Here is a 72,089-nt window from a genome sequence, read left to right on the forward strand (position 1 = left end):
ATGTTATCAAGCAATTTAAGATTACAGACCTAGCAAAATGGTAAAGGAGTCACTAAATGTAACACAGTAAGGAAAAAGGCCAAATTAGATGTATGGACACGTTTCCACTCAGGAGCACAGGTTAAATCATGGCTATCCTGGCATTTAGAATGGTCATTCTCAAATCCTTGTCAATCAGTGGCAGCAAAAACAAGGCAGATTTACTGAAAATGAGAATTTGTCCAGATGCATTTTAACATCCACAAGGTCTCCCAAAACTAAAGGAAAATGAAGGGACCTCTGGCACTAATGGCAGAGAAATCCTTTTGGAATAGAATCACCATCCTTCTGTTGCAGCTGTAAGTGAAAGCAAGCCTCACATAACATCATGCCTAGGCTTTGGAGTGTTCCTCAGTGAATTCGTCAGTAGTGTGTTTAGAACGCAGCCCAGAAAAATCAAACTTCAGTTTTACCATGTAATATAGAGAGGCTCTTGCTTCAAAACTGTACATGGAAGATTTTTCCTCCATAACCCTAGCCCCAAACCTAACTCTGGCAAGTATTTGCAATAAAGAAAACTAGGAAGAAAGAAGACTATGAAAACCAAGCTTGTTGGTTACTGGCCCTTCAGTATTACAAATAGAACTTTGTGAGGTCATTACCATGTATTCATCCACAAAACAGGATGCATTAGCATTATCTCAGCTCCTTCCCCAGCAGACTAACACAAAAGAAAACGAAACATGCTTATGCTACGGCACTACAAGTATTTCTCTACTGGCTCCCCTTTTCTACAGGGATAAATTGACTTCAGTTAGTCATTATGGTCAGTATGCTATATAGTATGGCCTCTTTGAAGATTCTTTTATCCTGTGAAAAGCAGAAAGAAACCCTATACACAGTGATTTTATACATTACCGCATCAACACAGCGTTTTAACCATGAGGAATAATGCACTTTAAGATTCATCAGCCTTGTATTATTAAACTTTCAGGCTGGCTAAGAACTTTACATGGATTCTCTCCTGAACCCAAGAGCTGTCCCTCAACTACAGATGAATCCTGGTCCATGGTGCATTCCCTCAGTGGTAGGTTTTATTGTGAGTCCAGCTCTTCTCTTTGATAGGTCCTGTGTCTCCTGGAAAGCCCCTGCTCCAATACCCCACATCCCACCCACCCAGCCCTGTCCTATATTTCCATACCCATTTGCGCATTCTGGGTCTCCATTTTTAGAAGAGTCATACAAATGGCGTCATCACAGCAGAGGAATGGCGTAGTCCTTGAATGGCAGCATAGGGCCCCTGCTGAAAATAGTGATGGTATCGCGGCATGTGGAATGAAGGGAATGTGGGGCCACTCCCTTGCATGGAGCTGGCAATGGCCGATGGGGTCAGAGGCATTCCCAGTCGGCTATATGGTGGCAGAGAACCCTGGATGGGGTGAGGAATGGGTGTTGCTATGGATGCTGTGCTGGTGCCAAGAGCAGTCAGGGACTGTGGGTGCTGAAACCCAGGAAAACTGGAAGAAGATGATACCCAGGAGCTGAGAGACAAATTATCAGATGTTGTAAAGGCTGACCCTGTAAGGAAAAATACTCATTAGACTGGAAACACTGTGTCAATGTACAGATCAAGAATTAAATTATCTGTAAAGATCCATTTGTGTTTAAGAATATTTAATACATCTGTAATTTAGAAAGACAAACACACATGAGATCTGTCATGAGGCAAATCCACCTTTCTAGATAAGAAGATGATATTTACACCTCCATGGAATAGAGAATTTACTAAATGGAAAAAGACAACTCATTGGATAGCCTGCAGCCTCCCACAGAGTGGCCAAAACATTAATACCCTGCCTGCAGTTAATGACCTGATTCTCTTAAAAGAAACTGCAAATACCTGATATCTGTTCTGACCTCTGTAATGTCATAAGGAAGACTGAATGTATTAAATCTCTTCCAAGCTGTCTGGTTTCCAAAACTGTTGTGAGAACCTAAGAAAGTAAGTTTTCCTACCACAGCATCCAGAAATGTAGAATAGAGTTGACACTGAATTTTCTGACTGTACACAGTTGACCCTTGAACAACAGTGGTTAGAACCGCATGGGTCCACTTACATGCAGATATTTTTAAATACAATTTACACTGAGTGTGCCTGACCCCTCTTGCCTCACTTTCACCTCCTCCACCTCTTCAGCCTCTACAACCTCCGAGACAGCAAGACCAACCCCTCCTCTTCCTCCTCTGCCAACTCAGTGTGAAGATGAGGATGAAGATCTTTATGATAATCCACTTCCACTTAAGGAATAGTAAATATATTTCCTTTCTATGATTTTCTTAATAACTTTTTCTCTAGCTTGATTTATTATTAGAATACAGAATGTAATACATGTAACACACAGGATATGTGTGAATTGACTGTTTAAGTTACAGGTAAGGCTTCTGATCAACAGTAGGCTATTAGTAGTTCAGTTTTAGGAAGTCAAAAGTTATACGCACATTTTGGACCACACAGGAGTTGGTTCCCTAACCACTGTGTTGTTCAAGAGTCAACTGTAATACTAGTGGTTCACTTGGACTGAGTAATAAGAAATGTCCTATGTTTTCACGGATTATATAATTTCATATTAAGGACATAAAACAATGACAGAGGACTCTCTCCCTACACGAACTTCCCTGTTCCCAGAATGGAGCACCTCTGAGCTCTTTTCTCTGGACTCTCTTCCCAGATGCAGAGGGCTGCTCTCTAAGCCTTGGGAACAGAGAAACTTTGTTCAGTTTCTGCTGTCAACATTGGGGCCACTGCCTCTATGTAATATCCTTCATTAGGAAAATCCTCTTTTAAAAGTGTTTTCTATTTTGGTCTTTGATTCTAACAAATTATTCCTGACACAGATGGAACAGATATATTCCCTGATTTTCAGATTATGAAACTGAGGTTCAGAAGGACTTGGGGACTGACCCCAAAGTTCAACAGCTCTTATGTACTAAATCATGGACAAGTAACTCCTGATCCCTGACTCAAAGGCTCAGTTTCTTTCACTAAAAAAAACAAACCACAGGAAACCTGCAGGCAGCATCATCGCCTATGATTCAAAGGCAAAATAATGAAATGTGTGAGAATCAGCGTAGGGGCTCTTCCTTCCCAGGGAGGCTCCTGAAATCCTTTCCGGGCATCGTGTACTCTGAGGACTGGGCGTCTCATCAACGACCTGCCCCCATTCTCCTTTAGGTGCTCTGGCTCCCAGCAATTCCATGGCCTTGGAAGCTACCTTACCTCGATTTGGGGTTGTCTGACTCTCATCCCCCAAGACATCTTCTTCTCCTCCATAGGTACGGATGGGTGAGCGCGCATAGGAATGCTTTTGAATCAGGCTCTCCACACTTTCCCTAGGTTAGAGTGACACATCACAGGTTAACTAAAATGTAAAGGACTCAGAGATAGAGAGAGGTCTTAGAGGTAACTCACTAATCAGTAAAGCCATTTTCTCAGCCAAAAAGCAACCACTGCACAGAAAGATGAAATTCAAAACATGTACATTTATTCTACTGTACAGTGACTCCTCAGAGACATGACCTCAGGTGTATGACTGCAAGCAAACATGACTGACTAGGACATGGACAATCCCCTGAAATACTTTAAAATGAAGGACAAAGGGGTGAACAGGAGCTATGAAACCTGACCACAGGAATATGGAATTCCATGATGTGAAAAATAATGAGTGAATGAATTTACTACAAGGAGCTGCAATGACTCTTCTTACTGACTTCATCAGCTAACAAATACAAAACAAATACTCAGTTGATACAAATTGCACTGATCCAACAACCGATGAAATGTTGGCAAAAAGTTCAAATTTTCATTAGTCATCAAAAGACTCTAATATGCACCAAGAAATCAAACAAATTCATAGATTATAGTACAATATGGATAATGAACACTAAGATCCTTGTTGCTCTAAGACTGAAAATTACAAAAAACCCATGAAGAAAACACAAATGGCCAATAAGGAGTTTTAGCCTCTAGGTAAATTGGTACATTGTTTTGTAGATGGTCTTCCTCCTGTAACATAGTCTATCAACCAAAGAGTAAGGTTAACTTTAAAAAATAAAAAATTATTTTGGCATTGGACAATTTGACCTTCTGCTTTAAAAAACAAAAACAAAAAAAGACAGTACAATTTTAGCCAATTTGTTTGCCAAAACTGCATACTGATAACAGATTAGTCTGCATGGCACACATTTCTGGAACAGCTGTGGCCCAAAGACCAATGCCAAACTGACCACCGAAGGACAAAAGAGGACTTATAAAATACGTGTTACATAAGGAAGGACAAACAAAACACCACATTTCATACTGAGGGAATAAGCACAGCAAATAAAATGTCATAATAACTTTTTAAAATGTTAACACTTCTCAACATTTCACATAAATATGCAAACTTTACCTGCGAAAAATTACTACCTAATTCATAGTAAATTTGGTGTTGTAGAAAGCTTGTATACCCACATAGATGAAGGCATTTTATAATATATAGTATGACTATGAGGACTTAAGGATATGCCTAAAAGGAAAATTAATTCTGCAACTATTTAAGTTATATTTCTATTCTCAAACGGTTTTAGAGTAAGAAGAAAGCACCACCTCATATTGTCAAAATAACACAGCATTAACACATAGGTGTCAAAAAGAATGAGGTCATTCCATATGTACAGATATGGAATAATTTTCAAGATGCAGTAAGTGAAAAAAGTAAAATACAGAATGATATGTAAAGTATGCTACCATTTGTGAAGTTAGAACACAGGATATGTATGTTCACATATGCCTGCACGTGCATAGGATTTCTAGAATGTTCCAGTTTCCAGAACAAGAAACTGCCTAGAAGAGGTTGCCTCTGCGGGGTGAAACCAGGAACCTGAAGAATTGGAGTAGTGATTCTCAAACTTGTGTGTATGTTTGAATCAACTAGGGATCTTGAAACAAACAAAAAAAACTATATTAAGATATGATTAAAATACAGAAAGTGGCACATATTTAAAGTGTACGGGGCCGGGGCCAGTGGCTCACGCCTGTAATCCCAGCACTTAGGCAGGCCCAGGCAGGCAGATCACCCAAGGTCAGGAGTTCAAGACCAGCCTGGCCAACATGGCAAAACCCTGTCTCTATTAAAAATACAAAAATCAGCTGGGCATGGTGGTGGGCACCTATAAACCCAGCTACTCAGGAAGCTGAGGCAGGAGAATTGCTTGAACCTGAAGGCAGAGGTTGCAGTGAGCCGAGATCACGCCACTTCACTCCAGCCTGGACAAAAGAGCGAAACTCCGTCTTAAAAAAATAAAATAAAAATAAAGTGTATAGTTTGATCAGTTTGGACATATGTACGCACCAGTGACAGCATTGCCACAAGTAAAATAATGAAAATATCTAACACTTACGAAAGCTTCCTCAAGCTCCTATGCTCCATGGTCCCCATTGCAACAAATCTTTCCAAGGAAACCACTAATATAATTTCTGTTTTTGCAGATTAGTCTGCATTTTCTAAACTTTTATAAAGATGAAATCTTATCTAATATATTCTTTTTTATCTGGCTTTTACTCAGCAGATTTTAAGATTTATCATATTGGGGCATACATTAATATTTCTTGCTATGAGTAGCATTATATTACATGGATATATTATGGTTTATTCACTTATTGATGGATATTTGACTTGTTTCAGTTTTTGAATGTTACAAATGAGGCTGCTACACATATTTATGCATACTTTTTAATAAATGGACATATACTTTTATTTATCTTGGAAAGACACCTAAGGATGAAATGACTAAATTGCATGGTTAGATATAAGTGCAATTTATAAGTGCCAAACTATTTGTCAAAGTAGTCATACAATTTAGCATTCCCACCACCAGTGTATGAGAATTCCAGGTCCTCTATACTCTCACTAACACCTGATATGGTCAACATTTAATTTTAGCTATTGTAATACGCATATGCTGGTATTCTATCATACTTTTAATTGTGTTCCCCCAATGACTATAATGTTGATCATCTTTTTCTGTGCTTACTTGCTTCCATATTTCTAGCTGTTAATATTCTGTTCATTTAAAAAATCAGGTTGTTTTCTGAGTTTTTAGATTTCTTTTTCTATTCTGGGCACTGGTGTTTATAGAATATATGATTTGCAAATATTTTCTTCTAGGCTGTGGCTTGTCTTTTCTCCTTCCTAAACAGTTTCTTTCTAAAAGCAGAGTTTTTAATTTTGATGAAGTGCAATTTATCCATTTATAATTCTATGGATCATGCTTTTGGTGCCATATTTTAAGATCTTTGCCTAACCCAAGACCACAAAAGTTTTCTCCTAATTTTTTTCTGAAAGTGTTATAGTGTGAGGTTTTATGTTTGTGTCTATGATTCATCTTGAGTTAATTTTATATATGAATGAGTTATCAATTGTTCATTTTTGTGCTTATGAATATCCCATTATTTCAACATTACTTGTTAAGAAGACTGTCCCTTCTCCATCACATACATGTGGGTCTGCTCTTGGACTCTCTATTCTATTGATGTGTTTGTGGAACTTGACACCAAAACTATACTGTCTTGATTATCCTAGCTGAATAAAAGTGTTAGTACTTTTGACATTAGAATTAGTACTCTACCTTTTTTTTCAAAGTTGTTTTGGCTATTCTAGTTCTTTGCATTTCCATGTGAAATTTAATATTACTTTGTCAATCTCTACAAAGAAGACTCCTGTAATTTTGATCAGGATTATTTTAGATCTACATATCAATTTGTGCATAACTGACATCTTAATATTGCATCCTTCAAATTATGAACCAGTATATCCTTCCATTTTATTAGGTCTTCTTTAATTTCTCTCAGCAATGTTTTTGTAGTTTTAAGTACATACATCTTGCATATCCTTTGCCAGATTTATCCCTACTTTGTATTATAGTAAATACTGCTTTTTAACTTCAATTTCTGATATTCATTTATAATAGATAGAAATACAATTTATTTTTTATATTGATCTTATATTCTGTGAACTTGCCAAACACTTATTTGTTCTAGTGGGTTTTGGAAATTTGGGGTTTTTGTATAGATAATCATGATGCCTGTACACAAAGATAGTTTTACTTCTGTCTTTCCAATCACAATGACTTTGATTTTTCCTGACTTACTGCAATGGCTAAAACTACCTGTACAATGTTGAATTGGCAGTGGTAAGAAGGGCTGGGCACAGTGGCTCATGCCTGTAATCCCAACACTTTGGGAGACCAAGGTGGGCAGATCACCTGAGGTCAGGAGTTCAAGACCAGCCTGACCAACATGGGGAAACCCTGTCTCTACTAAAAATACAAAATTAGCTGGGCGTGATGGTGTGTGCCTATAATCCCAGCTACTCGGGAGGCTGAGGCAGGAGAATTGCTTGAACTCGGGAGTCGGAGGTTGCGGTGGGCCAAGATTGAGCCATTGCACTTCAGCCTGGGCAACAAGAGAGAAATTCCGTCTCAAAAAAAGAAAAAGGAAAAAAGAATGGACTTGTTCTTTATCTTACAGAAAGCATTCAATTTTAAAGGTTGAAAATAACCTTTACCAGACTAAAGGTTCTCTTCTATTCCTAGTTTGCTGAGAGTTTTCAAGAATTGAGGTTGAATTTTGTTAAATGCTTTTTCTGTGTCTCCTGAGATAATCATATAGTTTTTAGTTTGTCAGTATGATCATTACATCCATTGAATTTCAACTGTTAAATCAACCTTCCATTCCTGAACTAGGCCCTAGTTATTTATGTCACATATTATCGTTTTTTAAATTCAATTTCCTAAAATTCTCTTCAGAATTTTTCCATGTATATTCATGAAGAATATTGATCTTTCTCTAGTTTTAGTATCAAGATAAGGCTAGTCTCATAGAATTAGTTAAAACTCTTCCCTCCTCTTCAATTTTCTAGAAGATTTCAGGTAGAATCGTCATTATTTCTTCCTTAAATGTTTGGTATCATTCACCAGTGAATGTGGACGTAGAGTTTTCTTTGTAAAAGGTTTTTAACTACAAATTCAAAATTATCAGAGTATCTGTTTTCTCTTGAATGAGCTTTGGTAGATTCTGCCTACAAGGAATTTGTCCATTTTGTTTAAATTGTTAAAATTTTAAGCGTACATGTTCACAATATTCCTTTATTATCTTTCCTTTTAATACCCGTAGAATCTGTAGTGATATTACTCCTTTCATTCTTGATTATGGTAATTTATATTTTCTTCCCTTATTTTCTTGGTCAGTTTGACCAGCAAACGGTCAATTTTATTAATCTCTGCTTTTTGTTTCATGGATTTTTCTCTACTGCTTCCCTGTTTTCTAGTCCATCAATTTCTACTCTGATATTTATTATTTTCTTTCTTCTACTTGCTTTGGGTTTCATTCACTCTTGTCCTAGTTTCTTGAGATGGAAGATGAGGTTATTGATTTAGGACCTTTCATTTCTAAAGTAGAGATGTAGCACTATAAATTTCCTGGAAGTAATGTTTCAGCAGAATCCTGCAAGTTTTTATATGTTGTATTTTCATTTTTATTCAGTTCAAAATATTTTCTAATTTCCCTCTTGATATCTTCCTTCCCGCAAGGGTTGTTTAGACATGTGTTATTTGACTTTCAAATATTTGGGGACTTTCGAGATATCTTCCTGTTATTTTTTCTAATATAATTCTATTATGGTCAGAAAGCACACTTTGTATGACTTGAATGCCTTTAAATTTATTGAGACTTTTTTTGCGTAGAGTGTATGATCTTTATAAACATTCTGTGTATACTTGCAAAGAAGGCATATTCTGTTAACTTTAGATAATATTTTCTTTTTTTTTTTTTTTTTTTTTTTTTTGAGATAGAGTCTCGCTCTGTCACCCAGGCTGGAGAGCAGTGGCATGATCTCGGCTCTGCAAGCTCTGCCTCCCGGGTTCATGCCATTCTCCTGCCTCAGCCTCCCAAGTAGCTGGGACTACAGTGGCCTGCCATCACACCTGGCTAATTTTTTTGTATTTTTAGTAGAGACAGGGTTTCACCATGTTAGCCAAGATGGTCTTGATCTCCTGACCTCGTGATCTGCCCGCCTCAGCCTCCCCAAGTGCTGGGATTACAGCCGCGAGCCACTGCACCTGGCCTAATTTTAGATAATATTTTCTAAACATCAATTGGGTCAAGTTAGTTGATACTGTTGTTCAAATCTTCTGTGTCTCTACTCATTTTCTCTCTACTTGCTCTATCAATTATTAAGAAAGGGATATTAAAATTTCCAACTAGGATTGCATATTTGTCTGTTTTTTCTTATACTTCTGTCAGACATAAAGATGTAGGACTGTATATTACCTTGAAGAATCGAGCCCTTTATTAGTATTAAATTATCTACTTTATACCTAGTAACATTCTTTGCTCTGAAATCTACTTTGATATTAACACAATAACTCTAAGTTTTTCAAAATTATTGTTAATATGCTACTTTTTTTCATTGCTTTACTTTCAACTTACGTCTTTACACAGAAAGCATATTTGATACAGGCAGCATATAATCAGGTCTTACTTTTTAATTCAAAGCAATCTCTGCTTTTTGAGATATTTAGTGCATTTATATTTAATGTGATTATTGATATAGTTAAGTTGAAGTCTGGCTATTTGTTTTCTATTTGTCCCATCTGTTCTTTGTTATATCTTTCCTCTTTCTTGCTTTCTTTTGGGTTTTCTTTAAATGATTTCATTTCATATCCTTTGTTGGTTTATTAGATATAACTTTGTTTTGTTATTTTCATAAATGACTTAGGATTTATAGTAAATATCTTTAAGTTGTCACAATCTGCCTTCAAGTGATATTAAATCTTTCAAGTTAGTATAAGACCCTCAAAATAATATATTTTCATTTCTCCCTTACAGCCATTGTGCCATTCTTGTCAAACATTTTATTTTTTACATAAACTCTATTCTAATTGTTATCATATTTGTTTAAAAGGTTAACTATCTTTTTAAAATATTTAATTAATAATAAAAAATTAATCTACTTATCCATGTAGTTCTTATTCCTGTGCTCTTCATGCCTTTGTTTACATCCACATTGACATCTGGTATAATTTTCTTTCTGGTTGAGGGACTTCCTTTAACATATCTGTACCGCAGTTTGCTGGTGGTGAATTCTTCGCCTTTTGTATGTCTGAAAAAATCTTTATTTTGCTTTTGTTTTTTTGAAAGATATTCTTGCTGGGTAAAGAATTCTAGTTAACAGAGTTGATTTCTCTTTCAGTACAGATGATCCCCAACTTGCAATGGTTCAGCTTACAAATTTTCAGCTTCACAATGGTGCAAAAGCAGTAGGCATTCAATACGGTCCTTGGCTTATGATGGTGTTATATCTGGACTTAGAAACTTTTGACTTATATTTTCAATTTATGATGGGTTTATCCAACCATGACCCCATTGTTAGTCAAATAGCACCTGTTCTTTAAAAACGTTGCTTCACTATCTCCTCATTTACTTTGTTTCTGATGAGAAATCTGTTCTCATCCTTATCTTTGTTCCTCTTATGTAATATGTCTATCATTCTCTGGCTGTTTTAATATTTTCTTTATATCACTAGTTTTGTGTAATTTGACTATAACATAATTTGGTATTATTTCTTCTTGCTTTTTGAGCTTGGGTTTGTTGGGCTATTTTGGATTGTGTTTACAATTGTCATTAAATTTGAAAAATTTTTAGATTTTTTTGGGGGGTATATTTTTTGTCCCACCTCCCAACTACCTTTAAGGTCTCCAATTACACAGATATTAGGCCACTTAAAATTTTCCCACAATTGACGTGCTTTCAATTTTTAAAAATTTATCTTTGCTCCTTGTGTTTCATTTTGGATAGTTTCTATCACTATGTCTTTCAAGTTCACTAATCTTTTCATCTGCCATGTCTAATCTGCCAATAATCCCATCCAGTATATTTTTCATTTTACACACTGCCATTTTCATCTTTAGAATTGTGACTTTGATTTTTGGTAAATCTTCTACATCTCCTTAATTTCTGGAATGTATGGAATGTAATCATAAAAAGTGTCTGAATGTCCTTGTTATTAATTAGAATAGCTATGTGAGTTCTGACTTAATTTCAACTGATTATCTCTTCATTATAGGTCATATTTTTCTGCATCTTTGCATTCCTGGTAATCTTTAATTAGATACGAGGCATTGCCAATTTTGTCAGGTACTGAATTTTTAAAATTCTATTTATAAAGACATAAATATAAGACATGTGTTGAGGTTTCTTTTGGGATATAGTTAAGTTACCTGGAAATAATTTGATCCTTTGGGAGTTTGCTTTCAAGATATTTTAAGTAGGACTGGAACACTATTTAGTTGAGGGCTAATTTTTCTTCACTACTGAAGCAAAACCCTTCTGAATACTCTACCAAATGCCTTCTAAGTCACAAGATTTTCCAGTCCAACTGCTTACAACAGGCATTATCTCTTGGCGAGCACAAGGTACTGTTTGTTTCCCCCTAATCTTTTCAGGTGCTCTTCCCTGCAGCCTCTGATAGCTTCATCATATGGATTCCCTTAGCAAATTGCAGCTGAACACTCAAAAGGGATCCTCTATAAATCTTCGGAGTTCTTTAGGATCCTCTGTAGATCTTTGAGTGCTTTTTCCATGCAGCTTTCACCTCTCCTATTGTCCTTCCTATGAATTCTCACTGTCTTGGTCTCTGCAAACTCAGCTCCAACCTCTCAACTCAGGGAGTCTGGTGGACTCTGCCTGTATTCTTCACCACTGCCCTCATTTGTTTCCCATCCCTCAGAGATTATTGTCTTTTGTTGCCTGATACCCAGTATCATAAAAAGCATTGTTTTGCATCTTTTGTATGTTTCTTAGTTGTTTCAGGCAACAGGGTATATTCGGCCTTTGCAGCTTTACCTTTACTAAAAGCAATGTCTCTCCAGGGGAACTTCCAAAAATTCCAAAGCCGACACCACACTCCATACCAATTAAATCACAATCTTTGGGAGTGGGACACAGGCTTCAGTAATTGTTAACATTCCCCCCTGGTGATTCCAATGAGCAGGCAAGTTTAGAAATGGAAGATAGATGTGTGGATGGATACTTTTCACCATATACTCCTGTATAACTTTTCAATTTTTGATATATGTATTATTTATTTAAAATTAATTTCACATTACAAAATGAGACTGTGATAACCCACCAATGAACAAAAACAAAATAACTGCTGGTCTAACACTGATACTTTGGGAACCTATTATGAGTTGGTTAAAAAATATAATTATGCTGATTTTTAAATCAATGTAATTTATGTATGGTAAGCTGTGCAATATTTTGGAAATATCATGGGCTTTAATTTCACTTATCAAATGCATGAATGAATAGATGAGTAGGTGGATCATCTACAACCATTTTCACATTCTGGCTTTGTTACTTTCTTAACCTCTCTTCATCTGCAAATTGGGGAGCGTAACATCTGCTTCATAGGGCCACTCATTCATTGAAAAAAGGGTATTGAGTCACTACTATGAACAAGGAATTGAAGAGATAGCAAAAAAAAAAAAAAAAAAAAAAAAAAAAAATCCCTGTCTAATGAGTGATGAGGGTAAAGAGAAAACTGGGAGTCGGGGTGAAAAGTGGGGGAGAGAATAAGAAAAACATGCAGTATATTAGATGTTGATAATAGTGCTATGGAAAATAAAAATAAAACAGAATAACAATAAGAAGCATTACTATAAGGATTAAATCAGAAAATGCATTTGAATTATCTAAAATAGTGTCTGGCACATAGAACTGACAGTAAATTTAAGTGCCTTTAAACATATATCTAAAACAGGCAAAAATATTTTATCCTCTTAGATTATATTTTTTCCGATTTATTCTACCTGTCTGTATAATTCTAATTCAGAATAATGTGGTCCAAAAAAGAGGATTTTTCTCAGTGACTGAATGCTAAAGTCGGTGGAGAAATTGACTAGAATATTACTCGCAGTTCTATTACAAAACTATATCTGACATCAAAGAGAAATGTTAAGCTTTAGTGAGTCCATTATCACTTGTTTAAAAGTGTAACCTATTTTTAAATATCCCTTGAACAGACTTACTGAATCCCATGAGTTACGCTTGTTGAAGTGAAAACATTTTATCATTCACTGAGAGGTACTGGTGAATATATTCAAAGCAAAAGTTAATGGGGAGGATAATTTGGCATAACATGGACCCTAATTAATTTACCAGCTGCCATATATTTTAATCTTTATATACAAACACCTGATAATGTTGAATCCCAGCAGCCTAAACAGCTGATGTTATTTACTCACAGGCTTAATTTACTACAATACTAGAGAGTGACTATCTTTTGAGGTCATTAAGAAGAAAGTCAAGTGAGCTGAGCAACCCCTAGTAACACGACAACTATAACATACATTCAAGCTGATGTCCTTTAAGTCTGAACCATAAGTCATATTAACAAAATTTTACATGAACATAGGAAAGAATTAGGTGCTGGTTGTTTTCACATGCAAAGGAACTTGTTTCAACATCTTGGAAGGTATTTTTTTGTACATTTATAAAGGATTTGCTGTCCATGGGCCCAAATTCTGGATGGTATTTTTCTAAGGGGTATTCCTCTTCCCACAAATTGCATATAACTACTAAATTCATGCGCTTAATATTTTTTTTAGAAAAGAGTGTAATAGTTACATCTCTAAAAAGCACACTTAATAAGATCATTTAAATATCTTTCACATAACACACACAAGACAAATAATTTCACAAGTAATACAGTGAAACATTGTGAAACATTTTGCTTTTCTATAAGAACATTATATTCATTTTTCCCTGGCTAGATCACTGGTATCATTACTTATGCTAGTCTCTAGGAGGGGAAAAAGAGGGATTTTATTGAAATGATTTACTTGTGTCAGGCCTGGAAGTGAACTGAAAGCAATGGCAGTTCTTATATAAAGGACGGCATAATTGAATTATTGCCTTTTAAGTGATTGAAAACAGTGGTGCATATCAGGGCCATCTCTTCGAAGATGTTACAAAGAGAAGTCAGGCCATGTTGTTTACTTTATGTCTAATCCCTGTTTCCAGCAGAACGAAAAGTGCAAAGAATTTGTTTAGCCTAGAAGCCCACTGTGAGAATTTCTAAAATGCTGTACCCTGAAAAGTGAGGATGACTCACCAAACAAGTCAAGTGATTTTGGTATCACAAGCTATGACAGTATCTTGTAATGCTAGTTCTGTCACATCCCAATGGAACAGACTTACCTTTGGATTTAGTAGACTTTTAGTAGTTTTAGTAGACTTACCTTTGGATTTAATAGGTAGATAAAATGGGTACTGTTATTGAAAGTCAGTCTTTCTAACATCTAATGCTAAATATTTTTTCTAGGCAAAAAAAAGTGCATCATTACCTTATTTGATCTTTAAAACATCTCCTCTGACTACTTTGTAACCATCAATTTCAGAAACAGTACACATGTCAGAGACACAATCATGGCCAGAAAATTGGCAAAACAGGATCACTACAATGATTATCGTGCTCTGCCAAAACATTCAGAACCATTTGAAGTCATTTGGACTATTTATTCAAACTCTAGACAAGCAAAACCAGCACTCTTATCAGTACTGAAACCGGTTGCCCTTCCTCTATCTTTGAAACTAAAGTGCAAATTTCTGAATGCTCAAAAAGCAAAACTTTCCCTTCCCCTCACATTCTGCTTTGCAAAACCACTGTTCCTAACACAGTCCTCTTTTACTGCAATTACTAGATTGATGGCAATTATATGTTTTCAGGTCTGTCTCCACTACTACGCTGCTGGTCCTTGATTGAAAATAATAATAATACTTTCTTGATCTAGGCAGATCTCAGACTAAAGTCTGAGAACTAGAAGCACCTGGAGGGTTCATCAAAGGACAGATTGTCAAGCACTATCCTAGAGTTTCTGTCTCAGTAGGTCTGGGGTGTGGCCTGAGAAGGTGCTTCTCAATATGTTCCAGGTGCTGCTGATGCTGCTGAGAACCACTGCCCTAGTGAAGTGGTTAGGGGCATGTTTGCTGGAGCAAGTCTGCATATCTTGAACCCTGCCCAGCTACTTGCCAGCTGTGTGCTCGTGGGCAAATTACTTCACTTTTTCATGCCTCCCTTTTCTCATCTGTAAAATAAGGATATCAGTATGATCAAGTTCTTAGAGTTACTAAGATTAAGTGAATTAATACACAGAGAGCTTAATTGGTACCTGACACATAAGTGCCAATAAATGTTTATAGATAACAAAATTAAACTATCTTTATTGTTATTATTGAGCATCAAGATCACGTGTTCCAGAAGCTGCTTACATGATCATAATCATTTTAGATGAACTTGAGACTACCAGTCTCTATAACTTGCCATGCTTTGTTTAAACCTTCCTTCCTTATACACGCCAGAGATGAAATTAATATTAAGTGTTATTTCAATTTACATTTCTCTCCTAAATATAGACCTGGCAAAACTGTGTTCAAGGAGAAAATGTCAAATCCATTAAAATCAAATATAATTTGTAAAAAACAAAATATATAAAGTTGTTTTTGGTCATTAATTTGTTCATTTTTATATCACATCTTACTGAGACTGTAAATAACTCCTTGTCACAACATTTTTCTAAAGATTGATGCAGATATATTATAAATTACTGGAAGACAATGTATCAATATTCATAACTTCCACAAAATACTTAATAAATGAAAACTTTAGATAATACAATTTAGGAGGTATTATAAATCATTAATTTAAATTTGAGAACTGAAATATACAATCCATTTTGGAAAAACAAAATGACTCTAACTTAATCTTTGAAAAAGCTCTGGCCGGGCGCGGTGGCTCAAGCCTGTAATCCCAGCACTTTGGGAGGCCGAGACGGGCGGATCACAAGGTCAGGAGATCGAGACCATCCTGGCTAACACGGCGAAACCCCGTCTCTACTAAAAACACAAAAAATTAGCCGGGCGAGGTGGCGGCGCCTGTGGTCCCAGCTACTCGGGAGGCTGAGGCAGGAGAATGGCGGGAACCCGGGAGGCGGAGCTTGCAGTGAGCTGAGATCTGGCCACTGCACTCCAGCCTGGGCGACAGAGCGAGACTCCGTCTCAAAAAAAAAAAAAGAAAAAGCTTTTAGGTTTTAGTTTATTTCTAATTATTTGACTTAATCTTATTGATTTTTCTTTTCAGTAATATACATTTCTGGTTTTGTATTATCATTAGAAACTTAAATAAGTAAACTGTACCACTGAAAAAACCCAAAAACTATTATGCTTAGTTTTCTAAGTTGTATGACTATGACAACCAAATAAAAAGTCTGACAAAGTACAGATTACTCAGCTCAGAAAAAACATCAGTAAACTGTGAGGCAGGCAACAAATATTCTTCATACACAGATAGAAAGAAAGACACAGCAAGAAAAAAGGGATAATTTACAACCATAAGTTAATTGTGAATAACTCTATCAAACTCACTGGTCTGGCACCTTCAGTTCATACCATTTTATAAAATAAATGCTTCCTCTAAAAAGCTGTGGATAAATGAGTAGCATTTTAAGTGCAGAAACACATCTTGCTAACTAAAAAATTTTGTGGTGACCCCTTCTATAATTTGAAAATAAATTAGTTCTGTTTAACACCATTCCTTCTTTCTTGCTATTGCTGTCAACGGATTTTGATTTTATTAAATTAACATACTTTATTTAAAAGCAGACTTTTTTTGAGATAGAGTTTTGCTCTTGTTGCCCAGGCTGGAGTGCAATGGCACAATCTCGGCTCACCGCAACTACCACCTCCCCGGTTCAAGTGATTCTCCTGCCTCAGCCTCCCGAGTAGCTGGGATTACAGGCATGCACCACCATGCCAGGTTAATTTTGTATTTTTAGTAGAGACAGGGTTTTTCCATGTTGTTCAGGCTGGTCTCAAACTCCCGAGCTCAGGTGATCCACCCAGGTAGGCCTCCCAAAGTGCTGGGACTACAGGTGTGAGCCACTGCGCCCGGCCCAAAAGCAGACTTTAATCTGGCTACCAAACAAATCTGCTTCCATTATATGCATGCAGACTTTTATACTAAGTCTATCTTTGCTAAAGATGTAAAGAAAATTCTTTCTTTCCCAAGAAGCTGTGCATTCAGATTCTTTTATCTATATCTGGGCTTTGGCATCTTCTATACAGTAAGCAACTTCTATAAAATAAAGACGTGATGGAATGGATTAGATGATCTTGAAGATTTACTATGGTTTTAACGATTTATAAATCTGTAAATATATAAACAAAAGTAAACACTTTAAAACAGCTGTTTTGAAAAATCCCAGTACTAACTGCAAAAAACCTGCAGTTCTAGACCCATGTCTTCTACTATTTGTGTGGCACTGGGCAAATCACTTGAGCTCCTGTGGCCCTAACCGCTGCATTGTTATAATGACAAGGATAAACTAGGCAACTCCTGAATTTCATTCTAACTTCAAAATAAATACTTCCTAGAGAACCAATTAATTGTAGTCTGGAAGTTTAAAATCAAAATACCAGGGTATGCTTTAGTATATAATTTTAAAATATGTTTTTACTATTTATTTTATATGTGAGAAAGAATAAAGCACATACTAATAATTAAATATAAAGTTATTTCCATTTTTACAGGATTGTAATATTATAATATGTTGCTCTATTTTCCAGAAATACAATTCACTCCTTGAGTTCTGTCTCTTTGTTCTGACATCTATTATAGTCTGAACATTTATGTCCCCTGAAGATTCATGTGTTGAAACCTAATCACCAATGTGACAATATTGAGAGGTCAGGCCTTTGAGAGGTGACTAGGATGAGAGGGTGGAGCTCTCATGAATGAGACTAGGGCCCTTATGAAAGAGCCTGAGGAAGCTTACTTGCCCTTTCCACCAAGAAGGCACCATTTATGAAGCAGAGTGCATGTCCTCACCAGACACTAAACCTGCCAGTGCCTTGCTCTTAGACTTTCCAGCCTCCAGAGTTGTAAGAAATAAATGTTGCTTAGAAGCTACCCTGTTTATGGTCTTTTGTTATAACAGCCCAGATGAACTAGGATACATCTAAGCACCATTGTATTCCTGGATCCCATCCCTCCAAGCAGAGGGGATGCAGCTGTCCTCCTCTGTCTCAGAAGCCTAGTCTGCTCTGTGACTCCTCTTACAGAATGTGGGTCTCAAGGGGAACACTGTGGGTTAGTGGGAGCAGGGGGCAGCAAACGTTTTTCTGTAAAGGGCCAGATAGTAAATATGTTAAGTTTTACAGGTCATATGGTCTCTGTCAAACGTACAACACTGTCATCATAACACAAAAACAGCCACATACAATACTTAAACAAAACAAAACAAAACAAAAACAGACCATGTTCCAATAAAACTGTATTGGTAAGCAATAGAATTTACTTTCATATTATTTTCACATGTCAGGAAATATTACTTTAAAAAACTTTTCCAACCATTTAAAGAGGTGAAACCCATTCTTAGCTTTGGGCTGTACCCAGCAGGTGCCAGGCTGCAGTTTGCCAACCCCTGCTCTAGGCTGTTTACCTGATTAGATGTGTGCCCCACTGACCCTGCACTGCTCCTAAGGAAACATGCTTTGAAAACTCTACAACCCAACCCAACGCTGTGTTAGAACCAAACACTACTTTCTTTCGAGCACCCTAAATTATTATGAAAGACCCAGGAATTATTCACAAACCATGAACTTCTTTAGCAACTATGCCAAAATATTTACTTCTTCATTATGCTGACGTAGATCAAATTTCCCACAAATTCCCAGAATATTAGATTTGCAACTTGCTTTCCTTAAGTCTCCTTCCTCACCTAAACTAATAGAGAACACTTGAGCTCCGAACAAAAAGGGCCATATCCCACTGGGCTTATGCCCAAACTTCATGTGTTTGAAAGTTTTATTCAGTGCAAGTGGTTTTAAAATCACTTTTATAGAGACTTTCAGTATGAATCTTAGACCAATAGGGTGATATAAGCCTTTATATTTAATTCCCTGACCTACTAATATGAACAAGAAAACAAGAGAAACTCAAGAAATGAGGGAGGGTGCCAAGTATATATTACAATATTTCAGCCACACACAGCTAAGGAGTAAGGGCAGCACCAGTCAGCATGCCATCCATCAGCACGTAAGGAAGAAAGATACCTGGGGTGGAAACAAACAAGGCTTCTGTTGGAACTTCATCAAAACCCCAACTTGGAGTGAATGGGGTTAAAGATGAAAGCAGATCTTTGAGCAGTTCTTTTGTGAACAGGTTCCTACACAGCTGAAGTCTAGGAGGAAGGAATCCCACGGCAGCCCTCCCAGCCAGCATATGGTGTATTTGGCACACTGAACAGTGTGGGCCATCACCATCGCCAGCTCTGGAGGGGGACATGAGGCTGCTGTGCTGGGTGAGGGAACTAGCACTGCCCCAGCTGGTTTCTAGCTGCTGAGGCAGAGAGGGTAGCCACATCAATGGCAAGTCAACACTCCTTTTTCAGAAACGACTTCCTTATCTATCTGTAACAACTCTCTAACTTAAACAGAATTTCCACATTGGTAAAATAACAATAAATGTGTTGCCCCTTCTTCAGTCTATACCTGGAAGATCTAATAAACAGCCTCAGGCTTTTACTCAGAATCAATTTCAGCTCCTAATATTAAACAGACATTCGATTCTACAGATGAGCTAGAGAAAAATAATTGGACATTACAAAATATTCAACAGTTCAAAAGAAGAAAAGTCATTAACAGAGCAGAACAAATGACTTCTTCTGAAGCAGACTTATTGCAAGAAACAGAAGGACACATTTTAAAATCTCTAATTTGTGCTTTTAAAATTTTAGTAAGATTTAAGAAGACCCTCTATTAATAAAATAGGGACAAGTAGCCATTTGAAAAGGAAACAATCTGAGCATGTAAAATTACACTTAGAAATAACACAACAGTAATTCTCACATTTTAAAGGAACTCGGTAAAGACAGAAGACAGAATATTAGATGCTGCAGAAAACAGAATCAGCAAATTAGAAGATATAAGAAGTTCTCCCAAAATTCCGAGTAAAAATCTAAAGAGAGAAGATAAATGGGGAATAGATTAAGGAGATGCAACATACGTTTACATTAACATTAAGAAGATAATTTCTAAAGGATGATAAGAAAGACCAATGAATAAAATTCGAAGTCCAAGATTATTTAAGCAAAAATGATTTGTTGAGGGAGGAGAAGTACAAAAAAATCTCTATTTCCTATTGTATAGGACAACAAAATACACACTTTCAGTCTTGGCAAGAAAAAAAAAAAAAGAGAAATATCAAAAGAAAAAGAAAAGAAGAAAATTTCCCTGAGATCAATTAAGACTTGAATTTTCAATTGAAAAGGCTCAATTATATTTAAATACTAATAAAAAAAACTACAACTGAACAGATACTGACACAATTTCTGAATTTCAAAGATTGAGAAAACGTTCTAGAAACATTTTATCCAGACAGAGAAGAAAAAGTAAGTTTCCAACGGAGAAAGACAATGGGTTTGGTATCTTTTATTCCACAATACTTCAAAACTAGATAACAATACTTAAAAGGAAGGTTGAAAGAGTTCTAGGCAAAAGGACTGTGACTCTAGTCAGGTTCATACATAATGGCAATGGAGCCTCTCAGTTATGCAAGAACTCATAAAGAAGATGACCCACTTATATCATTCCTCAACCAATTACTCAATGTTTACCAACAACTGACAATAAAGTCCGAACACAATTCCAATAATTGAAGAAAGTAGAGAAGAAATGAGCAGTAAACAATGAATATGCCTGCAAGTAAATTTAAAATAATTGCGGCTAATCTATCACAATCCTGATGTTCATTAAGAAAATAATTTAAGAAAGATCATAAGAAAGACCAAGGGCTAAAAATCTGATTTTAAGTCCCAGATTATTTAAACAAAAATTACTGGCTAAGGGAGGAGTAGTATCCTATTTTATAGGATAACAAAACATATACTTTAATTCTTGGCAAAAAAAAAATTGAGAAATATCAATTTTACAATGATGTTCTATTAGAATTTAAGGGCAATAATTATTAAAAAGGAATATAGTGAACATTAGAGAAAAGATTTTGGTTTCAGATTAACTAAACTGGGTTTAAGGTTCAGCTATCACAAATCATGTGAATTTAGATAAATTATTAGCATCTTGAAGTTTTCATGATCTCATCTACAAAATAAGAATAATAGTTTCTTTGTTAGATGATTTTTTTGAAATAATATATATATATATAGCCCATTATCTGACACATGGCACATGTGAGTGTTGGCCATTATTGTTAATAATAAAAGGAAGAAAACTCGATAAATATAACAAAAGACAGAAAAAATAAATAAAAACTAAAGCCAATAGCTATATTAAACAGAAAGCAGAAACGGTTCAAAGAAACACCACCAAAAATATCAGTTATCATAATGCTTGAAGCTGGGTTAAGTTTTTCTATTGAAAAATAAAGACCCTTAGATAAGACTTTAAAAATACAGCTACTCTGTATGCTGTTTTTATAAAGACACATCATTCACTCACTCAACAAATATTTGGATGCTCACTGTGTGCCAGACACCATTCTGGGATCTGGGGATATGGTTAGGAAACAAAATACAAAGGCTTTGACCATTCAGATATGCAGGGCAGCACAATCCAGTAATAAAGACCCTTGGGCTGGGACAGGCCTCGCCATATTCAAGAGATGTAAGCAGGTCTGTGTGGTGAAGCCAGCAAGCAGGGGAGAGTAGAGTTCAGAGAGGTAACTGGGACAGGTGGGGTAGATTCTACAGAACCTTTGAGGCCTTGTCTGGACTTTAGATTGTACTCTAAATTAAAAGGTGAGGAATTGGAGGGCTCTGAGTATGAGTGATGTGATCAAATTTCCTTTCTTTGGGAAGATTATTCTGATGGCTGTATTGAATAAAAATAAGGCCAATATTGAATGAAGGCCAATAAGAGTGGAGGCGGAGAGATCAGTTAGAAAATTAATGTAATAATCTAGGAAAGAAAGGACAGTGGCCTAGATCAGAGTGGTAGCAGTGAAGACAGTAAGTAGTTGGACTCCTCTGGACTAGAAGGATTAGTTGACAAGATGAGTTAATTGTTTGGATGTGTAAAATATGAGAAAAAGAAGAGTCAAAGATGACTCCAAGTTTTTTGGCCAGAACACTGAGAAGGATGCGGTTATGAGCAGCTACGATGGGAACAGTAAGGGAAGAGGTGGTGTGGAGGAGTGTGGTTAGGCAGCCAGGTATAGGTATGTGAAATCTGAGGTGCTCTTAGGGGGACAGGGAAAAGTAAAAGCAATAGCCAGTCAGATATTTGAATCTGGAGAGACCAGAACCAGAAATGTAAGTTCAATAGTCATCAGCATATCATGGTACTTAAAGGCATAAAACCAAGACACAGCACCCAGAGACCAGATGTAGACTGAGAAGTACAAGGACTAAGGTCTGGAACACATGGTGTTTACAGACGAAGGAGATGAGGAAGAATCAATGAGGGACATACAGAAAGCATGGTAAATGAAGTGGAATAAAAAACAGAAGACTGAGTGGTCTAGGAAGCCCAGAAAGGAAAGAGGGGAGAATGAACAACTGTGCCAAGGGCTGCTGACAGGCCAAGGAAGATGAGGTCTGAGAACTGACCACTGGGTTTAGCAACGAGGAGGTCACTGGTGACTTTGACAAGGGTGGACTAGAGGGTAGTGGGGATGAATGTCTCAGAGGCAGAGTAGAAGACAGAAAGGGAGGGAAAAAATGGGAAAAGAGAACATACAAAACTTTTTCTGAGGAACTTTAAGGAGTGGATAACTGGGAAAGTCAGCAATTCAAAAGACAAAGGGGTCAAGAAAGGGTTGTTTCTTCTTAATGAAAATGACAGGATATTGATGAGAGAGAGAATATTGCTGTAGTCCTATAGATTTTTAAAAATTAAAGGGTAAACAAAAGAAAGCAAAAATTTAAAAAGGGTAGCCATATAAGATTAAAGTAGAACTTGAGACAAAAACAATTACGTGGGACAGATATTAACACATATTTGACCAATAAACAATGGAACAGACTAAGAAAGTTGTTAAAGTAGTATTCCCCGGCCGGGCGCGGTGGCTCAAGCCTGTAATCCCAGCACTTTGGGAGGCTGAGACGGGTGGATCACGAGGTCAGGAGATCGAGACCATCCTGGTGAACACAGTGAAACCCCGTCTCTACTAAAACTACAAAAAACTAGCCGGGCGCGGTGGCGGGCGCCTGTAGTCCCAGCTACTCGGGAGGCTGAGGCAGGAGAATGGCGTGAACCCGGGAGGCGGAGCTTGCAGTGAGCTGAGATCAGGCCACTGCACTCCAGCCTGGGCGACAGAGCGAGACTCCGTCTCAAAAAAAAAAAAAAAATAAAAATAAAAAAAAAAATAAAGTAGTATTCCCCAAAAGAATACTGCACCCAGGTGAATTTATGGACAAGATTATAAAATCTTCAGGTAAATGATCACTTCTTTGCTATTCAAACTGATTCTGACAATAAAAGGAAGGAAAATATTTCAATTTATTTGAACAAATTAGCAGAAACCAATACCAAAAACTGACAGAGAAGGTACAAAATCAAATAATTGTTTTGAGACTGATACAAAAGATCTTAAATAAAATATAAGTAGTTTAAATCCAGTAACTTAAGAAAACAGATAAAAATCCAGGCAGGAATATAAGGATGGTTCAACATAGACAATATGACTATATTATAATGTCATTTAAAATTTTAGAAAAGGAAATAATCTCAATAGATGTTAAAAGATCATTTAGTATAAATTCAATTAATGTTAAGATAAAAATCATTAACTTAGGTATGAAAGTTATTGCTTTGGTATAATAAAGAATATTCTTCTGAAACCAACAGCCACCAAAAACCATACATAATGAATCAAGAACAAGACAAAAATGCCAACTATTATTATCTTTCAATGGCGTCCCAGAAATTTTAATCAGTGTAATAAAACAAGAAAAATATTTTTAAAGTATAACTATTAGAAAGGAAGAGATAAAATCATAATTTTTGCAAATGAGATAGCAATTTAACTAGAAAACACAAGAGACTAAAATGAAAATTTATTAAAACTGATTTTTTAAGTTCAGTAAAATGGCAGAATGCCAGACACATAGGAATCAACAGCTTTTTGCAGACTAAATTAGGCAGATTTCTAATTTAAAATTCTATTTACAAAAGTAAGCACCTCCAAAAAATCTCTCTAGTGTTTTCCAATAAAAATGTAATGTGAGTCACATATGTAATTTTAGATAAGCCCAGTTGCCACATTAAAAAATATATATTAAAAATATATTTTATATTAAAACACAATAACCCAAATTATTATTACAATATATCTAATTGATATTTTTAAATGATTTTTTTTCATATTGAGTCTTCAAATTTTAGTGATTTTTGGTAGTTAGCTAACCTGTTTGTGTGTTTGCCACACTTAACAGTGTATTTCACATCCTCACTAGCCACCTGTGGCCAGCAGCTATTGTATCAGACAGAGCAGCTATCATAGGCCTAGATGTGTGCCTAAGAACATCTGTGCAGAACTTACAAACTCGAAAATGGCAAACTGCTACATAACACAGGAGATTTCAGAAAGAGGACAAACATATTACATATTCATAGATGAGAATAGGAATTTGTGTCTTTGAATACTGATATCACTGTTAAGATATCAATTTTCCCTCCCAGGTTGTTATATAAATTCAACACAAGTCTAAGCTAAATTCCCATAACATTTATGTAGAAAACCTGACAAAAGGATTTCAAAGACTGGAAGCATAAAGATCAAAGACTATCAAGAAATTTTTAAAATGACAAGTAAAAAAAGATTGGAATTTGCCATATCAGATATTTAAATATCAAGTATTTACAATTTAAGAAAATTACAACAATATCATACTGGCAGCTCAACAAACAGACTGTAAGAACTAATATGCATAAGAATTTGGTACAGCATATGACAAAGGGAGAGTGAAAAATAAGTGGGAAATGAATACATTAGTCAATACATATTCATAGTATTCAGGCCACTTGTAAAAACATAAAGTTATATGTCTATTTTATAATGTTCACCAAAATAAATACTACACAAGTCAAAGGTTTAAATGAAAAACTAAAAAGCAGTAAGGTGATTAGAAAATCTATAGTAAATGTTTTTATTATTTTGGAGTGAGAAAAGTTTTCTAGGATAGAAATCAAAGAACGAGAGCAACAGATTGGTGATAAAACCATCTATGTACCAAAAGCATAAATAAAAAGCTAATTTTCAAACTGGTAAAATGATTCCAACATACATGAACAATAAAATACTAATACCCTTGATACATAAGTAGCTTTTATAGCTCATTTAGAGAACAAGGTGAACAATCCAAAAAAAAAAAAGAACTGAGGACATAAACAGGCAAATTCCCAGGAGAAAATACAAATGTTCACCTATGAAACTGGCAAAGATGAAAAGACGATGATCATGTCTGACAAAGGCATAAAGGAATGGGTAACTGTTGTGAACAACCTTTCCTGAAGGAAACTTGGCAGTATGCATAAAATGCCTTAAAAACACATACAGTCATGTGCCACATAACAATGTTTCAGCTCACAACATTCCATGTATATGACAGTGGTCCCCTAACATCAGAATGGAGCTGAAAAACGTCTATCACCTAGTGACATCACAGCCATCATAATGCAGCAGCATAACACGTTACTCACACGTTTGTATAAAGTACATCATACTTGATAGTGATAACAATGATGTTACTGGTTTGTATATGTACTATGCTATAATTTTTATAATTATTTCACGGTGTACTCCTTCTACTTATCAAAAAAAAAAAAAAAAGTTAACTGTGAAACAGTGTCAGGCAGATCCTCTGGCAGGTATTCCAGAAGAAAGCATTATCATTACAGGAGATGTGTGTTATTGCCCCTGAAGACGTTCAGTGACAGAACATGTGGAGGTGTAAGACGGTGATATTGATTATCCTGACCCACGGTAGGCCTGCTGTGTCTGATGATGTCTTAGGTTTTAATAAAAATGTTTAGAAAGTAAAAAAAAAAAAAAAAATTGAAATAACTTACAGAATAGGGATATAAAGAAAAATGTTTTTGTACAGTTGTACAATGTGTATGTTTTAAGCTAATCTCTTACAGGAGAGTCAAAAAGTTAAAAAGTTTAGAAAGTAAAACAGTTACAATAAGCTAAGGTGAATTTATCCTTAAAGAAAAATATTCTTTATAAATTTGGTATAGCCTAAGTGTACAGTGTTTATAAAGTCTACAGTAGTGTACAGTAATGTCCTAGGCCTTCATATTCACTGACCACTCACCCAGTGCAAATTCCAGACCTTAAGCTCCATTCATGGTGAGTGCCCTATACAGGTGTACCACTTTTTTATGTTTTATACTGTATTTTTACTATGCCTTTTTAATGTTTAGGTTCATAAATACCTACCCTTGCATTACAGCTGCCTGCAGTATTCAGTACAGTAACATGCAACACAGTACGGTTTGTAGTCTAGGATCAATAGGCCATACCAAATAGCCTACGTGTGTAGTAGGCTGTACCATCTGGGTTTGTGTAAATACACTCTATGATGTTTTCACAATGACAAAATCTCCAAACAATGCATTTCTCAGAAAGCAGCCCTCCTGTTAAGTGACTCATGACTATACATCTTTCCACTTATATGAGGTACCCAGACTAGATAAATTCATAGATGCAGAAAGTAGGATACAGATTACCAGGGCCTCAAAGGGACAGTAAATTGGAAGTTATTTTAATGGGTACAGAGTTTCTATTTGGGATGATGAAAACATTCTGGAAACGGATAGCAGTGATGGTTTTGCGACATCATGAATGTACTTAATGTCACTGAATTGTACACTTTAAAATGGTTAAAATGGTCAATTTTATGTTATATATATTTTACCACAATTTCTAAAACCTCTATTGCATGGCTATGAAGTTTATTAAACCAATCTCCTATTATTGAATATTTGGGTTCTTTTTCCAAATTTTTTAACAATTAACAATAATACTATGATTAAAAAAAAAATCCTTTGACTCAGCATTTTAATTTTGTGGATATTTATCTTACGGTAATAATTAAGAAGATGTATAAAGATACGTATTTTCCTCCTGGCACTATTTGTGACAGCGAAAAATCAGAAACCTAAATAACTAATGCATAGGATTAGTCAAATAAATTACAGCACATAATGGAAAATTAGAAAGCCAATAAAAAGTATACTGCAGATATATATCTATTTATATTAAGGGGGAAAATTAAAAATAATATAGTTGGCAAGATAAACTTTAAAGGAAGTAAATGTTCACACATGCATAAGAAAGTATCTGAAAGAATATATAATGGGTTTTGCCAGCGGTCATCTCTAAGAAAATGGGGTTTCACTGCTTTTTTATGCTCTTTTTCTTACTTGTCCATATTTTCTGATTTTTTGGCAATGCACACAAACTCTTTTAGTAGAAAGAAAAAAATTAATGAAAGAAACTTAATTTTGAATACAACATAGATAACTCCTCCCAGTTATTTTTCCTTTCTCAGAAGTGTACTGGACGAAGTTAACCGCACCTCCCCCCAAAAAAGAAACACAAAATGCCAACTGAATGACTGTCTAAAGCTTATTATATGAAACCAGCCAATAATTGTTTCCCCAATCTGAGAAACTAGACATTAGATTATATAAAGATATCCCTTTGGGCTTTTGGTTTGCTTCCTGGTTGACCATGGAAGGTATATTACAAAGCAGTAATCAAAATACTTTCTATTTTTGCCAGTGAGGTGGGTTTTCTTTTAGAAATGAGAAAGACGATGTCCCTGAAGAGTAAGGCTACACACAAAGTGAGACATTCAAGTACCTCAATGGAACCTAATAAGATTAGAGCAAGAAAACTAAAACACCTTTAAGAGTATCCCAAAAGCTTGTGTAGCTGTAGAAGGATTAAAACTGTGAATTTTGAGGTACAGGCAAACAGATCCAATCCTAAAGGCATTTTTGTTTGGGTGTCCCACACATTAAGTTGTAAATCTGAAACAGGAAACTTGAAATCATTAAGGTCACATATTTATAACATCATATTCAATTAGGTTAGAAAAGTGCAATATCTGTCATCATGTCATAAAAAGATGTGTTTTTCTCTCAGATCTCTTATAAAGAAAAGCTCCCTATATTGTTAAGGATAGGGCTGTTTTCAATCAGTTACAAGGAGCAATTCAATTACTAGATGGTTTAGTGCAGTAACTGACTCCAGACTAATTTAATTTCTTTAGGTCTCTAAAGATCAATTGATCTGATTTGTCCCATCCCCAAAGGCTGTTTATGAAAAATTCAAACTTAAATATCTGGAAATGAAATCCAAAACCTTGGCCAATTTCACACTACTTAGGTCATCTTGCAAACTTTCAGCTAGTCATGTAAAGAGTGCTGTCTTTGCCCTCAGACCATTGAAAGCTACTTAGCTTCGTGTACATGTGAGTGCTCCCACATCAGGATGCTTATTCAATAAGTGGAAAATGTGGCCGCATGCATTATCAAATCTGCCGTTCTAAAGAGCAGTCAGACTGAGTACCTCCTATCTTGTAAACCCATGTGCAACTACAAGGCTATTTTTACTCTAGGAGTAGTTTATTAAGACTATGAAACATAGAGTTACGTGGGATAAAAGTTGTTAGATGAAATGCTCATATAACAAGATGAAGAACTTGTAATTATTTTACATTTTTAGATTTATAAAATGCTGTCATAAATGCCAGTTTATCTGATTCTCAGAATAAACCTCTGAGGTGAGCAGGGTTATTTTTTCCATTTTCTAGATGAGGGAACAGACTCGGAAGTCTGGTGACTTCTTCAGGGTCACTCACCCAGGAGAAGGCAGAGGTGAGACTCTAAGCCCTAACTTTTTTTTCTCCCAATATATCGTACGTACCCCCATGGTCTGAGACAGAAAAATATGACACACACTATAAAAGCAGATCACTATCACCCCACTGCATCACTGTCTCCATTCTTACTTCATACCTGAATAAAACTGAGAAAAAGTTCACTTAGAACAATCCCCACTGCATAAACCCACTGCAGCAGGGCTTCTGGCCCTCAGAAACAGGAAATAAAGTCATGCCTAAATGAAGTTGCCTTTTGCAAGTGGACTCCTTTGTTACCCCCACTGCTGGTAGCACATTCTCAGTGACTTGTATCCCACCTAATTTGAGAGTTACCACTTGCCTTCTCTCTGCACTTTGCAATGGATTTTCAATCACAAGCTCAAGTTTCTTTTCTTGATCTCAACACTTTCAACCAACTTGTCAAGTTCTCCAACTATTTAATCTTTCTTTTCTGCTCAAATCCCATAGTTCCTGCCCAACATTCAGCCTCTCCTGCTAGCTCCTCTGTTTCCCCACTGAGCCTCTAAGGCTGTTCCCCTAAATCAAATCTCCACCTCACATTCTGCCATTTGGGAAGGCTTAGGAAGGCTGAGACAGGGGTTGTTAAAATACGTAATTATCTCTTAATTTGAGTTGCCAAGATAGGTTAGACAGAAGTGCTGAGGTCAGGAGATGTGGCTATGTGGGTAACAAAGAGTGCAGCAGAAATGTGCAGCAGTTAGTAGGGAAATTACACAAAGATGTAGAGATAAAGTAAATCAGTGGTTCTGGTGGCTAGGGAACTTCCCTGGTCAACCAAGACATTGGGCCACATAAAAGAATTAGTGTGTTTAAGAAGTACAAATAATCAGTCAGGTTTAAAAGTCTTCTCTTTGAAAAACAATTTTTGACGTTCACACTGGGCAAAATATGTATCTCCATATAGTAATTACTCATCACCTCAATGGTCTCAAACTGCATGAACCATTTTAATTGAGTAAAAAGTAGGGTAAGTTACAGGCACATGATTTCACTTGTCTTCTTAGAGGTCCTGAGGCCTGCCTGATGTCTCTCCTATTAAATATAAGCAGTCTACTATATTGGTAAAATTATGTGACCTTGAACTAAATTACATCTCCTTGTTTTAAAATTCCAAACTACCCTTACACTCTTTGTGTTAGCAAATATATCTACTTGGGAAGGTAAAAGGCTATCACGGTTCTGTTTCTCTACAGACTGCCACTCATTGAGACACGAAGCTTAAGAATATCAAGAGCACTAAGTCTTTAATAACAACAAAGCCCTATTTTTTATAGTAGAATAAATGTCCTGACCAAAGAAACTATTTCACTCAGAAATTAAGCATATAATAGATCCAGTTACAGTAGCTGTCAGACTTAAGCAGTTGCATATGTACCAGGAATGGGGCACAGAGAATAGAAGACTATACATAGTAAGGTTATGATTCTCTGGTGTCGAAAGGAGTGTGTTGTTACAAACTCCCTCTTCTCTTGATCTTATCTGAATAAGAAAGTAAACAGAAAATTCTCATTACCTCTCAATGTCAGTGAGCCTGGAGGAATCCCGGAATCCTTTGGCAAAAGGATTGCTATCTATTTTCAGCTTCGTTATCTGGAGAAAGAATGGGTACAAAACAGTATCATTTCTGAGGTCAAGGAAGTAAAATCAGAAATAGTTTGTTCATTCTCTATAGCACACCAAGAATATCTTAATGTTTCTCAATGTCGTGAGAAGGGTGGAAAGTGCTACACATGTTCACGAGGGACAAATCCCACCCAGGTGGGATGGGAGGGGAAGGTCTCATAGAGGAGGTATTAAGGACAGGCTGGAGGTCGACAGATAGATACAATTAGGGATGGGAGCCTTTGAGGCAAAAGTAGATGTGAACTGGGGTGTGTAGTATTTAATATATTATATAATATGTCAAAGGCTAGGGCTGAACTGAGGAATGGGAGAGCCACCTAAATGGGATAATTATGCAGAATTCCAGCACTGATAGGGAACAAAAGTAAGAATGCAGTTTCATTTGACTTGGTGACATCTTTTTTAGTACTGTGAGTACATATACATACCATAATAGATAAAAGGTAAAATGGCCAATAATAGCCTCATGTTCAATATGATATTGATATACATGACATAAAGCCTTCTGAATAGAAATTTTCTCCTATTTCCCTTTCCATTTGACTCAATCAGAATCAAATTAGTCCATCTTTTGTTATCCTTCCATGAAATGTTATTTATAAATTCTATGTTTTTATGGAAAAATACATTCTAATAATAATCACACTCTGAAATATTAAATGTCCATGCTGTGGTGTTCAGAATTCCCATAGTACTACTATTAGTGTAGAAAGATCCATGAAATTGTATGCACCATGCCTCTGAAGGAGAATACATTAAGTGGCAATGAAAAAATACAGGAAACACTGATTAAAGGATACTCAACATGGAAAATACTGGAATTGTTAGAGTTGAACGGAAGCTGAGAGACCATCTAGCCCACGGTCTTATCCGACAGATAATCACACACAAACTCAAAGAGCACGAGGGCCAAGATTCAGCTGGTCAGTAACTGAATTAGAACCAAGAAAACCTTTAAGGAGTCATAGCTTCTCAGTATCAAAATTAGAACCCATGGTCACCTTTAGAGAGAAATGCATGCTAAAGATTCTTAACATGGGGAAAAAAAGTTACAGGCATGTCTTCTTCTTTCAAAGTAAGGAGTACACAATCTAAACAGATAGTTTGAAATACCTCTTGCCAGGCCGGGCACTGTGGCTCACGCCTGTAATCCCAGCACTTTGGGAGGCCCAGGCAGGCAGACCACAAGGTCAGGAGTTCAAGACCAACCTGACCAACATGGTGAAACTCCGTCTCTACTAAAAATAAAAAATTAGCCAGGCATAGTGGCATGTGCCTGTAATCCCACCTACTCAAGAGGCTGAGGCAAGAGAATCACCTGAACCTAGGAGGCAGAGGCTGCAGTGAGCCGAGATCACGCCACTGCACTCCAGCCTGGGTGACAAGAGCAAGAGCAAGAGCAAGACTCTCTCTCAAAAGAAAAAAAAAAGAAGAAGAAGAAAAGAAATACTCTTGCCAAAAAGCAACTTCCTCCCCAGTCGGAGTATATCTATAGAACACTTTAAACTGTTAACACATGAGGAATTTCTTTTTTCATTTCAAAAGAAATGTGGTTTTTTTTTTGTTTTTTTTTTTTTTTTTTTTTTTTTTTTGGCCAGGCGCAGTGGCTCACGCCTGTAATCCCAGCACTTTGGGAGGCCGAGGCGGGCAGATCATGAGATCAGGAGATTGAGACCATCCTGGCTAACCCGGTGAAACTCCATCTCTACCAAAACCACAAAAATTAGCCGGGCGTTGTGGCAGGCGCCTGTAGTCCCAGCTACTCGGCAGAAGAATGGAGTGAACCCGGGAGGCGGAGGTTGCAGTGAGTTGAGATCACACCACTGCACTCCATCCTGGGTGACAGATATAGGCTCCGTCTCAAAAAAATAAATAAATAAATAAAAGTAAAAAAATAAAAATAAAAATAAAAAAATAAATGTGTTTTTTTTCTTTTTTATGGTTTCTGAAAGTGATCTAAACCAAGGCACAAGCTGCAAAGAAACTATTTATGCCTCGCTTAAAATGAAACCCCCCATACTAACCCAGCCAGAAAGACTCCTCTGTCAATAACACTGGCAAATTATAAGATTAACTCTTTGATAATATTAATTTTAAAAAACATTTGCTCACGCCTGTAATCCCAGCACTTTGGGAGGCCGAGGCGACCAGATCACAAGGTCAGAAGATCGAGACCAGCCTGGCTAACACAGTGAAACCCCGTCTCTATTAAAAATACAAAAAAATTAGCTGGGCATGGTGGCTGGTGCCTGTAGTCACAGCTACTTGGGAGGCTGAGGTGGGAGAATGGCGTGAACCCGGGAGGGAGCTTGCAGTCAGCCGAGATCCTACCACTGCACTCCAGCCTGGGCAACAGAGCAAGACTCCGCCTCCAAAACAAAGCAAAACAAAACAAAAAAAATACATTTGCCTCAGAAATGCTCATTTTTAGCCCATGAACATTCACTGTCGAGCAGCTAAAGAAAATAGCTATGCTACGGCATTGGTAAGGAAGTCTTGTTTCATCCACTCATTCCGACTAGGACTTGTTTTTGAAGGTCAGTTTTGGGAGGGAAGGAGAAAATATTTTTTTTGTTTGAAATAAATTACAAACATCTTCTAAAGCCCAGGCAATCAATATAGTCTACGATTACAAATATCAACAAGATTTTAAAATCCTCCAGGACATGAGCTATGCCTCTTTGTAATGAACAACTATATATAAAATACGTTCTACTTCTGAAGGGCTTTATAGTTCATTAATATGCTTTCACAATAATTCATCAGCAAATAATGAGGATTAATCACCATGCACATGCACTGCGCTAGATGTTGGGATGACACGCACAGCTAATCAGAGCTGGAACTGGTTCTAAATGTTGTTAAAGAAGGTGGCACCACCTCCAACACACAGTTAGAGACATTAAGGGCGAATCAAACCCACAGGAAAATTTCAAACTGAAACTGTGAGGTGGAGCAATAAAGGTAAGGCTGCCTTTAAATAGCACATTTATAAAATTGAAAAGTAAACAGGCTTGCCAATGGATAAAATTTTCTACATATAACAGATAATATATCTTATGAAAAAATCATTTTGAAAGAACTGTTTACAGTCATATCTCTAAGACATAAATATATCAAGCTTTTTCTGAGTCTTTACAAACGAAAAGGGTAGAAAGTATTACCTATCTGTTCTAATGATTAAAGATGGACTTTTGACATATTTTATCTCTGAAAAGAATTCTGAAAATCACATTTCTTGTTCTTTTTTCAAAAGATAAAGATATTGGTTCAGAATATGATTGAGAAGTTATCTTAAATTCTTCAGTGCTCTAATACCATAGAAAATACATACTCTCAAAACACGTGTTGCTCAACTGATGTGTCACCATATCTAATAATACTGCCATACTCTGAGCAAAGGAGTAACTTAAATTCAACATGAGTTTTCAGATTTCTTCAAATTTTCTCTCATTATGAGAATTATCTACTTCGAATATCATTTTAATCCAACTTTCATAATTCCTAGGAGTATCAGTGGAAATTTCTTTACATTTTGATATAATTTCAAACTTTAGGAAAGTTGCAAGAATAGTACAAGGTGCTCTTATACACCCAGATTTATCAATTAACTACAGCAATGATTTAATTTTAGTGTACTAATTAGAAAAAGAATTCAAAACAATTACTTTCTCTATTTCTACTTAATCTAATTCTAGGGAAAATGATTGCTTTTGCACATGAGAGCAGAAAAAACCTGAATGGATTTATTATCACTAAAATCGTATGGGAGTTCTGGGTTGATGCTACACATTTCTGAACAGCTTTTATGGGGTATTAATAATTAGCAGCACAGAGATTGTGGATTAAACTTCTTTGTGAGCCCACCACGTTCCTTGTAGCCCACTGTCACTAGACTCTGAATCTACTAGGGTGTCTACAATAAGAACCCCACAAATATTTGTTGAGCTTTACCTCAAGAACAAGCACAGTCAGAAATATGATCTCACCTTTTCACCAATTATGAACTAAGTGAAACCATGAATTTACAGGAAAAGTATTTCATTTTTTAAATTTAAAGATAAAATAATTTTTAAATAGCAAAATTTTAACATTCTAGGTAATCATACATTTTAAAAGGTCAGACGTAGAGTTTATGCCACCATATTTAAATAAAGGCCAGTAGCTATAAAGAAATTCATTTTTTAAGGTGTAGTTTTACATCTCTTTATGAAATGTGGGATAACTAAAAAAAAAAACAAAACACTTGAGAAGTGATGAGAAAAAGAAATTGAGTTACAGACAGTGATTTCAGTTGGACAACATTTCATTCATGTCCGAAGAGAGGCTGCCTGCAGCTTGTAATGCTGTTGAACAAATCACCTGTATCAAACGTAATCCTAAAAGAAGTATCAAAAATAAATCAGCTACCAAACATTGTAATGTACAGAAACCAGAGGTATGGCTTCTTTATAACTCAAAAATTCTTAAAAGCAGCAAAGTTTCTCACTTCATCAAGAGAAAACACTAACAAGCATGGTTAGTAGTATGTGCTTAAGAAATGCTGCTGTTTAGTGTGGGTCTACATATATCCAAATTACTAATTCAGTCTAAAATACAACCCTGCTTTTTCATCTATTATTTGCAATTCCTAACCAGAATGTTCACTCTTTTGGCATCTCTATTATCTTTAAACAAATGTGTGGAGGGCAGACTGTGACACTACCTGCTGTGCAAAAGAGAAGGGGACCTTTTGCCGTGGTTATTCTGTATAGTATCACTGGACTCTGAATCCAGCTAGGGTTCCCAGCCACAAGGTAAAACTGGCCCTCAGAGACCATTTCTCCAATTATCAGGAAAATATCTGACCAAAGGCATTTAAAAATGAAACTTGACCTACACTTCAACTCTACAGCAATGGTCTGCCTGCTCAAAAACAATGCATGACCTTTCAATCTTCAATTATAAAATAGTTTGTTGAAAGTGTAATGTATTTAGCTTTTATCCAATAATGTAAAGAAATGCAATCATTCGCTTGCAAAAACCAGAGAAAGAAACAGCAAATAAAAGGTCCTATTTTCATTACTTATAAATGAAACTACAAGGCACAATAAATGAGGAATTTTTTCACAAATTGTTTTGGAAACTCTGACTTGGATTTCAATAGACATAAAAACAGCAGTCATATCCAAAGCTTAAGATATATGAAAGTGGTCCTAAATGTGAATTTTTAAATCTTCCTCTCTTTTCTCCTCCCTCTTTGTTCTTTTTATGTGAGAAAATTCTAATACTATACCTAGTATATATTTACTTTATTTACTATATATTTATTATATGTTATAGGCTATTATATGCTGCAGGATAATTATTGTATGTTATAGGAAAATTACTACACAAACTTGGCAGAGCAGTGAAGTCAAAGTAGATGGTAGAAGGCCTAGAAAGATTCAAGGATAACTCTAGAAAATGACACAGGACTAATGAAAATGCTAACCCACAAGTTCATTTATTCACTACACATGTTTACTGAGCACCTACAAGATGAATTTTGATTGGTCTTACGAGGTTTATAAACCATTTGCAAAACTGGCCTGTTAGGACACCTAATCAAATTGTTGACTATTAACTGGATTTCTATTTTAAACGCATATGGCTTTGTGCAAGGGGCTATGGTTTTAAAGGTGGATATAGAAAACTAAACTCAGACATAGTAGTATCTACGAGAAAATTAATTCTGAATTTAGTCACTTTCATTGTGGTTACTCAGCAATGAAATGACATACTAATCATATTTATACTTAATGCAAGAAAGAATAGCTGGGCACTGATGGCTGGATTTTGATGCCATTTATGATATTAATTAGAAATAAACCTTTGCAAAAGGAGCAACTTGTGTTGAAATGTGTGTATTAGTATCTTCACCTATTTCCATTACCCACATTTTCAAAGTCAGTTTTCGATGACACTGTCAGTGGTCACCACTTCCTTGGCCTTGCAATCTATCATGATGTCACCAAAAAGATGGAATTAAAACCCAGAAGATCAAAACCTCATACTGGTTCTGTCACTTACCAGATTTGTGACCTTGGGTGAATGTCTTCACCACTCTGACCTCAGTTTCTAATTCTACAAAACGGGACTCATGGGGCCTTCTTCAAGGCATCAGTGTCAGAATTGAATGAGGTGTTTAGAAAAAAATGTGGAAAGAGTTTTCTAAATTAAAAGTAATAAATCCAAACCATGAATTTTAACTGGATCCTAGTTCAGAGGGGGTTTGGGGACAGTTGGTCTATCCTGAAAATTTTAATATAAACTGAATATTAGGTGATATAAAGAACAAATTCTTATAAATTTTCTTAACTGTGATAAAGATGTTGGGATTACAAAAATAATGTCCTAATTGTCAGAATAGGCTTACAGAGTGTTTAGAAGTGTCATGAGGCATGCAACTTAGTTTTAAAAGGGGAGGGAAGAAAATGGGAAGGAAGAGGGGAAGTACATATGCATATAGAGAGAGGGAGAGGGAGGAAAGAGAAAATTTGGGGGAAAAGCAAATTTGGCATTGCTGAATCGGGGTGGAAGGCATGTGAGGTTCATTTTACTATTTGTTTAGTTTTTTGTATATCTGAAATTTGTTCTAAACAAAAAATTGAGTGGAAAAACAAGAATGAGAAAATGTCATTAAAGATGTGGCTCCAGTTGGATGCAGTGAGTACTAGCAGATATTCTGACCTCTTGTTTAAGATGATCATCATCGTGTTACACTTGCTGATGTGTGGTGTGAGCAGCACATTTGTTAAAAAAAAAAAAAAAAAAAAAAAAAGAGCATAAAGAGTTGATGCCCTCTAAAATTGACATCTCAGAGTCTATCAGGGCCAAGAGCTGAGAGGGGGTGAAGTTCTGCTTCTTCACTCACAGCTTAGAGGTTAAGGGCACCCCCTCTTGAATCTTAACCACCTGAATTCAAATCTGCAATGGGAGGAGCAAGGTCACTTCATATGACTTAAATTTTAACTCGTCCCTCAATTACCCCAACTGTATGATGCTGAATAAAATTACGATTGTTCCTATCTCACAATATCGTTGAGAAGATCAAGTATGATTATGAATTCAAGTACTGTCTTGCACATAGTAAGCACCCAAATGGTAGTTATTGTTATTGTATTATGTAAATAAGACCCTCCTATGATATGAGAGGTCCCACCAACACTTAGGCAGGCTTGTTGTCTCACCTATTAAACCAAATCTCAGGCATTATACTTTAAAGTTTACTAGAAATTTTAATTTTTCTTTGTCTCTATAATTTTCACTAAAAAAATAAAGAAGAAAACAATTTACCTCTTCTTGCTTTGGCCCTCTTTAAAAAGAATTATGATAAAAGGAATGAGGTTTCCACATGACAAGTGTCTATGTCATTCCCAAACATCAATAAGGTTTCTTAAGTTAGCATAAATTTAAATTGTTATATTAGCATAGTATATATTATAAAAGCTATGAAATCCATTAGTGTAAAATGAATGGAATGTTTTAGGAATCTTTTTGGAGCCTATGATATTTGCATTCCATGTGCCCTCAAATAAATTAAAAACAGGATTGCTGGTTTCAGTGTTCCAGATTCTCAGAGAAATAGCATTAGTGCTTTAGGCCTTCGAAGGCTTCCATCTAACCCCCAACTTTTAGCTTGGGCATTCTGTGAATGTTTCCACTCCTGTGTTACCATGTTGGAGATAATTCAAAGGTTACAATACTTGTCTTTACTATAAGATGACCAGCGTGATAACAGTTATGCCTTAATTTATCTCATTAACTAATATGCCACTAAAATTTTAAAATCCAAATAGTGACAAATTCTCTTTTGACATTTCTGAGATAGCCCAATCATAACCACATGCCTTATTTACAGAGCAACTTCCCACAGCTTCCAAAGGCTTGTTTGGAACAAGCCTACACACACCACTATGTTTGATCTTCACAGCAATCCCCTAAAATGGTCTGGTCAGTTCTTGGCCCTAATATATAGGTAAGGAAAATAGCAGCCACTGGTGAAATGAAATCTACTCAAAGTTGTACAGAAATCCTAGGAGAGTAAGCCTTATATGCATCCACTCTGGCCATGTGCCCACATCCCTTTTCCAGGCTTCTGCTATCTCATTTGTGTGAGGCTGGCTGTGATGTCAGCTTCATCTTGCCTTTCCCGAGAGTCTCCACACCACCTCGCTTCCAGGTGACCATCCCCCTCTGGACTCTGAGCCATTGCCAGGCAGCATCTAACAGCTACTCACTCAGAACCCAAAACCTAACAACATCAAGACAAGAGGAGAGCAACAGTCTTGGCTACCTATGACCAATGAAACAAACACAAGACACAAAGGCACCGAGAGGTCATGGACAACTGAATGTGTCAAGTAAACTGAGCATGTGACTTCCTTTTATACTGAAGCGTATGAAAAGGAATTCTATTGCTGGTCCTTTCTGACGGAGAGAAGTTACTCACCCTCCCTTAGCTTCAGCTTCCTCACCTATGGAGTGTTAGTACTGCCACAGCCCCTTAAGCTTACGCTAGGCACAAAAGAAGAAAATGTATGGGAAGTGTCTATCAGTACATGGCCCTTAGTATGGCCTTGATAAATATTTACTAAGTTGGAATAAGCCCTATGGATGAAGAAATGCATTAAGTTTACCTTTTTAAATTTTATTTATTTTTTTGAGGTGGAGTCTCGCTTTGTCAACCAGGCTAGAGTGCAGCTCACTGCAACCTCCGCCTCCCAAGTTCAAGCAATTCTCCTGCCTCAGCCTCCCAAGTAGCCAGGACTACAGGCACCTGCCACCACGCCCAGCTAATTTTTGTATTTTTACTAGAGACAGGGTTTCACCATGTTGGCCAGGTTGGTCTTGAACTCCTGACCTCAGGTAATCCACCCACCCTGGCCTCCCAAAGTGCTGGGATTACAGGCGTGAGCCACCGCACCTGGCCAGAAATGCGTTAATCTTAAATGTGATGTATAACAGAGAGTAAAAAATATAGGTTGAGTACCCCTTATCTGAAATGCTTGGGACCAAAAGTATTTTGGATCTCAGATTTTCTCAGATTTGGGAATTTTACATTATACTTACAGGTTAAGCATCCTTAATCTACAAATCTAAAATCCGAAATGCTCCAATGAGCATTTCCTTTGAGTGCCATGTCAATGCTCAAAAAGTTTCAGATTTTGGAGCATTCAGATTTTGGGTTTTTGTATTAGGGATACTCACCTTGCATATAATTCAATAATATAAATCAGATATCTTGATGTTACGTACTACTATAGTTTACTATCTAAAAAGACACTTAAAGTCATTTTACCAGAATTATCTCACCCTAAACTATAGCTGAATAAACCTCACAAAATATCTCAAGTATCAGCAGTTTGGGCAGTTGGATAGAATAGGTGTGTTTAATTCAGCAGAGAAACTGAGCCTTTAAATGTTATGAAGCAACAAGAACATGGTTATACATGTTACCAGAAGGAGGAAAAAGAGGCAAGTAACTTTCTGGAGAAGAAAATGTGAGAAAGCAGATTGGGATGAGTGTGGGTGGGGAAGTGGGCAGTTAAAAACCTCACCCATAATACAGAGATTCTAGAAAATATAGCGTAATACACAGTCATTCAACACACTCTTAGAGGTCCTAGCACTGAAACTCAATAGCTCTGTGCAAAGAGAACATCCATTTTGAGTACTGGGATATCTCTTCTCTCCAAGAAAATGTAAGAACCTCCTAAATCCTTCTCTTATGCAGGAACTAAATTGTGAACTGTACACTCACCAGTTGATTCTGGTAGGCAGTGACTGCCGTAAAAACTGTTTCTGGAAAGATGAAAGTTCTAAATTCTTCAGACTTCAGGTTGAGCAATGAGGCTGTGTGGTCTTTCTTCTTAATGATGTGCACCCTTGGCTGGTACTTATGCATTGAGTTCAAAATTATCTACAACAAAAAGATGGCAAGTACTGAATTTTACATACTTATACTGCTAAACAGGCGAAATTACAGTGAGGCAAGAACGAACCAAATAGTCTACAATTTCAAAGTCAATTTTAAGATACGGATCTACCCTTTCCAGCCTTAAGGCAAATCATTTTCACAAGATCCTGCAGAGTCATTGTTGTGAATCACATTTTACCAAAACAACTGCAAACCACACAGGTTGTTTCAAGTGTCCTTTCTAAAACGGTAGGGGGAGGGGTCATCTGAAGGATAAGTTTCACCTATTTTTAAAAATAGTCTTTTAAATACTTCTGGTTTGCTAGTCAAGTTAGACCAAAGGATGCAAGTCTAAATTTTCTAGAATAAGAAATCATATATTCTAAAAGGCCAGACTATTATTTATGGAGAAAAAAATAAAAGAGTTTAGAAAAGCAGTGTGGTGTTAGACAGACTTGGGTTAAAATTTTGAATCTGTCAGTTTCTAGTGCTTTAATCCTGAGCCAAGTAATCTCATCTCCCCAGTTCCTAGTTTTCTCACATGCAAAAACAGTACTAACCTCATAGGGCTGGCACACAGGAAACAGGAAGTGCTCAGTAAATGTGAACTGTATTATTAGTAGTAATAGAAGGAGTATTTATGACAGCTTCCTTGATTTCTAACTTCCAGTTATTAAACCAAACTTGAATAATGATAGCCATCTTCCATTCTGTAGCCAGTAAAAGTTGCCAAGTACTCAGAAATCATAAACACACCCTCGTTAACAAGGCAGCCAAGAGATAGTATTTTTCATATATCTTTTAAATAAAATATAAAAGCTAGCCATTATGCATCAGGGCAATAAAATTCAATTTCAGATAGAAAAGGTTTCTCACATCTTCCCTCCTGCCATTCAGACAGCTATCTAAGTCTGCAAAAGTTGGGGGTATGTCTTTCTGGGGATAAGAGGGCTCACATTGTATGCCCTCCTCTCCAAGGAGCTAGCAGAGAGCGCAACTCTCAGGTGACATCACACGATAAACAGCCTGGCAGGACCAATGGCACTCTGCTGGTTGCTGCTGCTAGTCATGCAACTGATGGCTCCCTGGCTTTCTTGGCTAACCTGGGTGTGGGGCATGAGTGTTTCTGCCAATTGACTTTAGCAGAGTTGAATACTAGTCACTGTGGGATAACTGATATATAATCGCTCGCTCTCTATGCTGAGGTGTAAGGCAACCTAAAGTTACAGGGTTTCAACTGCAATTGAATTTTGAACATGCTGCCTTTTTATGATCTCAAACTGGAACAGGAATAACTGAAACAAAGGAGATCTTTAAATGAATCAAAATAATGTTTTTGAATGATAATATGATCTCTTTGTCTAATGCATTTATTCCAAGGATTTCAAGCAATTGATCCTCAGCCAAATGCTTGAATAAAGTTGAAGTAACAAAACCAAATATTTTCCTCCTATCACTAAAATAAGAAAAAAATTAACATTCATCATATATTCTACTAAGATAGGAAGAATTTTCACATCATACCCAGTCACCCATACATACACATACCAAAATGGAATATGCCCTAAGCTTTAAATAAGCTTCTTCTTCCGCCAGTTCTACCACCTGAATGTTAATTTCCTTTGGGGAAGGTTACTGGACAGACTCAGACACCAGACTGAGCCTCTAAGACCCCAGGGCTCCTTGACTCTCTGCTCAAGCCCTCCTGTGACTTGAGGACTAAGGAACACTAATAGAAATGTAGACTCTGCTTCACTCAAGAAATAATTCTTGAGAATAAAAAAGTTTCCTTTTCTGAAACTAAAACTGCATCTGTAAGAGAGGCTTCTTCAGAACCTATTCAAAGAAGTTAGCTTAACAACACAGGATCTAAAAATCTTTCCTTGTATTAATAGTTTTCAGAATACACTAATTCTGGTGATAAAGGGTTATATTAAATATAATTTTTTGGGGGGACAGGGTCTTGCTCTGTCACCCAGGCTGACTTGCAGTGGCACAATCACAACTCGCTGTAGCCTCGACCTCCCAGGCCCAAGTGATCCTCCCACCTCAGCCACCCAAGTGGCTGGGACTAGAAGTGCATGCCACCACATCCAGCTAATTTTTTGTTTTGTTTCGTTTTCATAGAGATAGGATCTCTCTACATTGCTCTGGCTGGTTTCAAACTCCGTGGTTCAAGCAATCTTCCCAGTTCAACCTCTAAAGTGCTGGGATTACAGTGTGAGCCACCGTGCCTGACCAGTATAAAAGTTTTAAATCTAAAATGCATATAAGCAACCATCTAAGACTAACCAGTTTTTTAAAGGTATAATCTTGGTATATCCAGGCTAGACCCTAGAGCTTCTGAAATCTAGTTTAGAGCTATTACTACCCAATGAAGCTGATGCTAAAAGAAAAGCATTTCAATTATGGACAACTGATCTCAAAATGGCTCTCAAGTATTTTTGGAAAGACTCAAATAATTCCTCTAAAAATTTCATATATAGAAAATTCTAGAATCGTAAAAGAATTTCATTTATCCCTGCAAAAATTTCCATTAAAGTTCAAGAAATTTTAATATAAATGACGTTAAGAATGATCACTGACCTACAAAAAATCACTCCATACTTCATAAATTTTAACCCGTAAAAAAAAATTTATAAGTGGAAGCATATTTTAAAAAAAGAAAAGAAAATTATGCCAATAACCTTAAAGATAAAGATCAACTTTCTTTTTCAACACATAAAAAAACAGAAGCATATTAAGCTACTTCCAATATCCCAACAGCACCACCAGCAGAGTCCTGAGTTAAGTGGCTACCCTGACTTGGTTTTAATAAACACGGTCTCCTGTGGGCAGAGGGGTAGTGCTAGCGCCTAAAGTGATTTATTTGGTTCCAGGTCTAATCCAACCATTTGAAACCAAACCTGGAACTTTCTTATTGTCTACTTATGACCATCTTTGTTGAGAAGGTCTTCAAACACTTCCTCTAAATTGCACAGATTTGATCCTTACACATTGTATATATGTATTCAAATATCACATGTACCCCATAAATACGTACAATTATTATGTATCAATTAAAAATTATTAAAAGAAGAAAAAATTATGGAAGTTTATCTAAAGTTCTCTTAGCATAAAATCTAAGACAGAATTTTTATGTGAATCTTTATTTAAAAGCATGAAGTAACATCCCAGCAGTGCCTTAAAAAGGCATTTTATCAAATATGTAAGGACCTGCATCAATGACTATTTGTTCTATTAAACTACTGATAAGAACACAGAGTTAATTTTTCTTTTTTCCACATTCATAAACTTTATACTGACACAAAATCAAATTGTTTTGTTTTTAATACAGGGCTTCTTTATGCTTTAATATTCATGAAACTCTCCAAAAAAAAAAAAGGTTACATAATGAGTAAACAGCACTTTCCCAAACTGATCTGGACATAAAATCCTTTTGTTATTTCATCTATATGTTCTATAGAACACACTTTGGGAAACCCCCATCAGAGGTCCTAGCCCTATTCTCTTTAGGTTTTATTATCTGATATGCGGCTGACAGAAATTAGATGCTTAACCCAACAACAGGCTATAGTAGCCTCCAAAAAATGTATATACCCTTAGTTTACTTGGCTCTGGTGGTACAGCAATTTCAGAAGCCTAGGAGTTCCACGGGACAGAAGATCCCTGACCCTCTTGCATAGAAATGGCATACGGCATAGCATCCCTGTAAATGACCTATTAACAAAATCAGTCAAAGTCCCCTGAAGAACACATAAATGTTCCCATAAAATGACTCAGAGATAGAAGGTGGGAAGGGGAGAGGGAAGGCAGGAAGGGACTCAGAGAGAGACAGTTTTGTGTGACTTGTCCATTCCATCTCAGGGAACCTGCACAGTCCAAAGCACGGTACTTACATGGCCATGTTGATCCAGTTCATTGTTGGTGAGTTTCACCTTTTCAAAAGACACCATCTGTTTGAGTAGTTGTTCCCCAGTGAAAGGAGAATCTGGGTGCACATAGAGCCTAAGAAAGTTAGGAGAAAACTATTGAGACTTTTTTAAAAAGTCTGTCTCTGTGGGTTATAAAATGTTCTAATTCTAAGGGAACACATAAACCATGTATAAGTGGTAAATTTTACCGCCCCATATATGTCAAATTTATTACTGTTGCAATGTCAAAACAACTCTAAAATGTCTAATGTATTTCTTCATGTACCAATTATCTAAATGAGATAATACTTAACAAATTTTCTATTAAAAGCTGAGCAAGCCATTTTTTAAAGGGGTGTGTGTGTGTGTGTTCATCTATCTAGTCCACTACTGGTCTGCTTCGATCAAACGCAGTATCTTCTTTTTGAAAGTGCTTTCAAAAGAAAAACTAGCTTACACTAATTGCATAAGTTCCTATTATAAACGTCTCTTAAATAACAATGAAAACGTAAATAATTTAAACGAGAAAATAATTTTAGAGAATCTATTTATTTAAACTTGAAGGTTTAAAGTTTGTGTTCTTAGTAAATACAAGACGGAGTAATTTTAATATAGGGACATGGAGAACTTCCAGTAGTCCAGAGGCCAGCTGGCATTCTGTTCTTCCTGTTACATTAAACACTACCACTTTCACCATTATCTGTTTATGTGCTCACTGAATGAGAGTTAAAACAAGCTAGACACACTTCACATTATTCAATTTATTTATTTATAAACAGTGCAAGCCAAAAAAAGCTCTCACTTGGATGGGAAAAATTTGTTTATCATTTATTGATCAGTTGCTACATGCAAGGCAATCTTTTACTCACTCACAGTTAAATGCAGGTCACTTTTTCTACCTGTGATAATCGACTTAAATGCAGCTCTTTGTAAGTCCCCATCCTGGTATCTTCTTGACTTAAGTCTTTCTGAAGTCAGAGAGAGACTACAGAACTAATGAGGGGGAAGCAAAATCCTTGATTTTATAGGACAAATTACTTTATCCACGTAACAGGTTATTTACACCTAAATTTTATATAGGATCCTTATAACTACAATTAAACATAAATATTTTTACTAGGGCAAAAGCAAGGGATAGAAGTCATAAAATCTTCTTTGTACTATTCATGTAAAGAACAAGAAATCTGTGCCATGGTTTGTCATACAGAAGACTAAGAATAGAAGAATTCTATACAAATGCTTAAACTCACAAAGTCCGCCAGGAGCAATGCACAAAAAGGTTGACAGCACCAAAGATTCTTACCAGACCTACAGAGAAACTGTAAAGGCTTCAGGCATTTGCCTGCCTGTTAATTCCACTGTTTTTAGGAGGAGTGCTCACAGTTGCCTTTCAATTATTCTTTGATAACACAATCACTTTTCAAGTACCATCCTTCCAAGACTATAGCTTTATAGGTGCAGTTGTTTTACTGATCAGAACCACATTCCTCCCTCTAAAAAAATTCAACATTATTTAAAGTCTTAAAGTTGATGAAATGTTCCCTCTTTAAGGATCACATTTACCATGTTATAGCTATTAATAAAATATTAATGTATTTAAATATTATGTGCTTTAAAGAAAAGGAGATGTCCTATATGAAAATGTAACATTATTTTAGATTGTAAGTAATATCTTGCTTATTATTACAATCAATTGATATTGTCAAGCATTATTTCTTCTGATTAGGAATGACTGACCAATGAACTTCAGCCTGAAATAAAACGCTTCAAAGTCCTAAAACCATGGGAAATTTTTGTCATCAGTACAAAAATTATCAACTCCCAAGTTCTTTGCTTTTCTCTTATGGAGACAGATAAATAGCAAACTATTTATTTTAATAATAATAAATAGTTGCTAAATTATCTATAATATTTTTATCCCATAAGCTAAACATTTTTATTTAATATCAATCTAAAAAAGCTGAACTAGGATGAATGAAAAAAATATACAGGAAGCCCCTCCTCTCAAGTCCCCCAGGGACTTAAAATTCCAGCAATAGCTTAAACATGCTTCAGTTAAGATAGTGTATTGGTACACACTTTTCTTCTCCAACCAGAGCAGATTAGTAACATAAACAGGGCATGTCATATTTCCAAAGTCCTGCTGGCCTGCATCAGCTCCCCATACCTTCAGATAGGAAGAAAATGTATGTTTAATAAGAGTGATTAACTTCTTAGAGGAAAGACTGGAAGGCAAAAAAAAAAAAAAAAAAAAAGGAGGGTTTGCTTATACAAAATGGTTAGGAATCTGCTAAAATACTCTCTCCGGTTTAAAATGATATTGAAAAGTTTGGAAGGAAGCTCAAGAATAATAGTAAACTATTTAATAGTAAATAGAAAAGAACACTAATTTTATTAATTTTAATATCTATTATAAACTGGTGAATCTTACTCAACTAAAAAAAAAAACCCAGCAGCAATTGTTTTTTAGATTTTCTTAGTCTTGACAGTTATTTAATATACTGATTTGAAAGGGCTGGGAAGACGCCCTTTCTAGTCTCTTCCGAGAATGGAAAACTCTGAGAGATTGCTTTTAATCTCTTTTCTAGTGCACTTAGCATATGATAAGCTCAATAATACAATAAACTACTAATTAAGCTGAATATTCTATCTGAACCATATGTGTAATTGTCTGTTGATTCTCTGTCTTGACTATGACTCCAGACTAGACACAAAGTACCAGCCGTAATTTAACAGTTCCCTAATCTGTACATTTAAATAAATTCTTAGCTCTGATATAAACTTTCAATCAATCACAAAAAGTCATTAAACAACAAAAATTACTCATTAAACATAAACAACAAAAATTAGTCATTAAAGAAAAGTTATGAAGCTGGGTTTTAAAATCCCAAATATAAAGTCAGCAAATATGTTTTGTTTTGTATTAAAGTAGGCAGTTACATTCCTGTAACTTCATCTATTATTCTTCATATAAGCAAGTGTATGTTTTCCTGTTAGAATGCTCATTTGGTTAAAACAATAATAGTAAAGGTTTGCATGTGCTTTTTTAAGGATGGTACTCCTGGAAAAACTGTATTAGCAATGAATTTCACAAGAGTAAATATGCATGATCCCTAATAAGTTAACTGAGGAATGTTTCATGTAAAAGAACCTGTTATTGAATTACATTCATCCGCTAAAATTATAAAGGGAGAAAATAAAACTTAGCTTTTTTTTTTTTAACTTAAAAATCTCTGAACCTTTATTGGTCAAAAACAACTGAATGTTACCTAAATGGTGTTTATTATATGCAGTTATAACTATATGATTAACAAATACTATAAGCAACCATTTTACTAACATACACTCTTCTAAAAAGAATTTTAGGACAACCATTTCATCAGTAGGTTTATTCACTCTGGTTTTAAGCAGCAATTAGAGGATGTCTATATTTATATTTATATTTATACAAAACGGGTCCACATTTCTAACTGAAATTTAAGAAAAACTTTGAAATGAATTGCTGCCTAACGAAACATAAACTTAAAGGTAGTGTTTTCTCTATGCACAAACTACCTTTCTCAGAGCCTAGCCCATATTTTGTGTAGTCAATCCTGGAGTGTCCAGGCTTGGAATGCTCTCTTGCCAGAGCCCGTTGCTTTAAAAACACACTTGCTTAAAATTCACACAAGCCAGAAACATTCTGACAGAAGTGTTAACAATTTTCTCGGTGAAAAATCCGGAGGCACGAACCTGGCTGGCAACGGCGGGTCGGCTTTGCCAGCCACCAGCCAGGAGGACCGGTGGTAGGCGTAGCGGTACCTCTTGTTGTCCACAGGGACGATGTCCATCAGGACTATGTACTTGGCCTCAGGATCCACCCCCGAAAAGGACACCCGGATGGTCGGAAACATCCTCCTGACAGAGAGAGACAGAGAATGGGCCCTGTTTATGCTGCCTAATAAACTGGCCTGAATTAGGAAGAGAGGAAGGGAGGGAGGGAAAGGGTCTGACTCCCCTCTCTATCCGGTCCACAAACCCCTCTTTTGTTTTGTTTACAGCCTCAGAGAAGTGAATACAGAGACAGGGTTTTCTTCCAAGCCTAGATAATCTTAAGAGTCACCTTTGCAAGTGTTAATTGCTAGGTGAAAAGGTGTGGGTGGAGGTGGGGGTATGTTTTAACACCAGAAGGTCTGTGATTAGGGAAAACCCTATTCATTTTAACGATCAAGCACTTTAAGTGTCCAAGGAACCGACGTCCCTGGAGCTGGCCCAGTCACACAACTTACCCGCATCCCAGCCAGAAAACTCTGCTCTTGCAAAACAAAAGCCAAAAGCCAAGGTTTCTGGGAAGGATTTCTCAGAGACCCTGCAGGTATTTTCTGCAGTCCCAAGAGCTAGAGCCACCAAGTTTTGCCGGCCTCTGCCCCATCCCAACCTCCCTGCAGCCCTGCAGCTTCCTGCCTGACCAAAGCCCGCCCGGCTCTGGCGCCAAGAGGCCCCGAGCAGTGCTCCTTCCTACAGGGAATTTTATCGTTTCAAATTTCATTCTTCCGCCCAGGTTTTAATTTCAGTCTTTAATGGGAGCTGGCAGCTTTTGCAAATTGAGGCTGATAAAAGGGAAGCTACTCACCTATCTAGAAGCATCCAGCAGCTCACCAGGCACCCCTGGCACAAATTCCTCCTCCTTCCAGATCCCGACCCTCCACCCACCAAACCTTCTCCTGCTCCAGGGAAAGCAGACCACACCCTTCAGGCTTAGTGTGCCTCCCTGGTCCCTGTGCCCTTCTCAACAAAGGCAGGGTGGAACTTCCCATGACCAAATCCTGAGAACGCAAATGACTAGACATCCTGTAGCTCTTAATGCAAGCTGGTGGAAAGAAGCTGCCCTGGAGCTCAGCTGTCTCTCTGCTCCACGACCAGCCAGCTCTCATCCAGTTCCTGGAAGCACCCTCAGCTCCCCAGGGAGTGTCCTGACTCTCTACCCCCAACCGCCAAGTCCCAACTACCTGCCAGACTTGGTGATGATCATCTCGGTGCCCAGCTCATGGAATTTGTCCCAAAGCTCCTTGGTTTCCAGGCTGCAAGCGATTTTGGCCATTTCCTCACTGGGGATGATGGGGGTGGTGGGGATCAGCGGCTCAGTGCACAGAGAGGAGGAAGACGGGCTGCTGCCACCGCCTCCACCAAACTCCCCGTGAGCATCCAGGCTGGTCAGCTCACCCAGAGGCTGGGCACAGGACGACTTCTCCACAAATTGCTCTGGAGGCAAAGAGAATTGTGAATGACAGCTGACACTGTTCAACAAGGAACGATCTGGAAAGAACAGCATAACCAAAATGGTCACTTGGATTTGACTCAGGAAAAGTTAAGCTCAGAAACTCCAAGCAGGGCTCCAGGAATGACCTATCACTGTATACTGTATAAAATTACCTGGGATTCCCACAGAGTAGCATGCCCAGTGTTTCCTGACCAAATTGGTGAGTTCTAGAATGACTACTTGTCTCCACCAGTACTGCAAGCGACTTTGGGAAACAAAAATGTAAGAGAGGAAGAAGGGAAAGGTGATGATCATGAGGGAAAGGTGATGAGCATGAAGGATGCAAAGCAAATACTCCTATTGTCATCTCTCCCAAATTCTGAACTTTGTAGCTCATGGAACTGATGCCAGTCCTGCCTCTTTGACAACCAGGAGAAATTTTTCTCCATGGAGAGACCAAAGGAGCAAAGAGATCAGCACCTTCCTCACTTGGAGAGGAACTTTCCCTTCCTTCCTGGAGCCCTCTCTCCATAAGAGAAAAGGAAAGGAGGATAGGAGGGTGAAAGAAAAATGGGGAATGTTTAGTCACTTCACCTCTGTGCCTGACTTTCAGTTTTGTAAGCTTTATGATGAGAGTTAGAACATTTTTGTAATATTCCTCCCAGCCCGAGATCTTATGAAAGATGTTAGCGTACAACTTGCTAAATCACAGGAGCAGGTTCTGTGGGCCATTTTCAGAAGAGGCTTAGAAGAATTACTTGAGGGGTGATGTATAAAATTTTTCTGTCTCCCAAAAAGGTCCTAGAAGTGAGGAAAACCACCTCAAACCCAAGCCAGCAGTGTATTAAAGTGAGAAGAATGCTCCGCCATCCACCACCAGGCTGGAATACTGCTGCCTGTGAACCAAACATTCTCCCCCACAGCTGATAAGGGCCTCGGACTACACCAGTCACTTTGATGGAATACAGGGAGACTTTTGTAATTGTCCCAATTATCTTCCATCCCTTAAAAAAGAAACTACTTGAATTTGCAATGTGAAGTTGATCTCTTAAGAGTCCTCAAGAAATCAAAGCCAGTTCTAAATGTATGTATGTGCATGTATATGATGTGTGTCGGCATATGGGACACGCACAGATCATAAGGTGTTTTATTTCCTACACATCTTTGCATGAAGCAAACAGGAAACAGAATGGTTTTACTTTTACTTCTCATGCAATGATAATCCAACCAATGAAAATGTTTTAACTTAAGAATAATCAAATTAACTGCCATCCTGATTTTTTTCAGATGAAAGAAAGGAAACCATACCATAACAAAATCTTATTTTCTACTAATATTTTCAGAAATACATTCACATAATGTCTTCGGAGAGAATTAAGAAGTAGTCTTAACGATTTTTTTTTTTTTTTTTTTTTTTTTTTTTTGCTGACAACTGAAAGAGGCAAACTCCCTAAGCCACAGACTGACCAATGCATCAGGATGGGAAATAGGAAAGGAAGAAAACGAAATAGAAATGATTCAGCGGACTGAAGCTGTTCTTTTAAATAGACTTTGCATGTTTAAATGGGCAATCCTGGGACACACTGGAATCCCCCTCCCCACTCTATAGTTTGCTTCAACAAAAGTCCCACATTCTCTCTTAACAGAACTTTTAGGTGTTTTTCTTGCTGGAGTCCTTGGCTTGCAGTCACCTCTGTTGAACTGGCCAGTGTAAGGAACAAGAACACCAGTTCTTTCAGAGCCCATCTCAAAAGCCAGGAGAGGGATACGCATTTTATAGACTAGTGCCTACGTGTGTGTGGGCATGGGGGTGGCGTTGGAGTTGTCAGCTGGGCATGGCTTTAAAGTTCAAGAGTCACAAACTTCGATATAAGGTGGTTTTTCTCAGAAAAATAAAGAGAGAAGGAAGTAATGTTGAAATGACAGTGCAGCTGGGCCTGGCATGTTTCCCAATTTGCTGTCTACACTTCTGTCAGGAATTGTCACCTGAAATCCTCTTTTCCTGCTATGTAACAAACTGAGATATTTACAAAGTATTCAGGGGCCCCTAAACAGCAATGCATAATGTTGAGAAGTCGCACAATATAACTTTGAAATTGTTAGTTATATTTTTCTGAACAATTGGAGTTTGTTTGATTGATTGTCTCCATTCTTTGGCAGGTTTATATTTAGATGGGAGGTCAGTGGGAAGAACCAGGGGAAGGGAGTGAAAACTTGGAAGACAGATTTTTTACTTTTATTTTTTTGACATTCTGTTTTCTAGAAATCTACTAGTTTCTTTTTCCTTGGTTTCAAGTAGCTACAGGAATTTTACTTCTCTCTTTATGCCCAAGCACCTTATTTTTTATCTCGAATACTTCCTTTTCTTCATGTTATCATTATTTTGGATGTGATATGTTAAAGTATTGGGAAGGACAGAGAGAAGAAAAGAAAAATTGGGGATGGTTAAAAAAGAAAAACTAAGTTTGCTATCTGATTTTCACATTGTAGGGATACCAGATGATCAGGCTGTGTAATAATTATTTCCTGAGGATCCATGAGGCAATGATGAGAATGCTTTTTTTTCTCTGAGTTGTAAAGAGATTTTTAAATATTTACCTTGGGCTGGTTCTCTTCCATGTAATTCACTAGTGTTAAGAAAAACATAATTCCTATTCTCCCTTTACTCCTAACCTAGTGTCTTCTATAAATGGTAAAGGTTGTTAAACAAACAATATAACTAAAAGTAGAGAAATGTGAGAAATGGTTACTGGTTAGTGTTTTTGCCAACCTCAACTGAAAATGACGAGTTATAAAATGATGTCTTGGTGATAAGTATAGAGCTTCAGTGAATAAAATGGTTCGTGCAGGGAGAACTGGCTTTTTCTGCTTTACAGTGGCTTCAAAGAGCTTGCTTTGTTTTGTCTATTCAAGTCAGAGGAAAACCAAAATTAAACTGGTTTCTTATGAAGTCGTTTAGCGTCTCCCTGGTTTCAAACGCACAAGCAGGTGTTACATGCACAGTAACTCCTGTTGAGCCTTAAAAGCAGTTTTATTATTATTTTTCCTTGAATGTTTTTATGCCAACGAACATACACACATACCATACGTCCGATCTGATATATGGATTCTAGAAACTGGGGAGCCCGACGGGCCCAGATATAAGATGCACACCCATAGCATTCAACAGACTGGAGCCTCCAAAGAAAACCTGGACCCAAAAGAAAAAAATCTCCCACCCGCGATGTATGGCTCATGATTTGAGCATCAGACGCTGCTGCGAGCCGCCTGCAGCCAGGGGACAGGGGCAGAGACGGATGCGCAGCACCCCAAGTCCTCGGCGGACAGCCGGGTAGCCCAACTTACCCAGGGGTTTGATTGTGTTCTCCGTCGCCTCCTTCTCCTTAGAGCCGCCGCTCGACATGAGTGCGGCAATGGAGAAGGCGTTGGCCCGGGAGGAGAGTTGGGGCTTGGGCGATGCCGTGAACTCCATGATCCCCAGCACGCGGTCCTGGCCAGGGACTGGGTCGTCCGAACTGCCGTCCAGATTCCCCAAGGGAGACAAAGACCCGAAACACAGCGCAAAGTTTCCGAGACCAGTTACAGCGGGGCCAGGGACTCCAGAAGTGTCAGCTCCAATCTCTCCAGAGCTGCACACTGGCCTCTATCCCCCACCGCAAAGCCCCAGAGCCGCAGAGACTTCGAGGGCAGCCGGAGAGGAGAGGGCCCACCCAGCACTACAGCGGGTGCGCACGCCCCGGGGCGCTCGGCAGGACGACAGTCTGCACAGCCCAAAGGCGGAAACAAGCATCAACTGCACAAAGTCCTGGGGTCCTGGAGCATTCCCTCCGTGTCCTTCCTCTCTCTGGGGCTGGGGACAGCCGGGATGTCTCAGGCTAAGGTAGCCACCAGCCGAGCGCGGCTGCTAGGGCGCGAGCGAGGGGAGCGCGGCGCGGAGCCACCGACACTGAGCGCTGGCGCTTGCTGCCCTGCGCCTTAATTTGCTGGCGGCGGCGATCCCGGAGGCCCGCAGCCAGTCAGCGCAGTTACACGTCACCGCTTCCTGATTCCGCCGCCGGGGGCGGGGCCGCGGGCCGGGTGCTGAAGACGCGCCTAGGGCGCGGCGTCCGCGTGGCCTGTAGCCCCTGCTGTACCGTAGCCCCGCACAGGTTCAGAGAAAAGGGTGCCTCCACTAGGCTGACGCAGCGGCCATGGACACCCCCGCCCGGTCTCGCAGCCCCGGGCGGGAGGGCGGTGCGCGCTGTCGGGAGAGGACCCATCATCGCGGCCTAACGCCCGCGATCCGGGCATGGCCCAGTTGGGGAAGCTATGACCAGACCAGAGGAAGCCTCGGGAGTTCTCGCTTTTTCCATTCTTTTTCTTACCTGCGCTCAAAGTTCCAAAAAAAAGTAGGGAAGCGCTCACTAGAGCGGAATCCGGCGCCTCTAAACCGGCGCCAACTGGCCAGGTCCATACTCGGGGCAGATCCGAGGGCTGGGACTCTCGTTCGATGGTCCCAAATTTGATCTCCTTGACAGTGGGGCTGAGCAAATGCAGCCCTGAGAAAGATAAGCTTAGCGAGAGCTGCGAGCATTTGGCAAAGGATGCTGCTCTCAGAACCGTTGCTTCTGCTCCTCACCAGTGCGTCTCTAACCTGGGGCTCCTCTTTTCCCTAGAGGGACCCTGGAAAATGGGGCGGCTGCCGAAAGGAAGGCGAAGGTCAGGGCGCGGAGCCCTACAGTGACCACGCGACGCGCCGTGGGAGAGTGCGAACCTTATGGTAGCGCCCGGACTAAGCGGACACGGACCCCTCTGGTTTTACAAAGGCGGCTGTGACCAGGACTTCCCACGGCCTTGTTGGAGGGCGTCCTATTAGCCCTACTCAGCCTGAATAACTCAAATTCTCTGAATTCGCAGGGTAATCCGCTTCGCTTGGAGCCGTGTAAACTCAGGCTGACATACACACTCAAGCTGTACCATGTAAATATTTGTTCTCTTTTCCAGCCAGTTGGTCTGGCTATTAGAAGCCTCTTCGTGGATCTTAATAATAATAATAATAATTTTTAAAACCCCAACTTTTCACTGCATCACCCCTTACTCCTGAAATAAATTTGTGGGGGAAAAACGGCAAGTTAAAATAGCAGTCGAAAAAGTTTGTGTGAACAAAATGACATCTGGAAGAGTCGTGATTTCAGCCTGTCTTGGTCATCGTGTATCAATAGTTTTTAACAAGGTGCTGGATGAAGGTGACTAAAAAATGCATCCTGATATCACTATAGAAGTTCGAAGTGTCGATTTATAAATGTTTGGGGAAATTCGTAAAACCATAGACTTTGGTGCTGGAAGGAATTTACGCTGTCGTCTAGCCGGTCTCCAGGTGCGTTTGAGAGAGAAAAACAGGGCCCGACGTGGCAGAGCGCGCATCTCCCCCCAGTCCACTTCAGCGGCTAAAAGCAGATGGAAGGGCAGGACTCACACTCCGGGCCCCACCCTGATCAGTCCCTGGCCCTGCAGCTGTGGCTGGGCTGTTAGCTGAAGAGCCAAAGTAGAGTTAACGACGGCTGGCAAGCAGAGGGCTTTCAGATTAAACCGCAGGATGCGTCTGAGGATCCGTTTCTATTCTTGAATTTTTTGCTGGTTTTGGACAACCCAGACCCAATCCAGACCCCTTTTTTGGTTATTAAAGTCCCCCACCCCAACCCGTCTCTCCCCAGACACACCTTCTCAATGTAAGTGACATTTCTTTGTATTGAGTGGAAGGAGCACACTGATTCCTTTCCTATAGCAAATGCTTAGGATTTGTCCAGAAAGAAAGATTTCCCTCAAGAAGTGGGGATTTGGGGAGGTCGGGGGATGTTATGGTTAGTCTAGACCTTTATACATGCTTCAACAGGGCGTGACAAACCTTGTTAGCTGAATTTAGTTTTCAAAAACTTGCCGCAAAAGTATACTTCATTAAAAAAAACCTTGCGATTGTTTTTCTATACAGAGGAAAACTGTGTCCTTTCTTAATTACCTTAATGATTCTGACTGGAATCTGAATAATACCATGAGAGGAACATTTTCAGAAAATTTGATGAAGCAAGGGGAAAACTGAATTGCCATGAATCTGTTTCCTCCTTCTTTCCAAGTGCCTACGCGGCCTTAGCCCAGCTCTGTCTCTTGTGTGCAGGAACCCCCGACTGCTCATCCTACTACAGGTAAAACACTATACAAGAAAAGATGAGTGATCTTTAGGGGGCAGGCGGCAAACGAGAGGTATTGAAAAGGCCACTTTAAACAAATCCGGGTGACCCGTTTGGGGATCTCTAGGCTATGCATCTTGTTGGTGTTGAAACCTCGGCAGTAAAACATATGCTGCAACATTATTATCGGGAGCACACTCTCCCTCCTCCTAGATTTATTGCCTTTGCAAATCAATATGATGCCATAAAACGGGGAACCGGTTCTGGGCAGAGAGGTGCTGTGGAAGGATGATTCAAAGCCTTCCCAAAGAGGAGAGTGGGGAGTTCTGAGGTCCCTTCAAAACCCCACTGACAGCGCAGGTTAACAGGTAAAACCACCCGGGGGCTGGAACAAAACAAGCACGTTAACTCACCTCTCTAGGCCCTTCTCAGGCTGACTGCTGGCAGCGGAGGCTGCTGAAGTCTGAATGTTAACTTGAACACACGCATTAGCACGGAAACTTCGTGTAGGTTACTAAACCTCTCAAAGCTTCAGTTTCTTCATCTAAGTTAGAATAGGGCCAATAGCTCATTCCTACCTGGAATTTGCTATTCCTTTGGATTAATGCCCTAATGTGTATAAAAAGCCTAACATATAACACTCACAATAAACCCAACATAAGTAAAGCATAATATAGAATTTTAATCACATTTAATTTTGAACTGCAAATTCGCGATCGGAGAGACATGTCTCTCGGGTGCTCATATATAATTTAGTTTTGGAATATATACAGAGCATTGGGGCCACAGGAGGGTATTGGATTGTTATTTACATCCCGTTTAAACTTTGGAGCCTAAGAATGTAAAATTTTGTTATACATCTGAGTTTGGTTATATGGAATTTGATTATATGGAAGACTGGAAGATGTCTCCTTATATACACCACTCTTTCAAATTCTCATTTGTAGCTCCCGGAACTCAGAAGACAGTCGACCCCCAAAACTGTCCAGGAAGTAATCGGTTTCCGGCTTTGGACAAGGGTCCCTCGCTTAACGAATGCTAACGAATGCTCCCTTAGCTGGGAGCTGCGGGGACCGGTCCCAGCAGGTCTAACCAACCGTCCGCAGGCGCCTTGGTCGAAAGCAGGGCCGAGACGGTGGGGCGGGGTGCCAAGCGGAGGGCACAGCCTGGCAGCCACCGTTGGCGGCGGGAGAGAAGGGGAGAAGGGAGACCCGCTTCTCAGCACAAGGGCATCTGTCTACTCCCGAACATGGCCAGAGATTCCCGTCCGCAGCCTCCCTCCAGCTCCTTCTGGTAGACGCTTTAAAAGCGACATTAACGGGCTTTGATGCCTTTGGATTCCTAAATTAGGTTTACGGAACAGGAAAGACTTCCGAAGCACAGTGGAGAGAGGAGCAGCAGTCCCTCCAAGGCCTCTGCGGCGCGTTCCCGGGCGCGCCGAGAGCAGCGCGCGGCTCCGTGCCCCATGGGGAGCGCGCGGCGCGGCCTCGGATTTCACCGCGAGGCTGCAGGGCGGGTCCGAGCCTTTCCTCCAAGGATCCTTCCGACGCACACCCCGCGGGTTTTAGTTTCTCGAGTCACAGTGGTCCCGGCGAGGCGCTCCCTCAAAGCCAAGCTGCAAAAAGTGCCAGGAACCTCCAGGCCTCAGGCCGACCCAGGAAGCCTCCGGACCAGAAAGCTCAAGGCGCCCTTGTCCAAGTCTTGCTCGAAGGGCAAAGAGCCAGCTCCCCTCAGTGCCCCTGAAGTTCGTGGGTGGGGTGTGCGTGCGCGCGTTCCGCCCGAGACCTCAGTCGCGCCCAGCTATAGTGCGGAGAAAGTAACGTCGTGTGGGCGTAAGGCGCATCGCGCCCATCTCCAAGGCCGGTGTGGCTAAGAGGTGAGGGGAAATGTCCTTCCGGCGGAAGTCCGCGGTGCTGCGACGTTGACCCGCCTGGCCTCGGGCTCAGGACGGCGGGCAGCCCAGGACACATGTAGTTTCAGCAGTCCCGCTACGTGGGCGCGGGACTCCAGGCCACCCCACGTGTCCGCTCTGGGCTTCCTCCGGGTCCCACGGCGTGGCGCCTCCAGGCCTCTTAGGGTATTCCTCGAGTCCCCGCGCGCCAGGCCCCGCAGCCTGCTCACAGGACCGCCCTCGGGGCTGCGACCCTCTCGCTCCTCCCCGCGGCCATTAGCTCCGCGTTCATTCCCCACGAGCTCACTACCGCGGAGACCGGCCCTCAGAGGCCCGGGCCTCCTCCCGGCAGTGGAAGAATCAGCGCGCTAGCATTGGGTGCAAAACTCGCAGCGTGATCAAGAACTGCAAAATAAAAAAGAAAAGAAAAATCTCTTCTGATTCTGTGGGCTTGGAAGCCAGGCCTACTCTCCTCACACCCCTGCACCTTCCTTTCTCCTCCTTCCCCTCCTCCTCCGCCATGCGTGCTCCCACCTTCCTTCTGCAACCTTCCTCTTGGGCCATCGCCGCCTTTCCAAGGGCCCAGCTGCTCATGTATACTATTTATTTTGTACATCATGATTTTTGTATGAATTTTGACTTTCAGAATTACTGCATTAAAATATTATTTTCTTGACAACTGAGTTTGTTGGCATCTAACTTGTGGGTTCACACTCCGGTCCTGGACCTGTCAGGAAGGTTAAGAATTTCATCGAAATTACACAGATTATAAGCAGTAGAACCGGGCTTCCAATGCAAATCTGTGGCTTCGAAAGCGTCGTTCCTACCGTTACATCGCACACGGGACTATTAACCTGGAACCCCATGAGGGGGAGAAAAGCGGACAAAGGACACATTTCCTGCTTCGAGATGAAGGCCTTGTTGGCTGGGTGCCCTGGCCTGCCCGGGCGGACGCGTGGGGCCTGTGTGGATGGTGCACGCTGCAGCCAAACAGGCGGCCCAAGGGCGCTTCCTGAGATGCAGTTCCTCCGGCGTTTAAAAAACTCAAACTAAGTGAGAGTTTCAGTTTGGAATCGCTTCACTTGGGAAAATGATCCAGTCTTCCACCAGCAACTGCGCACTGTCCCCTCTAGTGCCTGCTAGAGCATCTCCACACATCCTGTACTCACCTCTCACCTTCGATTTTCGGGAGCCAGAGTCAGCTGTTTTTGTAAGGAGGTTTGAGAGATCAAGGTGGGGAAGACCCACGCAGGAAACAGCCCCGCAAGGTCTCTGCTACTAGCTCCCACAGTAAGTCATTCCAGAAGCAGTTGGTTGAACCTCATCTTACTCCCAACAGTGGCAAAATTCGTACTGTAAGCACTTGGATGCCTATTCCCAAATGCCGACGTGCTCCAGAGGACTTGAAACATGTCTTAAGCAAGGAAACAAAGATATATGCGTGTAATAAAAGATAACGAATGCAGAGGATTTGTTCAGTCATCCAGCATTGCACAGCACCTACTCTGAGCTGGGTACTGTGCTAGGCTCTGGGAATAGAATAGAATAGAGATCTGGACCCTAAAATTCCTGCATTGTGCAACTCACAGTCTGGTAGGAAACACTGATAATAAACATATAAACAAATACAAGAACTAGAAATTGTGATGAAGACTTGAGGAAAATATGAACAGACATAAGGAATTCACATTTGTTGGCATTCATTCATCAGGCACTGGCTCATTGGGAGTGGGGACAGAGTTGGACAATTTGCATATAATCCTTGCCTCTTAAGAGTTCAAAGCCTAGCTGGGAGATGTATTTTAAAAGTGTCCATATGGCAAACATACATTACATTTCCCTCAACATTTTGCTGAAGAACTCTTAGACTGTATGGGGTGTAATGGCTTAATGGAAATAAACAACTTTAATAAAAATCTTTGTGGAGGAAGATGTTGGGGTCTAGCACCAGGCTATGCTGCCTCTGTTTTTACATCTGTAAAATATGTTTGCTGACAGTCATATGTCCTTACATCAAAGAGTTTGTTGTGAAGATTAAATGAAACAATGTCCCCGTGTAAGGGCAAGGGACTTCACAGACACTACTATCTGCCAACCCTGGAACTGGGGAAAGCTTCCGTTTTGATTTAGGGATGATATAAATTCGATCTTATCAAGGAGGTGTGTTCAAGAGCCACAATGTCAACCCTGCACTCAAGGAGTTTGAGAAGCAGCCTTCTCTGGGGTCTGTAAGTTGGTCTCAGAAGCTCTGCAATGGGGGAAAAACCGTGTGCCACTAAGTAGAAGAGCAGCTTTATGCAGATGCACAGACAGTGGGGCCGTTTTCTGTGAATGCCCTGGCTAGAACGGCTGGAGGCCCACAAGAGGCCTCACGGCTGGATTTTCCTTCTTTAACTCATGTACTTTGAGGTTGTCTGCGTGCGTTTCAAGTCCTGATGCCAGCTTTTCAGTGCATTACAGAGAGCATTGAGCCACGCTTAGCATGTGCCAGAAACTGCACTACAGGCTTTCCATGAAATGTATAATGTTGATAATAATATAAGTCGGGTAGCATTATTGTGTGCGTTTTTAAGTTGCAGAAAATGAAGCTCAGACAGCTAAGGAACTCACTTGCTTAAAAGGGCACACAGAGAGACAGTTTCAGGGTGGAGCAGGAAGCGATCCTGGTCTGTGTGACCCAAGCCTGTTCGCTCCTCAATCTTCACCTCCATTTCTATCTTAACCTCAATTAATCTTATTCTCGGTTTCTAGTACTAACTTGGTTAGATTTCTGTTCTAGAAGAAGCTGTTCGCAGGAGAGGGCTGAATTTTCTTGGTGAGTTTGTAAATACTATTAGCAGTCCCAGAGCCCAGAAACACGTGCATTTCTTTGTTGTCGGCCCACAGGGACCCTGGACTTTGAACACAGGCAGCTGTGACCCCCCAATTTCAGCCTTTACTCTCCCGGGGAGCAAAGCGGAAGAAGAAGGCGGGCCAAGTAAAGGTCTTTCCCTGCCGCAAGTAGACAGCGGGCCCGGGCGGCCTTTGTAATGTTCTTTTTTCTTTTCTTATGATTATTCTGCAGGTTCCTCTGGTGCAACAGACTGTCGCGGGGCAGGGGAGAAGGTGGTCAGGGGGATCGCGCATCGCTCAGGGCCGGTCTGTGCTTTTCACTTGGCCTGCGCTCAGATCAGTGCGCCCCTCGCGCAGCACCCATGGCCTCCCGCGTTACCCTCAAATTTTGTAGGCAAACTGTTAGGGTTCGAAGCCAGCTCTGTCGTTTGCGAGCTATGTGACCCTAGGCTATCTGAGCTGCCCGGAGCCTTAGTTTCCCTAGTTGTGAAGAAGGAGGGTGTGACCATGGCCTGGAGCTCTCCGAAAGGCTGTGCCGATTGCTCGGTGGCAGGATGTGAAGTGCGTCTTCTATGGTGCCAGGTGCTGGCCAAGCGCTCTGTGCAGGCTGCTCCGGTTAGGTCGATGCGATGGCGGGAGGTAGACACTTTCCTCTGCAATGGAGAGGCGCCGACACCCCGAGCCCGAAGGCTTACAAGGCGCGCTCTCGCCTCTGGGGTCGGGGATCCGTGGGTTTTCTATCCCGCTTACCCACTCCATCCTTAGCAGCCGTTGTCGGTCCCAGACCCCTACCTTGGAGAGGCCAAGGCGGCCCAGAGCCCAGGGGACTACTACGCCGTACGCCAGGATCCAGAAGTGGATTCTGACTTCTAAAGACCGCTCCCAAGCCAACGATCAGGGTCCTTGCAAGCGGTTGACTGTGGTGGGGGGTGGGAGGGGCAGAACGAAACCCTTTGCTCTGCCGGCGGCGCTCTAGCCTGTCACCCAGGACAGTGCTCTGGGCTCCAGCCGCTGCAGTCCCTGGGGTCGGGACACAGACGCCGAGTTAGAGGCCCCGCCGCTGCTGGTCCCTGCTTAGTCGGCGCGGTGACGGTGTAGCTGGCGGCGGCGGGGGCCTTCCTTTGGCTGCCCCGACATTTAATCAGAGCTATTATCAGACAGGGCTTGCAGGATGGCGCCGGCCGAGCTTTACCCCCATTAGCACAGGGCAGGCTGGGGGCTGGGTCCTGAGGCCACCGCCGGTCCCCTCCAGCTGCAGCGTTTCTGGGGAGCTATGAGAAAGGCAGGCCTGGCGGCTCCGGCCTTCTCTACTCGGCCACTCTCGGGTTGACGTGTTATTAGAATTTTATTTTCTAGCTTCGCATCTGACCCTGGCCAACTTCTGTGCCACTGGAGCAAATCACTGAACTTGTCTGAATCTCGGTTTCCTCATCTGTAAAACTGGTCTGGATAGATACATAACTCGAGGTTGTAGAGATTAAATAAGATGAGGCATCTGAAGTGTAATGCGGCGGACCTGGCGCGCTAAATGGTGTTACTACTACCAACGCACTGGCATTGTATCTGCTTTTTTTGTTAGGTCTCCCTTTTTAATTAAAAAGGAAGAGAAGAGAAAGACCACAGTCAAATGTTTCAAAGAGGTCCAGTGGTTAAGGATTTGCTGGTTTTCCCCACAACTGACTGGTTCAAATTTCACCCCCAGCATCCACTACCTGTGTGACTTTGGGCAAGGCATTTCAAAGGATGAGCACTAGACCTTCATTGGACCGTCGTGCAAGATTCACGGGGGTGCCAGTAGAACAGTAGAATGCTGAGCACAGATTGGGCTCTCCATGTGTGTTATTAGCAAAACGTTTGTACAAACCACAAACATCAGACTTTTTTTTTTTTTTTTTTTTTTTTTTTTTTTTTTTTTTTTTTTTTTAAGACGAGTCTCACTCTGTGGTCCAGGCTGGAGTGCAGTGGCACAATGTAGGCTCACTACAACCTCCGCCTCCTGGGTTCAAACTATTCTCCTGCCTCAGCTTCCGGAGTAGCTGGGATTACAGGCTCACACCACCACGCCTGCCTAATTTCTTGTATTTTTAATACAGACGGGGTTTCACCTAGTTGGCCATATGGTCTCCAACTCCTGACCTCAAGTGATCCACCCACCTCAGTCTCCCAAAGTGCTGGGGTTACAGGCATGAGCCACCGCTCCAGGCCAACATCAGACTTTTGAAAGATCTACAAGCAGGCAACTTGCCTCCTAATCCTAAAGAGTATTTACCTCAGGAAGGGGAGATCGTCCAGCTTTAGGCTTAGAGGAAAGGGGGTGCGATTCATCAACAGCATCTTCTGGTCCCCATTTTTCTCTTTGCATTTCCAGCGCAATGCCCTATTGGTGTCCCACTTAAAGATAAAAGCTTAGCATCAAAATCAGTCACTATTATTTTCAGATGTCTGAAAAAAAAAAAAAGAAAGAAAGAAAGAAGCACTCACAGCAACCCCAGTATTGTCAGTGGTAGCTTCTAATCAGTAAAGTGTAATTAGCAAAGCAGGGCTAATTATTAAAGTGACCTTCTAAGTAGTGAATGTTTGTGAATGGTCCTTAAGTGGGATGTGGTGGGCACAGGGCCCAACCCTGGGAACTGCCTGGGGATTCTTGTCATGCTCAGCTTCAGCCAGGATTGGCTCCAGCTCTCCAGTGTCCCCCAAAGCCTAGCCCTGTTTTTGGATTGACTCTCTCCCTCTGACATGTAAAGCAAATGAAACTTATAATAATAAGAGCTTGCATGTGTCAAGAAGTAGCCTAAGCACCTTTCCTGTATTATCTCATCTGATGCTCCTCATTTTATGGATGAAGAAACTAAAGCACAGAGATGTCATGTAACTTACTGTAAATTACACAGCAAATACGCAGTGGAACACAGACTGAAATTAATGTCTGCCTTTCTCCCAAGGTTCTTATGTTCCTATCTCCCAGCTCTATTAGCCCCTACTCTTCTGCACCCCGAAAATACTTTGAAACTGATGGCAACTCAACTACTTGGCAGGAAAACAGACAGAAAACCTCAGAACATTCCTCTGCATCTAACGAGGCACCTAGGGGTGGAGGCTACCATACCTGGTAGGGTCTGAGGACATTTGCTAGTCAGCATGACTTCTTGTCATTTACCTTTGGGTCACTTCTTACGTTGTATAATTGTTAAATATATCATATAACTGACATCTGGTGAGATCTAATGTATATCAAAGCCTGTAGGAGGGGTTTTTATATACATCATCTCATTTTCAAATAAATTTCATAAATTTTATTTTATAAGAAATACTGTCTACTTTGCAAGGATGATCCAATGAGCCACATTTTTGTAAGTATTTAGAACAGAATTTATTAGAAATGACTACTGTTTATTCTTAAAATTCTGAAGAAATACATTTCTCAGGACAGTGATTTTTCGATGTGTCATTCGAGGTCTATCTGAATCCACTACACCTAAGAATTTTGTGTATTTCTTGGCTCCACCCAGAGCCCCTGGACTCTGGGCCCTAGGAGTTGAAGTAAAGAGTGGGGGGAATTTACATTTTAACCAAGCACCCCTAAGAGGCTGCTGAACTCTGGCCGGGTGTGGTGGCTCACACCTGTAATCCCAGCATTTTGGGAGGCAGAGGTGGGTGGATCGTCTGAGGTCAGGAGTTCAAGACTAGCCTGGCCAACATGGTGAAACCCCACCTCTACTGAAAATACACAACCCCAGCTACTCAGGAGGCTGAGGCAGGAGAATTACTTGAAACCAGGAGACAGGGGCTTCAGTGAGCCGAGATTGTGCCACTGCACTCCAGCCTGGGCGACAGAGCGAGACTCCATTTCAAAAAAAAAAAGAGGCTGATGAACTCTGAGTCTTCCTTATGGTACTATAGTCTTCCTACTGGCCACACTTAGCTTTCTACTTGACTAGAGAAAAAGAGAAACAGGAACTTCCCAACTCTGCTGAGAAGCTTTTGGGATGACACAGAAGACACCACATTGCAACTTGTAACTTTCATCATTTCTTATCACACCCTTAACCCGAAAATGTGCCTTCTGGTTCTGATATGTCTGCTGTTTCTCTCAAGAATGGATACTGCAGGAGCATGAATGACTGCAGAAAAGCTACGAAGAACACCCCGTTCCCTGCCCCCATTCACTCTACATAGAGGGGACTGTTGAGGTGACTCTCCTTGGCTTGTCTTGCTACAGAGCAAGTACCAAGACATTTCAGAATGTTTGAAAAGACTGGAAGGGTCACTAAAATCCACCCCACCTCTCATCTTATGGATGAGGAAATTGCAAATTTAAGCCTAAGTCAGGAAGTGACAAGTTCAAAGTCATATGGTTGGTCAGGTCTTTGAATCCTGACTTCAAATTAATGCTTGACATAAGCCCTTCTACGTGAGCTCTCCTTGGGAAAAGCAGAAAGCTCTCTCATTTTCTATCTCTGGTTTCCTAATTTGTGCAACTATACCTCTCCTGGTGGTGGCCTACACATATTGGGCTTTTTAGTGATGATCGTGAAGATGGAAAAACTGCTCTGAGAACTGAAACTGAATTTTGCACCATGGTTTTATTTGGCCTTGAGCAGGGAAGAAAATTTGGAGTCCTGTCCTTGCTTGCCTTCAAGGATTCAACTTCTGGTGGAGCTTCTTGTCATCTGGGTTGTACCACAGTCATCTTGGATTTTAAGTTTGCCAGAACTCCACTAGGAATTCACTCTTTTGGAGGGGAGAAAATGAGGCAACACTTACATATGATCACATAAAATGTGAGTATTTGAAACAAAACTTTTTTTTTTTTTTTTTTTTTGGAGAGGGAGTCTCGCTCTGCCGCCCAGGCTGGAGTGCAGTGGCCGGATCTCAGCTCACTGCAAGCTCCGCCTCCCGGGTTTACGCCATTCTCCTGCCTCAGCCTCCCCAGTAGCTGGGACTACAGGCGCCCGCCACCTCGCCCGGCTAGTTTTTTGTATTTTTTAGTAGAGACGGGGTTTCACCATGTTAGCCAGGATGGTCTCCATCTCCCGACCTCGTGATCCGCCCGTCTCGGCCTCCCAAAGTGCTGGGATTACAGGCTTGAGCCACCGCGCCCGGCCTGAAACAAAACTTTTAAGGAAGAGGAGTTAGTTGAGATAATGTGTACATCAATTAGGATTCTATATTGTGAAGAGCAAGATATTGTTTTCAATCTGGTTTGAATAATACAATAAATTTGTTGGTCCATCAGCTGAAGTAGTTTAAAGATAGCTTCAGGTGAAATGTGATCCAAGGATCAAAGGAAATCCTCTCTATTTCTCATCTCTGGCTTCTTGGAGTTGGTGCTATTTTTAGTTAGGCTTCTCTCTGGGGTCACAAGATGGCTTCAGCAGGTCTCATGACCATATTTCTCCTTGTTTATACCCATCAGAAAATAGTTCCTCTCTCACAGAAGCACCAGCAGAGAAAGGAATCCAAGAAACATATCTTTACATCTTATCAACCCTGATTTGAGATCAAATCAAATCAGTGCCGCACCTAGAATCTGGGATAGAGGAAGTCCTCCAAAACCACAGGACTGAGACCAGACAAGGAGTGGATTCATTTAGGAGAAATGAGATCACTGTTGACAAGAGAAGGGACAGTGGTCCTGGGGAGACCATCGATAGTGGTTAACCAGCACGTGCAACGGAGGTGGGAAAGGCAGGAAGGAATATCTTTATTCACCAGCATAATTTCCAGCTTTTGTAAAAAAGGCTGGAGTAACAGACACAATGCACATCCCCACAATGACCAAAAATGGCAGTCAGTGAGGATTTATCACAGCAGATTCTGTCCTCCAAACCTTATTTATTTCCGGAACACTTTAAATGGCCCTTTGCTAGCAGGAGAGAAATTAGGAGGCTGAGAATTAAAGCAAGGTGGGGGAGGTGGTAGGAAGAGAAAATGTCTGTGCTGAAAAGGGATCTCAGAGATAATCTGGTGGGTGTAGGGCGAACGGTGGCTCACACCTGTAATCCCAGCACTGTGGGAGGCCAAGGGGGGTGGATGACCTGAGGCTTGGAGTTTGAGACCAGCCTGGCCAACATGGTGAAACCCCGTCTCTACTAAAAATACAAAAATTAGCAGGGTGTAGTGGTATGTGCATGTAATTCCAGCTACTCAGGAGGCTGAGGCAGGAGAATCGCTTGAACCTGGGAGGGAGAGGCTGCAGTGAGCCAAGACCATGCCACTGTACTCCAGCTTGGGTGACTCAACGAGACTCCATATCAATCAATCAATCCATCAATAAAATAGAGATAATCTAATGTCAAACTCGTTTTAAAAGAATCTGAGGCTCTGGAAGGTCACAACCATATCCAAGATTGAGACACTTTGCATAAAAATATTTTTTTTTCTTTTCAGGAAACCTGGATTTCTCAAGTGGACCATTGCAGAACACAGGTTGCTTCAGATGTTGCCTGTTTCTGTACAGCTCAAGAACTAAAAATGGTTTTTACATTTTCAAATGGTTAGGAAAAGAATCCAAAGAAGACTAATATTTTGTGACATATAAAAATTATACAAAATTCAAACATCAGTGTCCACAAATACAATTTTATGGGAGGGACTGGCAAACCTTTTCTTTAAAGGGCCGGACAGTAAATATTTAGGTTTTGCAAGCCATGTGATTTCTGTCACTATTGTCTGCCTCTGTCTTTGTAACATAAAAGCAGCCATAGACAATATGTAAACAAATGAATATAGCTGTGTTCTGATAAAATTTAATTTGCCACATAGAAATTTAAATTTCATATAACATTCAAATATTACAAGGTATTAGTCTTCTTTTGATGTTTTCTCAGCCATTTAAAAATGCAACAACATTTCTTGGCTGGTAACCTGCACAAAAACAGGTGAGTGGCCAGAATTGGCCTGCATGGGCCATGCTGTGCAGGCTCCTGTTGTATTGCCTGCCTTGGCACCATAGTGGCAAAGCTGAGTAGCTGTGACAGAGACCACATGGCCTACAAAACCTGAAATATTTACTAGTTGGCCTTTTACAGAAAATGTTTGCTGACTCCGATGCTAGAAGGGTTCTTTTAAACTGTAATTTACATGCCATGCAAAGCACCTGGGAATCCTGTTAAAATGCAGACTAAGTCTGTGTCAGTTCAGAGATTCTGCATTTCAACCGGTTCTCAGGTGATGCTGAGTTGTTGGTCCACGGACTGCATTTGGAGGATTTTTCATTTACTCTTCTAATATCCTGTTATCAAACACCTCAGAGTATCTCCTCTCTGGGCACATCCCCACTTGTTGAATTAGAATCATTTTTGCAGGGGGATAAGAATCTGCATGTGAAATAAGTTCTCCTCTGATTCTTTTGAGAACAATTGATACGTTGATCTAGATTTTTTTTTTTTTTTTTTCTTTTTTGCGATGGAGTCTTGCTCTGTCACCCAGGTTGGAGTGCAGTGGCATGATCTCAGCTCGCTGCAACCTCCACCTCCCGGGTTCAATGGATTCTCCTGCCTCAGCCTCCTGAGTAGCTGGGATTATAGGCTTGCACCAGCACGCTCGGCTAATTTTTGTATTTTTTAAGTAGAGACAGGGTTTCACCATATTGGTCAGGCTGGTCTCAAACTTCTGACTTTGTGATCCACCCGCCTTGGCCTCCAAAAGTGGTGGGATTACAGGCGTGAGCCACCACGCCCGACTGATCTAGATGCTTTAACAGAGATTCAATGACAAATTCATGGAGGACTGGGTATTATTAGCTAGACAGTTAACCTTGGTGCTGATGGGATTTGGGTAACTTTTGTTTGACAAAGAATTAATAGCATATTTTAAAAAGTCATTAATCATCTAATTATTATGGCTGAAGGATTATTTATTCTTTGGTTAATCTCCAGAGAATGAATGCTGCTTATAGCATCTTGATTTTACATGAAGGCAGTGACTTAGGCATGCTGATTGCAAGCAAATTGATACCATCTTTCCCATTTGAATTGTGCATTTAGGACCTGCCAGATCTATTCATGTATAAATAGGTTTAAAGAGGAGAGATTGGGTTTTATATCCTCCATGTAGTAGCAAACCAATCCTTTCTATAAAACTCCATTAAGTCCTTTTACTGTTTCCTTTCTCTTTCCTTCCTCCCCCCATTTTCTCATTTCTTTGATGGACAATTATCTCAAATTTTTTATCTTTATTTCCAACTGTGGAAAACTTCTGAAGAAATAACCTTTCAAAAACATGCAACTCTTATATTACAGCTAAGAAAGAGAGGGATGAAGGGCCATTAATGAACATGGGGCTTGGGGTTGACAGAATGTGAATCAAAACTTTGGTTTCAGTTACAGCAAGGAGCAGACAGCCTGAGAACCTGGAAGGATGAAGAACTGAGCAGCTGTGGAAACAGAACACTCATGTCCCTAATTGAGTGGGGAATCTGCATTGTGACGTGTGATGTGTCAGACACCCTGTTCAAACCACATTCGTGATGCTGTGGATCACATGACTGGAAAAGCACTACCGGTTTTCCTCTTTTTTATGGTTGTTAATGACTGAAAGCCAGCTCTCTCGTTGATCTGTGCACTTGATTGTGTAAGCTGGGACTGTAAGGACCATCTGCTTCTTACACGACAGAAGGTAAGTGGAGGGAAACATTTTATTTAGAGGCTACATAGAAGTTCAAGGCATGTTGAGGAATTACCAATCTACCATTAATCTAGGCTCTAGTTACTTCAGATGAGGCCTTCATAGGCATTTTTATTTTCATTTAAATCAGCAGAATTTCTTTGGAAAAGAGAAAGTCAGGTAGATGAAATTTAATGATGACAGTCTTCTTTTGGAAAGGGAAGACTATCTTGAATGTTCTCAAATAGTTGGTGATAGCGAAAAAGTAATATTCTCATACACACACACACACACACACACACACACACACACACACACACCCCTATCTTGTCAGGGCTGGGAATCACGAGTACAGAGAGTCTTCTATTCTTGACTTGATGCTTACCACAATGCAGAATGATTAGCCTTCCGGCTTAAAAGGCCTCAGAGTAAAAGAAACCTGAAAATGAAAATCCCCTTAGACCTCTGAGAATAAATTATGTGGATTTGCTAAGTACACAGACTGGCCCTCTTAACAGGGAGATAACCAGTTTAACTATCGCTTTGGAAGGAGAATCCAGGAGGCCAATTACGAGTCCTATTTTACATTAGTGATTTTACACCAATAAATAGAACCACCTTGAGTCCTTTGTGGGGTGTTGTTTTAAAACAAAAACCGAACAAATTTGAAATCTGTTTACATTTAAAAGATAAAGTAGCAAAGTGTGGTAAAGAGACTGCCAGACTAGGAGTCAGAAAACTGGGATTCTCCTGGCTCCTTCTGAGTGACCCGAGCAGGCCTGGGAGCCTTAGTCTTTTTCATCTGTGAAAGGCAGAGAAAAACATCTGCATAGCCTTCCTCATGGTATTTTAAAAATTAATTGTAGTTAAAGTTCATGGCACTTTTGTGAGGCACAAATGAGATAACAGATATAAAGTTCCCCTTTGGAAATTATAGATGCTAACAAAGGATATTTTGGAAAGTTACAATAGATATATAGAAACTTTAGTTAACAGAATTTACATGACTATTTTGACATCAAAGCAGGTTTCATTTCTCTTTCTCCTACTAGCCTCAGTTTTCTTGATATAAAAAATTATATATAATGTCAAAAAGGCTTAGAGATGGATCTTTCTTGATGACTAATTATAGGTTCTGTAGTTGCCAGCCTCCAAGATCACGCCAATGAACCCACTTCTTGATATGACATCCTTGTGCAGCCTCCTCACCCCTACATTATACTAGGATTGGTTTGTGTGACCAAAACAATATAGTAGAGGTGATAACATGTCACTTCCGGGATTAGGTTATAAAATACTGCAACTTTTTTATATATATATATCCCTCCATCTCTCATCTCTACCTCTGTGGGAAGCAATCTGCCGTATTATGAGCTACTCTATGCAGAGGCCCACGTGCCTAGAAATGGAAGTCTCCTGCCAGTAACCTAACTTAGAAGCAGATCCTCCAGCCCAAGTCAAGCTTCTAGATGATTTCAATCTTGCCAATCAACTTGACTGCAACCTCATGAGAGATCCTGAGCTAGAAACAAGCAGGCAAATTGTACCCAGGTTCCTGATCCTAAGACAGTATGAAACAATAAATGTTTATTATTTTAAGCTGCTAAGTTTTGTTATAATTTGTTACACAGCAATAGATAACTTGTATAGGTTCTATCAGGGAAAGAAAATGGCAAAAATGCAGATGATAAATTCTTTTGACCAGAAAGAACTTGACCAAGAAAGCCTATTGGGCATATATTTCATTACTCATCAGTTTAGCTATGATAAGGATTTGAGAGGCAAAATGTCAATAGATAGTAGTTTAAACTAATGACATGTTTTGATGTTGCTATTGCCCCGATGAATCATAGCACACAGTCGAGGCTACTGTGCAGCATGAGAAGTGGAATTCACTGAGGAACAACATATTTTCATGTTTTAGCTATGCTTTGGTCAGGAACACAGAGCTCATACAATAACTCAATAGAGGGAATTTAACATGGGGATCCAGACACAGAGATTGAAAAAGTCAAAAGCCAAATAGGGAATGGGGAGGCAACCCAGATTAGCAATAATGAGAAGCTTCTATTACTTCTGTAACTGGAGAAATTAGGTGAGCCACGTGACAGGGACTGGAATGACAATGAAAGCTATGAGACTAGAGATGAATGCACAGAGAAGCAGCCACTGCTGAAGATGCTGCCCTAATTGGAGGGAGACGGGGAGAAATTCTTCCACAGGTGGCTTAATCTTCTGCCTGTCTCCACCATTGGTCAACTAACCAGAATCCATTTATAAAGAGAACCTTGGAAATGTAATATGCCAAATTCACCCCCTTGTGAAACGGAGCAGGAGAAGGGCGGGAAATGGATCAGAGGGCAAACAAATGAGCATCACCATCTGCCTCTTCTGCTACTCAGCATCTGTTCTCACATTCCTATCTACATTTATTTCCCAGACACGCTTCCATCATTCATACCAATGATGACTCTTACCCTCCCTTGAAAGGGAAACGCAAAGCCGCATCAGTCATTTCAAAGTCCATGACTACTCATTTCAACGTGTAGAATCGCCAGGTGATATACTCTATAGTCATTCTAAGTAATGCAACCACCTCTTCCATATGCCTCCTGCAGTTAATCTCATTCTTTCTAAGCCTTTGATTAATTGGGCAATATTGCCACTGCCTTTGAGTAAGAGTAGATCAATACCTCAGGATATCTCTCAAGCAAAGTAAACAACAGAACGTACTGCTTAATTTTTTTTTTCCACTGAGAGTTCCCTTCTTCACTGTCTGGAAGGTCACCCTAGAGTGGAACATTAATGTCTCAGCTGGAACTCCCAGTTGGAAACAGCTGATCATGCAGATTTATATGTAGACCAGGCC

The 72,089-nt window shown here is 39.6% G+C and overlaps 1 protein-coding gene across 1 annotated transcript; it reads right to left on the bottom strand.

The window, feature by feature from the left end:
• Nucleotides 1–1,138: 1,138 nt before the first annotated feature.
• Nucleotides 1,139–53,725, bottom strand: TBX20 (T-box transcription factor 20). The gene is made up of 8 exons (XM_050785483.1): nucleotides 53,072–53,725; nucleotides 49,476–49,728; nucleotides 48,220–48,384; nucleotides 44,473–44,581; nucleotides 40,418–40,576; nucleotides 30,524–30,600; nucleotides 3,257–3,369; nucleotides 1,139–1,557 (listed from the first exon to the last, which is right to left on the bottom strand). The coding sequence occupies exons 1-8, from the start codon at nucleotides 53,196–53,198 to the stop codon at nucleotides 1,217–1,219; spliced, it is 1,344 nt and encodes a 447-aa protein (XP_050641440.1). The 5' UTR covers nucleotides 53,199–53,725; the 3' UTR covers nucleotides 1,139–1,216.
• Between the last annotated feature and the right edge of the window lie 18,364 nt (nucleotides 53,726–72,089).

This window comes from Macaca thibetana, chromosome 3 (genome assembly GCF_024542745.1).
Source record: "Macaca thibetana thibetana isolate TM-01 chromosome 3, ASM2454274v1, whole genome shotgun sequence".
In the NCBI taxonomy this organism is placed as follows: Eukaryota; Metazoa; Chordata; class Mammalia; order Primates; family Cercopithecidae; genus Macaca; species Macaca thibetana.

What these genes read in the sequence shown, in the direction of transcription:
- TBX20 (XM_050785483.1), bottom strand. Translation starts at nt 53,198, where the DNA reads ATGGAGTTCACGGCATCGCCCAAGCCCCAACTCTCCTCCCGGGCCAAC. An exon ending in AACTGGATCAACATGGCCAT is followed by an intron (nt 40,577 to 44,472) that starts GTAAGTACCGTG and finishes TTTTTGTTGTAG; the next exon opens with ATAATTTTGAACTCAATGCA. An exon ending in AGGCTCACTGACATTGAGAG is followed by an intron (nt 3,370 to 30,523) that starts GTAATGAGAATT and finishes ACTCTAACCTAG; the next exon opens with GGAAAGTGTGGAGAGCCTGA.